Source organism: Cannabis sativa, chromosome 5 (assembly GCF_029168945.1).
Source record: "Cannabis sativa cultivar Pink pepper isolate KNU-18-1 chromosome 5, ASM2916894v1, whole genome shotgun sequence".
In the NCBI taxonomy this organism is placed as follows: Eukaryota; Viridiplantae; Streptophyta; class Magnoliopsida; order Rosales; family Cannabaceae; genus Cannabis; species Cannabis sativa.
Window position 1 is genome coordinate 69,163,915 of NC_083605.1, and position 71,855 is coordinate 69,235,769.

At 32.0% G+C, this 71,855-nt stretch overlaps 7 protein-coding genes and 1 long non-coding RNA gene across 14 annotated transcripts in view; 4 read left to right on the forward strand and 4 right to left on the reverse strand.

Annotated features, from left to right (window-relative positions):
• Positions 1–6,437: 6,437 nt before the first annotated feature.
• Positions 6,438–22,907, reverse strand: LOC115717314 (2-oxoglutarate-Fe(II) type oxidoreductase hxnY). 3 transcript variants are annotated; one of them, XR_009687979.1, is made up of 13 exons: positions 22,614–22,907; positions 22,324–22,516; positions 22,166–22,246; positions 22,031–22,082; positions 21,619–21,740; positions 21,260–21,360; positions 21,120–21,178; positions 20,730–20,786; positions 20,596–20,641; positions 20,398–20,477; positions 19,965–20,069; positions 7,247–7,358; positions 6,438–6,613 (listed from the first exon to the last, which is right to left on the reverse strand). XR_009687979.1 is itself a non-coding variant. In XM_061115888.1 (12 exons), exons 1-11 carry the CDS (start codon positions 22,698–22,700, stop codon positions 19,988–19,990), a joined length of 960 nt encoding a protein of 319 aa, XP_060971871.1. In that variant the 5' UTR covers positions 22,701–22,907; the 3' UTR covers positions 6,438–7,358; positions 19,965–19,987. The 3 variants fall into 3 exon arrangements, 2 of the variants coding, with proteins under 2 accessions (XP_060971871.1, XP_030502143.2); XM_061115888.1 differs by having other exon boundaries at positions 6,438–7,358; XM_030646283.2 differs by lacking the exons at positions 6,438–6,613; positions 7,247–7,358 and adding an exon at positions 18,147–18,370.
• A 2,461-nt stretch (positions 22,908–25,368) lies between these two features.
• Positions 25,369–26,378, forward strand: LOC133037996 (uncharacterized). Its single transcript, XM_061115889.1, has one exon. The coding sequence runs from the start codon at positions 25,414–25,416 to the stop codon at positions 26,167–26,169; it is 756 nt and encodes a 251-aa protein (XP_060971872.1). The 5' UTR covers positions 25,369–25,413; the 3' UTR covers positions 26,170–26,378.
• A 14,148-nt stretch (positions 26,379–40,526) lies between these two features.
• Positions 40,527–41,252, forward strand: LOC115718017 (probable E3 ubiquitin-protein ligase RHC2A). The gene has a single exon (XM_030646985.1). It carries the CDS (start codon positions 40,527–40,529, stop codon positions 41,250–41,252), a length of 726 nt encoding a protein of 241 aa, XP_030502845.1.
• A 2,217-nt stretch (positions 41,253–43,469) lies between these two features.
• LOC115716255 (E3 ubiquitin-protein ligase HOS1) lies at positions 43,470–50,484 on the reverse strand. Of its 2 annotated transcripts, none has more exons than XM_030645015.2 (10): positions 50,013–50,484; positions 49,135–49,531; positions 48,609–48,743; positions 48,325–48,497; positions 47,321–47,722; positions 47,027–47,185; positions 45,900–46,385; positions 45,100–45,237; positions 44,311–45,008; positions 43,470–44,202 (listed from the first exon to the last, which is right to left on the reverse strand). In XM_030645015.2, the coding sequence occupies exons 1-10, from the start codon at positions 50,124–50,126 to the stop codon at positions 44,025–44,027; spliced, it is 2,880 nt and encodes a 959-aa protein (XP_030500875.2). In that variant the 5' UTR covers positions 50,127–50,484; the 3' UTR covers positions 43,470–44,024. The 2 variants fall into 2 exon arrangements, with proteins under 2 accessions (XP_030500875.2, XP_060971873.1); XM_061115890.1 differs by lacking the exon at positions 50,013–50,484 and having other exon boundaries at positions 49,135–49,343; positions 49,427–49,531.
• Positions 50,485–51,682: 1,198 nt separating this feature from the next.
• Positions 51,683–53,143, reverse strand: LOC133037680 (uncharacterized). The gene is made up of 2 exons (XR_009687732.1): positions 53,025–53,143; positions 51,683–51,945 (listed from the first exon to the last, which is right to left on the reverse strand). It is a non-coding gene; the product is annotated as an uncharacterized LOC133037680 (long non-coding RNA).
• A 5,108-nt stretch (positions 53,144–58,251) lies between these two features.
• On the forward strand, positions 58,252–62,020 carry LOC115716213 (uncharacterized). The gene is given in 5 exon segments (XM_030644955.2): positions 58,252–58,565; positions 58,568–58,785; positions 59,235–61,472; positions 61,573–61,637; positions 61,738–62,020. Coding segments are annotated over 3 exon segments (2,499 nt in total). The 5' UTR covers positions 58,252–58,487; the 3' UTR covers positions 61,438–61,472; positions 61,573–61,637; positions 61,738–62,020.
• A 159-nt stretch (positions 62,021–62,179) lies between these two features.
• Positions 62,180–65,136, reverse strand: LOC115716214 (uncharacterized). 2 transcript variants are annotated; one of them, XM_030644956.2, is made up of 5 exons: positions 64,639–65,136; positions 63,851–64,102; positions 63,694–63,762; positions 62,996–63,188; positions 62,180–62,876 (listed from the first exon to the last, which is right to left on the reverse strand). In XM_030644956.2, the coding sequence occupies exons 1-5, from the start codon at positions 65,008–65,010 to the stop codon at positions 62,473–62,475; spliced, it is 1,290 nt and encodes a 429-aa protein (XP_030500816.2). In that variant the 5' UTR covers positions 65,011–65,136; the 3' UTR covers positions 62,180–62,472. The 2 variants fall into 2 exon arrangements, with proteins under 2 accessions (XP_030500816.2, XP_030500817.1); XM_030644957.2 differs by having other exon boundaries at positions 64,635–65,136.
• Positions 65,137–70,686: 5,550 nt separating this feature from the next.
• LOC115716362 (uncharacterized) overlaps positions 70,687–71,855 on the forward strand; it is a 3,421-nt gene continuing 2,252 nt past the window's right edge. For 2 of the 3 annotated variants that reach the window (XR_004011568.2, XR_004011571.2), the window contains exons 1-2: positions 70,710–71,652; positions 71,794–71,855. The exon at positions 71,794–71,855 is cut by the window's right edge and continues 10 nt beyond it. Coding sequence is in view for 1 of the 3 variants with exons in the window: in XM_030645141.2 (XP_030501001.1) it covers positions 70,957–71,652; positions 71,794–71,855 (758 nt within the window). In the remaining 2 variants the exon portion in view is untranslated. Of the gene's footprint in view, positions 71,653–71,793 lie in introns of all 3 variants that reach the window. The other variant, XM_030645141.2, reaches the window with a different exon arrangement.

Below are 71,855 nucleotides of genomic sequence, written 5' to 3' on the forward strand. Positions count from 1 at the left end.
TATTGATGCAATTTTATAGTGGGTTTTGAATACCTAAAAAGAATATTAAGAAAATTGCATTGAAACATCAAAGTATAAGAATAACAGTGAGCATGACTAATGTTATTTAAATACATGAGACATGTATTTATTGTTCATCATTCCCTGCAGAGAATGATACGAATTGAAGTCAACTACTTTTAAAGATTCTTTGTATTAGTCATGTTATTATACACTGTTATTGCTTGCAATGTTGAAAATTATTGCATGTGACATATATTAAAGATCAAATTTTGCATACATCTTGGAGATTATGCAAAAATTGTATTCATATATTCTTTGAAATATTGTTAAAGAAATTGTTGAGTAATTTCTTTTTATATATGAACAAGTAATAAATTTTTAAGAAATTTATAATAATGTTCTACTTGTTCAACGTCATTCCCCGAAGTGAATGTAATGATTTTAAATAATCAATGGCATTGTTTGCTACTCAAATATTTCCAGAAGAAATTGGAAATAACCAAAAGATGAGATACCACACACAATCAAAGTGCATGAAATCTATATATCATGTGTGGAATTGAATAATAGTGGTCGCGTACCTGTAGTACGGACACACTTATAGTCAAGATAAAAGTATACTTGATTATTTAATAGAATGTGAATTGTACAAACTTATTGTACATTTAGAATATTTAAATATCATTACCTAAAGAGAATGAATAGACATGAAATTCTATTTCAAAGAATATAGATTTCACATATATTGGTAATGCCAGAAGCAAATTAATATATACATATTTTATTATTTCTTGAAATCAATAGTTTCAAACTATTGTTAGTACAGGATATGTATATATATAGTTACTATATAATTCAGTTTGCATATTCCCAAAAGTGGATATATAATTTACTAATATTTGTTAGTGATCCAATATAATCAAAGTGATAAAGAATCACAAAATGATTATTTGAAAAGCTTCCTGAAGAAGTACTCTTACATACAATTGCTACTTTGAGTAGTAAAATATCTTGGTATGTCCCTAGATGTATAACTTTTATCTAGTTATGAAAGTAATAAGAGATGACTTATTATATGTACTGGTTGTACATTTAAATATATAATATATCAAGTCATGATAATTAGACTGATGAATAGTCTATTAATAAATTAGACGACTTGTTAAAAAGATACCAGGAAACATGAATGATATATTATGGTTATATCTATTTGACCATTATAACAACATGATGAAGTTGTCATATACATTTTACATTATACACATCATTGAATTGATGATAGTGATTCCTGAAGAAATATAAAGTTTGATAAACATAATAGTGACTCCTGAAGAGTGTATATGTTTTGGAGAATAATATAATTATATTATTCGTGTATATAAAAATGAAACTTGTAATGATTATGTTGTAATGAATTTACATTACATTTTGAAAGTTTCATTGAAATACAAATTATAGTGAACCTGAAGTTCATGAATTGAATTATTTTGACATGATCAATCATATGCAATAAATTGTCAAAGAATTTGACTAAATTTTGTTGAAGAACCAAAAGATTCTTCTCATTGTTATTTATAAGGCTCAAAAGAAGAATGTGCATATATTTGCACATAAAAAATATTTAAATTATATTTTCTTAACAATCTTGAGCCATTGTTAGATTTTTATTGCATAGTTTCTTATCGATGTGATAAGATTATATAATCATGCATTTACAAAATGTGAAATTTATGTATTTCTAATTATACACGTATGACTCATTCTTATAAATGAATTAAGTTCATAAGTATTGAACTTGAAACTGAAGTTATTGAACCTGAAGTTCAATGTCATATAATATATATGAGTTTAAATAGATATTGATTCATTGTGATATACTGAAATCCCTACAGGTATATTAATATTATTAGATATCACAATTTTTAAAAATTCTCTCGATCAGGGGGAGAGAAGCAGTTGGGATCGATGATAATTTTTGAAAAATGATCCTTGCACAAAGTATATAAGAACAATATAGTTCAAAATGATATATACCAACTGCAAATCAATATTATTCAAAGTTGAGATAGAATGAGTTGAAAACGCCTGAAGCGTAAATGAACAATGTAGAAATTATTAATAAATGTTCATTTGATTTGCCCTGAAGTTGTTAAATCTAGAGGTACTCATGGAGATACCTTAATGTTATAAAGTATTAAAATGATAACCGTGATGAAAACGGTACTCGAAAAGACTCCCAAGAGAAGTTAGACATAACACATTTCATCATAATTGAATCCCTGAAGTGATTCGTTATAGGTACCTATAAATGATAAACATATTTGAAAAATATGTAATTTAAAGAGATCTCTATAAGTTATGTCAATATGGGAGGAAATTATCATTTATTGAAATTTTTGTCGACAATAAATATTGAATGTTTGCATATGCAATAAACTAACATGAGATAGCAAGGATCATGGTATTAGATTTGTCGAGAATCATCGACATACATTTTGATTTTTGGCCAAAATATTATGACGCAATCCAGGCAAATTTACTCACATAAAGTGAAGTAAGACCTGTAGGGTGTGCAAATAAATATTTCTAATGAGAAATTTGCATATATGTATTTGTACATAATGAATTGTTGTACAAAGTTTGCATAGACATGAGATTGATTGAAGTAAGGCTTAAATATTGAGAAAATATAATCATGATTTGATTATAGCCTGGAATATATTTTATGAGGATTTATAAGCGTCACATAAATGTTGCAACAAAAGGTTATTTATTTGGAGCTCCTAATATAGTGAGAATTTGAAATAAGCCTTATCTAAAAATTCTAGAAGAATTTAATACATGTCTTAAGTGATATAAATTCAAAGTCGCGCGCACTATATGACAAAGATCTTTGTATGAAATAAAGACATGTAAGTAAATTATTATTTGAAAAATACCTATGATTGTCTATGCAATATAAATACGTAAATTATACGTTGTGATAGACTCTTGAAGAGTTTTTTAAGAACAAACTTTTATTTCTTTTGTATTTCGAGAAATATTAATGTATAAAGTTTGTTCATTAGTATTGAAGTCCTGAAGTACTTCATATGTATCAAGAATTATAGATATATGATCATTTGATATGGAAATTAAGATCATACAACAAGATGGAACAAATATATGGTCTTGGAGTACCATCATTGTCACAAATGAAATTTATATTATCATTAATGTGTTATGTTCATATCTACTTGAAATGTTAAATTTTAGTATGAACAAGATTGTATATACACATGAATGATACAATTAGTTGGATAAATATTAATGTTCCACGAACCCCTCATCTATAATTTGGAAGTCCATACATACTCTGGAAGAGTTATAGAAAATATATGATCAAAGATTGTATATTGTGATATTTTAAAAGTGATAACAATAATCTTATGAGATATATTATCACCAAAAGAATTATGGATCATATGTGCATGAGGGGGAGACATATTCATGTTGCACTCTTTTTCCCTTAGTTCAGGTTTTGTCCCAATGGGTTTTCCTGGCAAGGTTTTTAACGAGGCAACTTGCAAATAATTATGAATATGAAATATATATTGTACTCTTTTCCCTAGCTCAGATTTTGTCCCACTGGGTTTTTCTGGCAAGGTTTTTAACGAGGCAACTATAAATCATGTTAACATACTTGCATTTTATGAAGCAAGTAGAGAATGTGTGTGAGTGAATCATTGGCATAGCATATTCGGGAAACATATGGATTGCACTCAATAAAGAAGTATCAACCCAAGCAATTCTCTATGGATAATACTGCTTGCATCGTTCAACTAAAAGGAGGTACATTGAAGGAGATAGAGTTAGAACACATTTCACGAAATTCTTCTTTATACGATTCAAGAAAATGCATATTGGTGTTCAACATATTCAATCAAGTGTCAATCTTACAAACTTATTCACAAAGTTATTACCCACATCAACATTTGAGAAGACGGCAGACAAGATCGAAATTCGTCGATTAGAAGATCTCCACAAATGCCTAAATGAGGGGGAGGGAGTTAGTTTACACTATACTCTTTTTCCTTTGACCAAGTTTTCAGCAAGATTTTTAATAAGGCAGCTATTATGGACATCCAAGGGGGAGTGTTATAAATATTATTAATTATGTGGATGTCCAAATATTTTATTTATTGTCATTAATTGTAATCAACATTCCTCTTTTTCTTAGTTTCCCTTTTTCTTAGTTTCTTAATATCTCACTCTTGTATTTGTATAAATAGGGGTTCACCCCATTGGAATAAACAACTCAGAAATTCTCATTCACTTTCTCTTTCTCTCTTCATCTTCTTCTTCTTTCTTCTCATCTACTTTATATTATTTTATATTATTTTATATTATTTTATAACAAGTACTAAGTTATAAAACTAAAAAGAACAACATTAAGTAAAATAATAATTTAATAGTCAAATTGATCACTTGTGAATCTTAACCATGAAGAATATCAAAATATTAGCTATAAAAATAACAACATTAAAATAATAATGTACTAAGTTATAAAACTAAAAAGAACAACATTAAGTAAAATAATACTTTAATAGTCAAATTGATCACTTGTGAATCTTAACCATGAAGAATATCAAAATATTAGCTATACGGACTTTAGGTATTTTGAGAATATTCATTTTCTTGAGATGTTTCATATTGTTGGTAAGTTCTCTTTTGCATAATCATTTTTTGCTTATTTTAAAAATCGTCGCGTATAATAAGATCAACTATAGAATTTCAATAAGATTTTTTTTTAAAAAAAAAATGTGAAGTATTTAATTAATTTAATAAATATTATTATTTTACTAAATTATTTTAAGATTTTAAATTCTTACTAGTAGTCATGATATAATTCTTACTAATTATTTCATTAATTAACTATTTTGGATTATTAATGTAAATAATATAAAATACGAGATCTTTTATATAAAATATATTTACTTTGTAGAAATTTAGTGTAATATTTAGAGTGAATCATTAGACATGTTGCATCAAAAAGTAAAAGATTCTATATCAAATCGGTGTAAATTCCATACAAAATTAGTATAACCATTGAAGATGGTCTAAAATATCGACTATGATACAAGAGTGGAGCTTTGCATAATAGGCTTTGCGATTGGAGCTTTTAGATGGATGGAGGCCACTTCACGATAAAAGAGGTGAACGAAGGTGGCTATGGGGTGTTGAGTTTTTGGACACTGAGGTGGCGTTTGGTTGGAGGTAATGAAATGGAATGGAATGGAAAGGAAATAATTTTCATTCCATTCCTTTGTTTGGTTGCATTTTAAAGTATTGGAATGACATTCCAATGGAATGCTCTTTCCACCATTTTGGTGGAATGACTATTTCATTTTAAAAAGGAAGGAATGACCATTCCAATGTAACAAGAAAAAAAATTTAATTATTTTTTTATCAATTTTAAATTTTATTCCATTCCATTCGTATTTCCATTCCCATTCCCATTCCTATTCCTATATTTTTATTCTTCCCAACCAAACGCCTGAGTTCTTATGTTCGTAGGGTAATGTATGCCATGGATGTCGACAAGGAGAAGAAGAAAAAAAATGAAGGGAAAGCAATAGAGGTATTGAGGTTGGGAATTGGTTAATTTGGAGAAGAAATAAGGAAGAAGGATTGATTTGGGTTGTTCAAGATTTGGGCTTATTTGAATTGTTCAAAATTAATATTGAGTTTATGGATTTTGGAATTTGTATTTGATTTTGAATAATATTAGGAAACTTTCAAAAATATTAGAATTCGGGTTAACTTTTACAAAAATACTGTCACATGGAAATTTTTTCAAAAATACTGTGTTTTTATAAAACATCGGTAAAACACAAAGCAGAACAACTCAAAACAACAGTAGAACAACTGAAAACACTAGTAGAACACTAGTAAAACTTAACACAGTATACAGCAGTATGAAACTTACAAAAAAATACAGTAAAAAAGTAAAAAAATACCGTCTAGCAGTATTTTTGTAAGAAAATAGTAAAAGTAAGTATACCATGTAAATTTTCCTAATATTTGATGTTTGATGTGATTTTAGGTTAAATGGAGATGTTGGTGTGTATAAGTTTAATGGTGTGTGAGTTTTTGATTGTATAGGTGGGCAACATCCAATCTAATTGAATTAAATCGATTCAATTCAATTATAAAAAAATTAGATATCCAATTATAATTGGATTGGATGCTAAAAGTTAGATTCTAATTGGATTGGATCAGTTATTGGATGTCAATCTCAAAATTCAATTAAAAACTGATACAATTCAATTACATTTATATACATTTGTAACGCCCCGATTTCCCGAGACGTCACACTAGCTAGTCCGTTTAAAACCATTTATTATAAAAATAATAAACTAATTTATTGAAAATAATTAAAGCATGAGATCTCATTATTTTAAAACAAAAACACTTGATTCATTTACAAATTTTTAAACATTAATTTTTACAAAAGTAATCGAGCCATAATCTTTAAAGAAATATTCTTAAACCAAAACATCGTGACAATCCCCTAACATGTAATCCACGCCTCGAGCTCGCCACCCTCACTATATAGTTTTGCCTTTACCTGCACACAGAGTACCCGTGAGCTAACGCCCAGTAAGAAGAGCTATGTAGGACATAACCCCCCCAACCAGATAACATAGTCATAAGTATAACAATATCACAACATCAAATCAATTCATACCATACTTGCATACATATACTAACATATCATATCACATACTATTCTCAAATACAATATAACATCATATCACAATGTAATCTTAATGCATGTTATACTCACACACATAACACATAGTATCTTATCGCACATTGTCCTCACATACGATAATCTACTCCCACTCATGTTGATCAGACATGAAGTGTAACTTACCCTGCCTTGTGCTGTTCTCACACTCGGCATCCAATAGGGTAATTCCTTTTCACAAGTTGTACTCACCTATGAAAGGATAACCTGCAAGTAAACCCATACAAGCAGCCAAAAATATATCCTGCAGTTCTATGCTCACACCAGCAGCAGAAAACCTATCCTATAAGTGCTATCCTCACACAATCAGTCAAAAGCCTTATCACTATCACACACTAATAACATTAGCATAAAACAACAATACCATAGAATAAAACATGTAAATACAAACCCATAATATAGTTGTATGTTTCAACATACACCCTGTGCACAGATGTCCACTCTTCTTACCTCAGTTGTTAAGAACACCTTCTTGCTACTCCAAGCACCTCAATAAATTTTCTTGTTGAGGACAAGATCCTCAAATCCCACTGCTTAAGACTTGTTATCTCGTCACTACTACCTATAACAACACATGGTTCAAGGCCCTAACATTAAAATTCGTACTCTTACAGTACAGCAGAAAGATCACTATTTTTGACCAACAAATATACTAATTCAGTGAAAGTTGTCTTCATAAAAATTATAGAAAATTTCATTATCTTTCCAATGGTATAAAGATCATTAAAAATGGATTAAAACTGAGGGAGTTATGATTGTTTTACTGAAACTATTTCTGAGAAAGAATATGGAGTAACGAATTACACAACTTAGCAAAAATACAAACTTTTGACATTGAATGGTTCAGAACTAGAAGATAACATCTTCATCAAAGTTTTAGGAAATTAAATTCCCTTTCCAATGATACCAAAATCTTTGAAATTGGAATTATATTCAAAGAGATATTACAATTTTACCAAAACAGTTTTGCAAGAACAAGATTCAAGAAACGAATCACATGATATTGAATAAAACTAACTTTTTGACATAGTATGACTTCGAATTAACAAAAAGTTTCTTCATAAAACTTATGGGAAATCGAATAAGCTTTCTAACGATATAAAAATCTCTAAAAACGGATCAATATCAAGAGAGATATCATCACTTTACTGAAACTTGTTTTTCTGAAAACGAAAAAAATATAATAGATCCGAACCCTAGATAACATTTAGCATTATTGAGCAAGAAAATATTTCATACCTCTTCACATATTTCTATTCGATGTCTCAAGCTCGCAAGCCTTCATTATAAATCCAAAACTTTAAGAATGAAGGTAGAAAATAAGAAGAATTGTGGAAGGTTTGAGAGGAGCAAACATGAAGAAGAATGAGGCTTTGACTAATTGGTTTGGAGAGGAAAAATAAAACTATGATAGTTTAGGGTTTGATAAAAAGCTTATGAGATATCGTATTCTGATAGGTTTAGGTTAACTAAAAATAATAATATATAATAAAATACTAAAATATTATTAAATCAACAAATATCTAAATTTTTAAATTTTAAAAGTAAGCCCTTTATTTCGTAACTTTAGGCTCAGTTTTCACCTAGAAAAATTCCGAATTATGATATAACTATTTCTACAAAATTTATAGATCTTTGAATTATCTTTCCAACGCCACTGGAATCACCTCAATCGGAGCTCTAAAACTCTAGATATGATCATTTTAGTAAAACAGTTTTTAATCCTGCGAATTTATCAAAACCTACGAATTTTTTTAACATTAATTCCATTATAATGTTATTTAATGCACTTCATACAATAAATTAAACCCACTAAGTAATCTATAAAACTCTAATAGACTTTCATATTGGGCTTTAATTGAGTAATTAACCTAATTCGTAAAAACACCATAATTTTACTTGACACTTACTATAATTTCAACTATGTTTAGAAATCTATCAATACTATTCTAAGCAATAGTCTCTATTCACTATTAGTAGAAATAAATAAATATTTATTCTCACACGAATTGTATAACAAATAAAATTTAAAATATATGTATATTTTTACCGGGTATTACAACATTAAAAAATTATTTATATTGATTTATATAATAAAAAGTAATAAAATATATATATATATATATTAATGGGAAATTATAGTAAATGACCCTAAATTATAGAACTATGTTAGTTTATGTCCTCATTTCAAAAAATTATAGCAAATGACCATAAATCATAAGACTATGTTAGTGAATGTCCTCATTTCAAAATCATTATTTTTTTAGAATTAGAAGCAAATTATTTAAACATTATGGTATATCTATATTAATTTTGTTAAAATCTTTTTTATTTTAAAGTTATGTCAATTTTTTTAATTTTTTATGAGTTGTTTTGGGTTGTTGGTATATAGATTTTGTTGTACGGTATATTTCTATTTTGTTGTATGGTATATTATTATTCTTAGATCATATTTATTTTTTATTATGATATGTATAATAGTGGTATATATTTTTATTAGCATAATAAAAATATTTTACTGTATGTATATAATTTTATTGCCATGCTACATATATTTAATTATTATTTTTATATTTTTTGATTGTATAATTATATATTTTAAATAATATTTAATTAGTTTTTATTTTATTATATACAATGGTCATGGAACATATATTTTAATTGTGGTATATAATTTGGTTAGTATAGTATACATACATATATATATATTAGTAATCTATATTTTTATTATTATTATTATTTATATATATGTTTTGGTGTATGTTATATGTATTTTTTGTTATACGGTATACAATTTTTTTAAATAATATTTAAGTTTTATTTTCTATTGTACTTTTGTTGGCATGATATATAATTTTATTAGCATCTTATATATTTTTATTTTTATTTGTTGTTATTATTATAGATATTTCTATTGTAAGGTATATATTTTATGTTATATGGTATATAAGTTTTATTGTATAGTATATCATTTTATTTTAGATAATGCATGTTTAGTTTTTATTTTAGTATGCATAAAGGTAATATATGATTTTGTTAATATGATATATATAATTTTTTTTTTAATAATGTTATATTATTTTGTTTTATTTTTTTATTGTAGGCATATACGTTTTATTGTATGGTATATGGTCTTTGTTGTCTATTGTATATCATTTATTTAATATGATATTTAGTTTATATTTTATTATATATATTTTTTGGTATGTATTCATATTTTAATGGTGGTATATTTTGTTAGCATGATATATATATTTTTTGAGTATTAATTTAGTATTGTTATAATTTTTTTGTGGTATATAATTTTATTATTACAGTATATTAATTTTCAGTACTACGATATATCTAATACTGCTGTATATATATATATATAAATGATTTAATATATTTATTTATTTTTATTACAATATAATAATATGCAATACTAAAAAAATTATGTAACTTAATTTTATTATTATATATTTTTTTTAAAAAAAATATGTGATAAATGTATTTTTATAATTTTTATTAGCTAATTTATTAGATTTGGTCATTTTCTTAATTTTTTTAAAAAGTGGACATTTACTAACTTAGTTACCAAATTTAGGGCCATTTTACATCTCAACCCTATATTAATTATATTTTTAGTAGTTTTTTTTGTTAAAATTGTAACACTTAATTGTTCTATGTATTTATTTTTATGATGTTTTGTTATATTTTATAACTTCGCAATAGTGTTGTTTTAGTTATTTTAAAGTTTTAGTTACATTACGCTTAATAATGATATTTTTATGGAGAATTAAACTTAAATAAAGGGTAATTTTGATTTTTACGTATTTTTTTTATATATTTTTGAATTAATATTGAAAATTAAGAGTGTAATTAGATATCCAATTAAAAAATTGATTGAATCCAATTAGTAATTGAATCGAATTAGATTAGATTTTGAGATCTAATTAGATTGGATCGGATAATAATTTTTCAAATTTAATTACTAATTGGATTAGATCGAATAAGAAGAAAAATATTAGATTAGATCGAAAATCTATCCCTAGTGTATATTTTCAAGTTTAAGAACAAAGAAAAATAGGTTTAATGAGAATAGTGAAGAATATGAAGAGAGTCATGATTCTACTCTATACTTCACTTCCCCAGAGTTCCAAATGTCACAATTGATTTTTTTAAAGAATAATACCTCATTAAAAAAAAAAATCGGGAAAAGAATGAAAAATTCTAACAAAACTATGAATCACCCTACTAAGATAACAATAAAGAAATACTCATAACATTAAGCAATCTTTCAATTGTTAAATTAGCTTACTAGGAAAGAGGCTAAAGTATAGTGGTGAGGCTTAACTCACTCTCTATGGCCTCATGGCCTCAATGTTATTTATTTAGGGATTATTTCATATAAATATATATATATATATATATATATATATATACAAAAATAATAAAAATTTTACATTTTTTTATGTATTTTCTGTTTTTTTTTTTTTTTTTTGTTTTTTAAAAATAGTTGTTTTGACATTGTTGCTACAAGAAAGTAATATGATTTATTTTTACAACTTGTTGTTTTTCTATTATTTGAGAACAATATTATTTTGATGTTAGTGTTACAGGAAAACAACCGTAAAGCAATAGTTTTTGTTGAAAAAAAAAAAGTAAAAATCTATAAAAAAAAAAAAGAAAATCCATAAAAATATAATTAAAAAAAAAGTGTCTACAAAAATGTAAAAAAAAAAATCTGTAAAATTGTAAAAAAAAAAAATCAATTTTAAATATGTTGTGTAAATTTTCTATTTATTTACAATATTAGCTTTTGCAATGATTATAAAATATAATATGAATAATTATTTATTTATTTTATTATTATATAAAAAAAATGTTAGAAGTGTTTGCAACATTTTTAACCACGCAAGAGTATTATTATTTTGCACATTAATCATTTATAATAAAACTTTACAAATAGTTATCAATACTTGAGATTACTCATTAAAGTATGTGAAATAATATATATATATATATATTTATATGAGATCCAATATCAAATTTGTTAGTTAAATTACACAATACTTATACCTTTACTTTGAAAACATTAGATATATTTTTTTTAAAAAAATGTAACATTTTGAAAACATAATTTGACACTTGTAGAAAATTAGATGGCAAGACACATGTATAACAAACCTTTTGGAGTGGGATCTCACATGGAGGGTTACAAAAACAGAAAGATTGAAGTGAATAGTGATGATGGGTAGTTGTGTGTGAGCATGTGATGTGAGATGAGAAAGAAAAGTAATTTATGATAACATCTATATATATATATATATCTTACCTAATATATAAAATGCTTATCTAACAGTTTTTGTTGTGCACTTAACAGAATATACCAAAGAATATGCTTTTCTTTTAACAGAAACTAACGTTAAAATTTAACATACCCATCTGAAAAGTTGGCAATGCTTGTAATGAAAATGAAAAGGCATGAAAGTGCGGTCACTCTTGACAAATTTTCTAAACTGTGCTTTGATTCATCAACTAACCTTTCTGATATGATAAAGTAAACCAACATCTAAATCGTGCAAACTTGCAAATCGTGCAAACTTGCAAATTTTCAAGTATAAACATATGAATTTTGTAATTGTTTATAAAAGTACTACTATTCTGCTATTTGTAGTTATCTTTTCAAACCATTGCATTACTTTAATACTATAAAATTATGTCTCATCCTTATTATAACATCTAAAAGCAAATCAACAAATTTTAAATTGCAATATATACCTATATATAAAAGTATATTATGAATATTATGCATTTGTTTGGGAATTATAATTATAAAAAATTGCTTTCAACACCAATATTTCATATATATTGTTATGGAATTCATTCTATGGTGTTAGAGATTATGCAGAAATTTTCACCAAAGTAATGTGACGGCCCAGCCGACAAGATCCAAGTGGTATATTGGATGATGGAAGGGCCAGTTCGGCTTCAAACGAAGATGTTGCCATGGCAAACAAGGATGAGGGTGGTGGAGATGGTGAGCATCATGGGAAGGAAAAACGGAGGAAATTGATGGTAGAAGAACTGAGGGAAGAGACGATGTCGTCTTGTTCTTCCTCAGAGACCGACAAAGTCGACGACTTGAACTTGAAGCAATGTATGTACTAAAGAATATATTTATATATAATATATATTACAAAGGCTGACTCACTGATCCATATATTCTTTTTTTTTTTTTTAAGAAAATAAAATATCATCAAAACGTATCTGCCAAAAAAGAGTAAGAGCTCAAATACAATTTTGAAGTTCTTGCAATGCGGCTAAACTACTTAAACCTGGTTCTGTTTTACTCTGCACACCTCCGTCCAAAATTTATAATTAAGTGTCACGGTGGACTTTCCACGTGTACAGTCCACCGTGGCACTTAACTGTGATTTTTGGACGGAGGTGTGCAGAGCAAAATAGAACCAGGGCTTAGGTAGTTTAGCCGCCAAAATTTCGATTTTTGTGGTTAAGTGTTACAAAACGTAAAGTTCAGGTGGTTTAGCCGTCACACTAATGTAAATGGTTTTTTTTTAAAAAAAAAAAAAATTAAGCGTTTATATATTAAAACTAATGTTTTACATTAGACTCGAAACCAGGACCTCCAACACACACCCACCCACTTATAGTCACTTGAGCTAGCCTTGTTGATGGTATTTTTTCTTATTGGGTTGTTTATTGGATCAAATCATATGGATTTAAACTCAATCTATCTATTCAAATTTTCTTTTAAGAGAAATCTCTCTATTCCAATTATTTATTAGATTTTGAATAGTTAACTGATCTAATCCAATCGAATCAAATCAACTTGTCTAATTTGATTAATTCAATAAATGTATAATATTTAATCCTGACTATTCAATGCTTTCAATGCATTAACTGGTTGTCTTAACCATAGGGCTAAATTTCACTAAAAGAAAAAAAATAAAATAAACACAATTTAAAACTTATTTTTCATAATTAGTGATAATCACAAATTCCATATGTATAATATAATTTTTATGATCACATAATCAACATACATCAATATAATTCAAAAATCTAATCTAACGTATATAATAATGCTATTATAATTTATATAGGCGTTAGTATATACACATATATAATTAAAGTTATATCTATTTATTTATATAAACACATATAAAATTAAAAATAAATTAATAAATATAATTTAAAAATATATATAATTATAATTAGAAGACAACTTGATCAGAATTGGATCGATGAGTTGTTCATTGGATTAGACGTCTTATTTGATAACAGATTTGATCTAATTATATTTTTAAAATTTATATATTATATTTTTAAAATTTATTTCTAATGATCTAATTATAACTAGATATTCGGTAGTTAGATCGAATGACTTTCTTAACAAACTTTTTAATAGTTTGATTAGAATCAATTTATGCCATAAAATTTATGTTAAATTGTAACATTAACCATAAAAATTAACAAAGATTTTAAATTTTAAATAAAAGCATATAAAAACTCTATTAGATATTTAAATAAAATATGAAAATAATCGGTTTTATTAATAAGTGGTAAAAAATAAATAAAAAGATAATATTTATTATAGTGTTCATATTACATTTTATGTCCAATATAATATAATTTTTACTGTGGGCAACATTTAGCTTACATTATACACTATATTAGAGTTTAATTTTATAAACAAGTGGTAAAATGTATTTAGGTACCACATTTATAAGAGTTGTCTTTATAATTAACAAGTTGCCAATCAATAACATTCTATAACGTGCCTCGCACGTGGTTGCTAACTAGTATATATATATATATTTATATATGCATGCCTCATAATGTTGCAACAACCAATTCAACATTAAATATTAGCCTTGTATTGTTTGCATATATAGTAAGATTGTTCTGTTGTACAATTTATTATCTCATTCTCACCCATAAAATTGGATACCAATGTTTGTGGACAAATCTTTTTATGATTCTCCTTGCTCTCCCATTACATACTCACATGTGATTGTTCTTCTCCCCACCATTTAATCAATGTACTCATATATTTTTACATTGTTTGGAAGAGAGATGAAGAAAAGAAATGTTGCCCCTATCATGTAGCCATACCACCCATTACTCTCATAATCTTGATCATTCATTATATAAAGTGTGTTTGAAGTCAATAAATTATAATTGTGGGACTTATTGGTTTAAAAATTAGTGTTTTGTCACTCTTTATAATATTTTGTTGCATATTTTAAATGCACATATTATTACTCTATTTTTTATTTTTTAAAAAAACCTATAAACAAAATTATAATATTTAGTTGGCTATGATGACTCTTACTTCTATTGGATAAAGTTGTCTAACATACATTACATATAAAAAATATTGAGCGATATATGTGAATATGGACTACTCCACTCATCATAATAAATTTTAAGATAGAACCTCATAATTCTTGAAATCGTATCAATGTCATATCCTCTAGCGGGCTTTAATCCATATTACTATCTATGTACGATCCACAACTGCCCATCCTACATCCTCTACGTTCTTGACGACCCATCTTTGTCTCAGTAGAGTTTTTATGTGGTATATTTTGGTCCTCTTTGAAAGGGGATCAACTGATCAAATTATATATAATGCTTGTTACTTTGTACATTAGCAAAACAATTAAAATTATACTTATTCTTTCTCTCCAACCGATAGATTCTTTCAATATTTCAGTGACAGAATTATATGTTATTTAATAAATTTATTGAAAAAAGAATTCTAATCATTTTATTTATATAATTAAGAAAAGTAATCTTTTAGTTTGACCAAATTATCCTTCATAGATTGATTACTTTTAATTTATTTATTGCAAAATTCATAAAAAAAATTTATGACTGATTTTTATTTCACAATAATGATATGCCACTTTCAAACGTTGCATATAGCTAAATATGTAAATATTTTTTACAAAAGAAAAAAATTATAAACATATTATTCAAATAGGCAAATTAAATTCTAAATAAAATCTTAAAATAACAATGTTCTAATATATTAAAACAAAAACAAACGTCTAACAATTATATAATTATGCATCATTTTCATAATGTATTGTATTTTTATCTCATCAGATATTGAAACACTTGCATGAATGAAGGTTTTTCAATAATATATTGGTGGCTTGAATACTATGCATTACAGAAAGACCATTGATCTTAATTCTGCATATAAGTTGTCAGTTACTTTCTTATTAGATAATGCATCGACCAAACTTTGAAACTTCAGGACAATTTTAAATACAGATTCTCCAAATAAATCAATATTTGTAGAAATACTATCCATAACTTTAGATTTTTTTTAGTTTGTCCTCATTGTTGGTTATTGTGCGCACTCTTAGTGGATCTATGATCGAAGTCATTAAGACATCATTAAATTTATCTATATCTTTATCATTTCCGCCATCATCTATATTATTATTAATTTCAAATTCTGCACCAATTGTTGTTGGGAATTTAGGAGAATTCTTATGATTCTAACACAAGATTAATAGAGTATGAACACATAAAAATTGACAATAATAAAAATAACGAAAGGGATTTAAATCAAAAATAATAAAATAAGAACATTAACATTAACATTGTTGTTATTATGAACGTCAAGATTAGTTCAAAGGAATAATTAAGAATAAAGATTGACACAAATAGCGTATAGATGAGTTTTGAAAACATAATTCTATGAAATCAATGTTGAATTAAAATTTTATTGTAGGCACATATGTATAATGTATATACTATGATAAAGTGTGATATAAAATTACGTGACCAATTATGTTATGAGTATCAAAAGCGTATTAAATTGTTATGAAAATAATGTGTAGACATCATAAGTTAATTTATAATTTGTTGATGGACCAAATTATAAATACCCAAAACTCATGTTTATAGGTAGTGGTCCCCAAAGAAACATTAAGATTTCTATATTTTCCTTCCCATAAAAGAAAATATTTTAAAAAATAGTATATTTTTGGAAGATCATAACCTTCTCTGCAATCTCCAACAATGACTTCAGGTTAGTGTTTCTACTCATCTTTTATCATCTTCTTCTTTAATTTAACAAAGGTTCTATAGATTTATGATTTAGGATTTTTTATATTAAAGCATTATTATAAATATATTTAGATCTGTAATACATATATTTCTTAAGTGTTTTATAAATCCTAACAAGTGGTATCAGAGCCACTTTTATTTAATTAATTGAATATCTGATGATTTTATTTATGAAATTTGAAGATTTTAAAAATTAAAATATTTTATTTATTTTTTTTTGAGCAATTTTGTCCATATAATTTTTGGGCTTCAATATTTTTTGGGTTAAAAAAAATATTATATAAGCCTGTTTTGGTCCATTGTATTTAATATATATTGATTTGATTTGTTTTTGGGTAATAAGCTTCAGTGTGATTGAATAGTATTTGACATTGTTTACATTATTTGTCGTTATTGACGTGGCTTCACTGCATCGATATGTGTATGTATGATTATTTCATTCGTATCTCTATTCTCTATTTTGGGCTTGAGATCGTTACCTTTGCATATATTTTGTATACATTGAATTTTTTTTTCATAGTTTTGGTGGTTCGACTCTTTTATATATGGCTAATGATTCCAACCCGCTTCCTCTTTTTGCGGTTTGAGTTAAGCTTTTGTTGTTGTTTTTTCTTTTTTTTTTTGAAAATTACACTCTTGTTTTTTAATTGATTAAAATTTTTGTAATGTGTTTTATACTAAAAGTTGATAAGTTGTACTTTTGTCAACTACTGATCTTCTGGTGTAATTGCCTTTTGTCAACTTTTTTTCTTGTTTTTGGTAATATACACTTGTACATATCCACTTTTGCATATATATGATTTAGAATAATAATTATTTGTGTTTTTTTATATATAAATATGAATATTGCTTACTATTAATTAGTTTGGCTTTAGATTTAATTATAGTTGCAGTATATTATTGTTTACCTCTTAAAATAATATATTTATATATATATTGGTATTATTATATATTTTGGTTCAAACAATTGAATTCAAATTTTAGTGTAAATTATGTCCAATATTTTAAGTAAATTAATTAAAACAATATGTTGCCAAAGTGACCTCTTTTATGCAGATTAATTTATTTAAGGATCTGTTTGGAAACAACTGTGTAATTACTATGCAGTGTAATTACTACCCTAGTAATTACATTGTATTTTAAAATACAATGTGTGTTTGGATGTCAAGTGGTAATTACATGTGAATTCCTAATATCATGTTTGGCATGTTTGGCATGATAGTTAGTAATTACATAGTAAATTAATATTATAATATTTAAAAATAAATTTCATCAATTAATAATATATAAATAAATAATAATCTCATCGTAAAATAAAGTCAAAACTATAACAATTTAGTAGCAAATATTTAAAATAATTTTTTTAAGACTATCTAATTGCTCTTGCTTTACATATATTTTGAGCTATTATATCTCTAAAATTAAACATATATTGCTTGCCATCATCTGTTGGCTCGTCACCAAGTTCTTCATCTGAATCTGAATAAAAATCAATATTATTCAAACTTTCACAATTTCCTATTTCATTTTCCATGTCCTCTTCGAAAAATTTATCATCTCAATTCCACTTGCGAATAAAATTGTGAAGTACACAACATGCTAATACAATCCAACCTTATTTTTTGATGATTGATAGAAGAAGGAAAAGTCAATACATTAAAAATAATTAAAATATCATATCAATCAATTAAAATAATTTGAATTTATTTTTGGTATGTAATTACACAGTGTAATTACACCCAATTCTCATGGGAGTATGAGAATTGGAGAGAGTAATTGAGGCCTCCCAATTACCTCTAATTACACAGTTACTATGTAATTACGTGGCCACACAAACACGGCAAACTGAGTAATTACCTCCAATTACATCCAATTCCAATTTCCGGGTGGCTTTCCAAACGCGCCCTAAATATTATGATGGTTGTGTGTTTGTAATTGATGCATATATTGACTAACCTAAAGGTAAGTAAATATTTTCCTAAATTTCAAACATATCTGTGGCAATAAATGTATGACAATTATAATGTATTTTGTATGAACAATACGTTAGTCCAAAGATTAATCTATTGTTTGACACAGTTTTATTGTCAATGTTTGATTGCTACACCAAGAGTACCGCTTACAGTTAATATTACTGGCCAAAGACTTCATATTAATGTGTGTTTAGTATCTTGAGATGAGATTAACCAATTTTTGAATTTATTATTTAATTATGCATATTAATGTGAGCGTGTTTTATTTGATCAATATTCAGCTAGTTTATCTTCTGCTCCCTCAAAATCTGCTAATATTAATTTTATTCCTATGCTTAATGGGACTAATTTCAAGGATTGGAAAATGAACTTACTTATAGTTCTGGGATGTATGGATTTAGACCATGCACTAAGGAATGAACAACTTGCACCTCTCACTAAGGCAAGTTCGCATGATGATAAAAGAGAATTTGAGAGGTGTGATCGTTCAAATCGCATGAGTCTAATGATTATGAAACACACCAATCCAGAAGCCGTTTGGGGCACGGAATCCGAAAGAGTTACTATGGCCAAAATTTTTTTTAAACAAATTGAGAAATATTTTGTTAAAAACGATATGGTTGAAATGACAACACTTCTTGGTTCATTAATGAACATGAAGTATAAAGGTCAAGGAAATGTAATGGATTATAGAAATGCATCATAGTGTCTTAAGATTGATCAATTTAAGTTTTATTGAATTTATATTATTTAAAAAATATATTTTTATTAGTTTCAGTTTAGTTTTTTAAATGTATTATTTTAAATAATAAAATACACATGTGGCGCTAATGTGACAATAACACATCTTTCACCAAAGATTTACGTCAACATTCTGTTATCCACATATGACAGAACCTAACAGAAGTCCCACTTTACAACACTGAATAGTTTAACGACTATTTTTAACGAGCTGAAAAAATCAGGGAGCACACTAATCATGCATGTGTCATACTTTGGGGGCAAAAATCCTAAATAGTCAAAAGAAAATGTATGTATCTATAGAAGCACGCGAATTATTTATGATAAACTAAATACAATCTTGTTGTGCGATATTTTACCGTGATAAGCAGCCTTAGATCGTTTAGACTATGCTTTCAAGATTTGACTTATAGGTCAGCCTAAATCGCTCTTTGAGGTAGTCGCCACTTAAAATTGGGGGAAATCTGTAAGCAGTTTAACAATCAAATGAATCTTTCAATGAGAATACTTCTTAAAAATGGGTAAAATTGTGCTTCTGTGAGTTAAACAAGCATGAGAAGTTATGGAGGAACATTTAGCAAATCAAGACTAGGACTAGCAGAGTTTTTTAAGAGGTCCAGCTAATTATATTCAAAACAATTTAATGACAAGAAATACTAAACAACAAGGAGGAATGTTTATACCTAGAAATCTTTCACTTAATTAGTTCAACTACAACAGCCATATTTGAGGAATTATGCCATATAATTGGAAGGGACTATCTGTAGAACAGTATAAGAAAGTTTTCTATACCTTGCAGGAGAGGACTCGCTACAGCAACTTTCTAGGCATTCCACCAGACAATCATGTTTAGGATCTAAGAAGAAAGCTGCCTGAAAGTTCCAATTTCGATAACTAGAATTATCAAACAAAAACTCCTTCGAGCTATACTTTTAGACACATTATAATGTTACTTAATCAAAGAAACTTTTATGGGAGATAGATGCTTACAGAAAAACGCTCTTGCCCTACTGGCATCACTCGATGCAGTGTCGACCTATAGAGATGTGACATTGTCAGCAGAAAAACAGTTAAAACATAGTTTATAGTACAGTTTTAGTTTCGAGTGTACAAAAAGAACTTACCTGAACATACAGTTAGTCCACCTCTCCATCATGTCCCCAATATTAATTATCAGTGCTCTGCATTGTAAAGTTAGATCATTTAAGAACATTGCAACAGTTAAATTATTTATTAATGCACTTGGCAAACTAGAAATTGCAAATCTTCACATAAAAAAGGCACACACAAAAAAAAAGGACTGGTTTCAATATGGAAATTTTTCGAATAAGAAAACCAGCATTCTCAAAAGGCAATGAACATCATAATCAACATTAGTTCTACAAATTGCCTGGCCATTCAGATCGAACTCATCCGACTGCCCGATTTGTGCACTTTAAAATGTTAGGGCATGCAGACTACTGAATCAATAACAAAACAGCCATTTACAATAAATTTTATAGTCATTGACTTACCCGTCCAAATGAAGAACATCTTCCCAGACCTGTGGTTGCTTGAATTTTTCCCTGCAGATCTGTTAAGCAATAAACCTAGCACATATCAATGCAAGGGACGAAAATTGCTGATGGGAAAAGTTAATCAATTAGAATTATACCTGAAGTCCTTGAACACCATCAGTTGCAAGAAGAGTTATCATTCCGTAATCTGAATGAGCTGAAGCACCACATACATCTTCATCAGCGGATCCAAGTTCACCTACACAGTGCGAGTATTTGCCATGATGTGCCAAAACAGATATAATATGGTTACAAAAATTGAATACTAATAATTTTATACACTGGTTCTTAGAAAAACTCTGCTTGATTCAATGACTTGACTCTTCTTCAAGTCATTAAGCACAATTTCAATGGTTTAATAGTTTTATGAAACGTAGATATCAATAAATGCACAATTAGTTTTAAGATCAATATGCCACAAGTACATAAGATAAATAGCTTAATAGTGATGTTAAACCTGGATAGCGCAAAAGGCGAAGATAAGCTGTTGGTTTATCCAAACCTCCCATTCTCTCAAAGAAAGACTCCTCCAATTTCAGTGCCAAGGCAATCAAACGAAGCAACTTATTCCCAGCACACCTAAAACGAATCAAATATACACACCCAATCCAATCCAATACATAACACCCTCTAAAACAAGCATAAATCAACCAACATTTGCACATAGTTTAAATGCTCAAATGCAATAAAGAACATTTTCAGGTCACTAGGTTCTTTGTTCTTGTCCCATCAAACATCAAAATTATGAAAGTTGAAACGAACTTGCAAGTTTCTTAACTTTCTTTAATATGAGTGGCACATATATAGATTGGACAGGAGAGAATTCGAATTGGGCATAAAAACATTGATGACAACAATGAAAAACTCACGCAAGTTTTCTGTAGAAAGTCTCCATTGTAGGTCTCCAAGAAGGTAGAGTTTCTGCATTTTCGAAATAACAAATTCCCAATAAGATTAACTCTCCAACACATAGAAATTACATCATGTACTGTATGTATTGGTACCTTGAGAAGGCCACTGATTCAATTTAACTGGAGCAGAATCTTCTTCCAAAGGACCAATATAATAGCTCTCTTTGGGGTCCCCTGATTTACTCAAAACAAAATTGAGTAAAGCCATAAGAACAATCACTAAAATACACTAAAAACAGTTACTCGATTACCTTTGGGGGCCAAATCAGGGTCAAGACTCTCAGCGAAAAGTGGGGTATAGCCTCGATGATCCTTGCGACCCAACTTCATCTTCTCCTCCAAGGGGAGTGAGAAAAGCTTCTTGCTCTCGTTAAAAACCTTCTGGAAAAGCTCCTCCTCCACTCCATGATTCACCAGATAAAAGAACCCGTGATCCGTACAAGCCTACCAGAAGTGACGATTCCGCCATATCTATCAATTTATTTATTTATTTATTTTGTTTGAATAAATATTAACTAAATATTGTTATCTAATAGCGGACCTGTAGGATTGTAGCGGCCGTAGATAAGCGGTCAGGGGAGGATAAGTCGACGATGGGAAGTTTCAGAAGCTCCGTCGTCAAAGTCATATCTTTCTACTTTGTAAGAGCTCAGAACACTTGGTTTGATTGATCACGGTTCCGCCATTGATGATTATACATTTCTGCTTCACCACGCTGCATTAATTATATTTTTTTAATATGTATTTACCAGTAATTTGCGGTTCAACTATTCCAACTCTCATTCAGTTTATATTTAATCTTTAAACTCAAATTTTAGAGCGAAAACCATTTAGGGTGTCGTTCCATAATCTATATTAATTTAGGGAAATTTAAAAAAAATATGCATTAAATACCTTAATATTTTATCTCTAAACTAATACAGTAGAACCTCTATTTAAGAATACTCTATTCAAGAATAACCTCTAATTTGTTATAAAAAAATCAAGTCCCAATTTGGGCCAGTTATAAATAAGAATAACCTCTAAATTGTAATTAAGTATACCTCTATATAAGTATAATTACATCTTAATAAAATATATACATGTATTTTGTAAATTTATTTATGTAAAATTAATATTTTTATTTTAAATTATAATAAATGTATGAATATTATATTTATTCTAAAATATTTTTATTATGATATAGTATTAATGATTATTTATTGTTATTATTGTTACATTATATTCTTTGGTTTTTTAATTTTTTTTTTCTAGTGTAACTCTATTTAGTTATAACCTCCCAATTAGAATATAATTTACTTGGTCCCAAGTGTATTCTTGGATAGAGGTTCTACTGTACATATCACTATTGAAAACATATGACCACTTTGGGGCAGTTTGGCACAACTGTGGGAAAAAGCAGCTGTGCTGTGAGGAAAAACAGCTTTAGCAGAAAGCTGAGCTGAGTGTTTGCTAATTATAATTTTTAAAGTGTTGAGACTTATTAAGTAACTATTATAATAATGATAATATTTTAATCTAGTTTATTATAATCACAAATATATAAAAAAATCTATAATATATAAAATTTTTATTTTTTATATATTTTTAATTATTTTTTTATAGTATAAATTTATATGCATTTGATAAAAATAATATTTAATATTTTTAAATTATATTTTTATCACTTGTAAAAGATAAAATTGTAGTTTATAAGAAATATAAATTGATATTGTTTGTTAATAATAAAAATATAAATACAAAACATTTTTTAAAATAAAATAAAAAATTAGAAATTTAAATATTAATTATTTTTAAATATTTTTTCATTTAAAAAATATTTTAATTTTTTATAATGTTTAGCCTTCTTCTTTATGGTTTTCTTTAGCTCAAGATAGGTTAATTGCATGATTTTCGTGATTTGAGGTTCTGTAGTGTGCAGCTAGTTTGGGTTTGAATTCTGGGGTTAAGATATGTTTGTTTTAGTTGATTTTGTGCTGAGATAGCTAGTTGTGCTACGGATTACTCAAACTTGAAGTTAGAGAGCTTAAGTTGGCTCTCTATTGTTGTTTTTAATTTCTGAGCTATTTGATGTGTTCTGTTGCTTAAAATGAATTTAGTATAGTACATGCAAGTGTTCTAGAGAGTATGGTAGAGTTTGGGCTCGATTTGAGTTGTGGAGGACATTTTTGGGGTTCCCTGCACTGAACCGGTCGACCGGTTTAAGGGAGCCTGTAACAACCGGTCGACCAGTTGATCCCCAAGAACCGGTCTTCCAGTTAGGAACCAGTCTGCTGGTCGGACTTTTTTCAGAACCCTACCTTAAACTAAGTTGAAGAATAAGCATACTATGAATGTATATTACTTACTAGTTCATGCATGATTTTATAAATAATGTAATTGATGTAAATAATTAATTTTATATCTAAAAATTTTAAATACATTGAACATTATAATCTTGAAAAATAAAATTAATTAATATAATATGATAGAATTTTAAAACTATTAAATTAATTGAAATCTTAAATTAAATATAAGTAAAGAAAAGAAAAAAAAAATATTACTTCTAAAGTATTGAACTCGTGGCATTTTAATTATTTTAAGAGTGATTATTATAAAATTATTATAAGTTGAATATGTTATAAGTTTTTATAAGTATAATTATTGTTTTAAAAATAAATTTAATTAAAATATTTTTTTATGTAAATTTGAAATAAAAAAATATAATTAAAACTACATTTTAAATAGAAATAAAATAGAAAGATAAAAATATTAAGTTTGGAGTTTGTTAGTTGAACCTACAATAAATAATATTAAAGTTTATTTATAAATAAAACAAATATATTAATTTTGGTGTAGTTTTCAAGAGTTGATTTGAATTATTAGATTAAATCAAGAACTATAAATTACTATCCCTATTAATAGGTAAAATACCAATTCCTATCATAATAATCCCATAGTAAATATATGTAAGTATACAAAATCAATGTTCCCGTTCATAAAATCTATATAACCGTATTTTGACTATTTTCCCCAAAAATCTTCATAGTGTAGGTTTTTCATTTTTTTTTTTTCTTAAAAGAAAATAGAATAAAAATTTTGAGAAAAAAGATATACGAGAGAAGACTATAAAATTGTTCGTAGTTATTTTTAAACCTAAAACAATAAATATTAATCTTTAAAATATTATAGAAATTTAAATAAGAAATATTAATCTTTTTTAAAAGAGAAATATTTAAAATTTAAACCCTCACAATTTTTATTTTTTTTTTGAAAAAGATATCCTATTTAAATTAAAATTAGAATATAACACTCTCTATATATATAGGGATATAATAGCATCGAATAACCATAACGTAATTATGGATCCAATAATTCCTGGTGAGTCTAGGGTTTATGTTAGCGCAAGAGAAATCTACTGTTCCCCAACTCCAAACCCTCGAATTCAAGCTCTTCCTCCCTCACTAATCGTTTACTTCAAAATTTTACGAAAGGTCTTCAAAGGTGGCAGAACCCCCATAATCGATCGAGAATACAATCACCGATATCAATACCCGTTAGACCTCTTAGATTCACAATCACCGCGCGTATTCGTTTGGAATATGATATTTAAGCCCAACATTCCTTTCGTCTTATCAAATATGCACTGGAAAATCGCGAGTTCCGAAGGAAACTATATATCAAAACCGATGAGCATGGAGGGAGTTTTGAACAAAATTGGCAGTGTTCTCACCCGAATGCTTGAATCCGGATTCTGTTCGGGTAATCGGGCGATTGAGATCACGATAGAGAACCATGTACGGCCCCTACCCGTACCCGTTGCCGAACCCGAACCCGAACCCGAACGCGAAAGCCCGGTAATCATAGTGGTGCAGCCCGAGAGTCCGGTTGGGGTGGGCGCGTCGGTGGAGGATTTGGAGAAACTTAAAAGCGACGACGTCGTTTCGTCGAGTGGTGAAAAGATGACGTGTTCGATTTGCTTTTGTGAGGTGTTGAGTGGGACTGAGCTGAGTCGGTTGCCTTGTTCTCACTTATTTCACACTCATTGTATCCTTAAGTGGTTGGAGAAAAGACACACTTGCCCAATATGTCGTTTTGAATTGCCAACTCGGACTTAGTATACTTTCACTTTTATTTTTACATTTTGAGGATTTTTGAAGTTATTATTTAGAGTATTGATAATTGGCATTATTAGAGGTCTCATGCAGTACCCTAGTAACTTTTTTTTAACTATCATGGTGATGTTATTAGTGTTTGACAATGATTGTTCTTCATTTATTATTCTACTTTGTACATCCCACTACCCAAACACTATATTCTTCTTTTATTTATAATTATTACTTGATTTTTTTGTAATTTTTTTAAAATGCTAACATTTAGTACTAATTCATTTTTTTTCTTAATGTACTAATTCAATTAAATTTAAATGTTTGATACTAATATGATTCAATACAAATATCTATCTATATATATACTAGATAATATTTGGTGCAATGAATGTTTAGTTTTATATGAAGTTATATATATTTCGTGCAATGCACAATGCAACAAAGGTTATTCGGTGTGAATTCACAAGAGTAGACTAAAGAATTCCTAGTTTTTTATTTTTTCTAAAAAAAAAGAAATAAATTGAATTTAATATGGTATTGTTGTTGATCAATTCAAGACAAAATACAAAACATTTGAGAATATAAATTTGTCCTTTTATGAATCTTTGATATTTGATCTGTTTTTTCAATGCAAAGGGCGAAGTAAAAAAAGAAAGTATTCTATTTTTCTAAATTAATAGTCTTTTTTGTGCAATTCTAGATATATATATATATATTTTCAAATAAAAAAATTAGGATTGATAACATATGAAATGTATATAAAGCAATAGAACCATCATAGTATTCTTTTTAACTACTCGTAATCGAACATGCTTTCTACATATTTGTCGTTATTTGGGACCCTATTCACCTCATAATGAGATAGTGTGAAGTCAAAAATGACAGAGAGCGGAGGTTGTGGTGAAGTTTTTTCACTAACTCTTGATCAATGGATTGGTGCTCAAGGTGTAGCGGTTATCCCTTCACTTAAACCCTTACTAGTATGTGATAGGGCATAGCTAGCGTTGGACTAAACCTGTAACAAATAAATGAAGATTAATGTCGATGCAACTATTTAAGATGAATATCAGCAGTTTGTTTTATGCTTTTGTGGTTTGAGATTCAATGAGAAAATTGTTAGCAGCTATCGCTTTATTCGCAAGGGGTGGTCTTCTTTCGCGGGAGCGATGTGGATCAAGGAGATTCTTAGTTGGTTGAAAACTCAAAGTAATAGAGTTAAGGTTAAATCAGATAGTCTGGTTTTAGTTTAGTGGTTGAAGATTGTAAATATTTATTGTGTTTTTTAACTAATGTTGATTTACATTTTGTTAAACGGTCTACTAATCAAGCTTCAAATTTTTTTTAGAGACAATCTCGATGTTATGTTGGTCGTATGTTTAGGGAGAGTGTCCCTTCTAATTTTATATTATTATTTTGAGTGATTAGTTCTAGTTTAATGGAGATGAATTTCATAAAAAAAAATATATATATATATATTATTTATCGTTTAAATATTTATAATTTTTATTTTAAGTATGAAAGAATATAAAAAATAAATAAATAAATAGTTAATTTAAAATTGAAATAGCTGGGTTACAGAAAAGAAAATTTAAATTGTTGCCTTTTTTTTTTTTGAAATAAACTTTTTGCTTTTATTTTATGATAAAATAGTTGTTTTTTTTATATATATAGATTGCCTTTTTATTTTTATTTTAAGATAAAATAGTTATTTTTTCTATATAAGATTACGGTAAATATCATATTTAAGATATGTTTTCATATATAGGTCATGGATTCAATCCCTTACTACTTTTTTTTCAGACCGGTCACTCAATATAACTCATTTATTTAGTAAATTTAGACTTTCAGGAACTAACTTATATGTATGTGGAGCAATATATTCACACAGTGAGTAATAATTTATATCTAGAGTAAATATTATATATTCACGTGCTAATATTTTATAGTTAAGTTAGACATCGTCTTATTATATACTATCACTACAATAAAATTTATTAATAGCCGCAATATTATTAGCAATGGGAAAAATTCGCCCCTAATAGTGGTAGCATTAGCGGCGGAACCAGAATTCGCCGCTAATTCTACTTATTATTTTTATTAAAAAAAAAAACTATTAGCGGTAGACTCCGCCGCTAATAATATTAAAAAAATAAAAAAAATAATCATTAGAATTATTAGCGGCAGGGCATTAACAGCGGTCCCGCTGTTAATAATTGTATATATACCCAACCCCGACTTTCGGCACCTATTTCAAAATTTATTTTAAAATTAAATAAAATTATAAAAATAAAAAATAAAATATTAAAAAAATATTATAAATTTTGAAATAATAATATTAGGTGTACCAATATAAATATGCTACATGTACAAGAGTGTACACATAAGTAGTCTATGTTGGCAGTTAACTGTAAAAATAGATGACACTTAAATTTACTAACAGTTTAGTCATTTGGAGGGTTTTATTTTACCACCAAAATTTAAGCTTGGAAGATTAAGTACAAATACAAATTGATTAATAATTGAAAATACTAAAAAAAAAACACCTCTTTCAACTTACTCCTCTCTTTCTTTCTTATTATTTATTAATTTTTTTTTTATGAAAAAATAACTAATTCATCTTAAAGAAAAATGACTATTAAGTTGGGCACAAAAAATATTATATTTAGCTCAATCCCTCACCACTTAAAAAAAAATACAGGATCCGTATCCTATATATATATATATATATATATATATTTTTGAATGGGTGCACTCTTAATAGATATTATCCATGAATGGGTAAAATTAGAAAAAAGAAAAATTATGCTTAATTTTTCTAGGGAAATTTGCGGCAAAAGTCCCCAAAAAGTTCACGTTGATGCTGATTAGTCCCCAAGGTCCAAAAATAGCGGCAAAAGTCCCCAATTCAAATGCCACGTGTCGAAATATTATTGGTGGGTATTATTATTTTAATTCAAAAAAATAAAAATAAAAATAAATAATTTTAAAAAAAAAAATTCCTTTATTTTTCTTTTTTTTTTTCTTTTTCTTTCTTTTTGAAAAACCGTGTTTTTGCAAATGTCAGTTGTATATAAGAAAATATAAAAACTGTACGCGTTTGCAGCAGCAGAAAGTAATTCTGCTACAAAGAACCGAACAAGCGTAATATAAAATATTTGCGTAAAAATAAATAACTTGACACAAGAGATTTATACGTGGTATCAGTGTTCTCCCGAACACTCCTAGTCCACGGGGCCACGCCCAGAGAATGAAATCAATTAATAAAGTATCAAAATTACAAAGACAATTGACTTAAACAAGTTTAGACTCCCTCTAAAGTATTGCCGCAATCCTTTGTAATCCACTTTATGAATCTGACTTCTTGAAACACCTTCAAGTCCGAACTCCCTTCGTCTTTGAAGTGTGAGTGCTTACTTCCTCCCGAAGTAAGGCTTCAACAAGTCTTCTCCCGACCAAGTGCTTACTTCCTCCCGAAGTAAGGCTTTATCAAGTCTTCTCCCGAAGACCAATCTCTTGTTCAATCAAGTAGTTCTTCACAACCTCTAGGATAAAGTAAGAACATAAATAGAACAACTAGAACCTAGATGAACAACTAGGCTCTCACAAAATAAAGAAAGACTCTCTTCTCTCAAAAGATAAATGTAGAAAATGAATAATGGAAGAGGTAATTCGAATGGTTGCTCTCTAGGCTCTACTTATAGACCATAGAAACCAAAGAGGCAACCACAAGTTCGAATTAGCAGCTGTACAAAAACTTTCCAAAAGAAACACGATCTGCTACATCAGATTCGGATGCTGACGCAGCAGATCTGACCAGAAACGGGAAACTTGCTATAATCGGGTCCGATCCTCTATCAATGCTTGATTCCTGCCAAAAACAGATTAGATATTCTGATTGTATCAAGATACAATCGAAATCAATAAGGAAAAGGCAATAAACAAAGTTTCCCTAAAAAAGACAACTTTCCAAAAGAGAATTCCTTCTCTTTTGAGAAGCTGAAAGTGCAACTTTCCAAACAAGGAAAAGGGCAACTACAATCCGAATTTATAAGGTAAGAAATCGAATATGAATGCACAACAATCTTACCATAAATGGAAAAATTATTTTGTCAACTAACTTGCCAAAAAAAGACTTTACAATCTCCCCCTTTGGCACTTTAGATGAACAAAATAATTTTTAACATAAAGTACCTGCAAGTTAAAGTTAGCAAGAGCAAATAACAACTCCCCCTGAGTAACACACTCGAAATTGTAAAACAACAAAACAGCATGCTAACTTTTAATCCAAATAAGTTCACAAGTACCAAACACAACTCCCCCTGGAAAAAGGGTCTAGAGTTGATAAAAACAAATTGAATGCTCAATAAAATGCACATTAATTAAGAAATATTTTGACAACTAAATTGCCAAAAAAGGACCTAACAATCTCCCCCTTTGGCACTTTAGATAATCAAAATATTATTAATTAACAAACACCTACAAAACAAAGTTAGCAAAATAAACATAAAAACTCCCCCTGAGAAGCACAACATTAAACCAAAATAAACAGCTAACTTTGACCAAAGATGAACACAAACACAAACACAAACACAAACCTCAACTCCCCCTAGACAGTTGAGTATACAATTACTCCCCCTTTTTGTTTATCTATAAGGGCCAAAGACAAAAAGAAATGAAAATATAGAAATATGTCCAAAAACAAAAAGAAAGAAAACTTATGCCCCATAAAGCTTGATCAATGAGGACAACTGCTTGGACATCTCTTGCTGAACCTCCTCCATGGCAGCAAGACGATTGGAGCAGCAAGAAGAGCATTTGAGGGGGCTTGTTTAGATTCCACCATTTTCCTTTTTGGGATGCCCTAGGTTCTTTGTTCTCACCATTTTGATCTGAAAGAGACAATGAACAGCAAACAAGCAAGAGAGACAAAGAAATAGAATCGGGTAGGTGGTGAGAGTGAATGACAAAAATTGGTTGAAATAAACATGGGAGAGTTTAGCAAAAAGGAAACCAATTTCAACATATTTGAGAAACCACCAGCCCACGATTACAAAAGGAAATTGCCCACTCCTTGCAACTTCTTTCCCCTTTTTTTAAAAAAAAAACATAAAAGGAAACTAGAATTACCAACAATATTTCCAAAAATAAATCAATCTTTCAAGAATAAAGGCACATTACCATATAAAGATTAATCTTTACTTGGAAAAATATCAAAATAAATCAAAGAAGAATGAATGTTGATACTTACCATTTATGCACAAGATTTCCTTGACCCATGAAGCAAGTCACACGCCTCCCTCTTTTTTTTTATTTTTTTTATTTAAATTAAAACCGAAAATAAAATACAGTGTGTACAATAGATATATGTGATTCGAATCAAGCAGAGAAATCAAATATCATTGACAATTGATAAAATAAAATACATGTTATGCTTTTAAAGAAAATAACTAATCAGTATCTCAGGAACAAATCATACTTAATTGATGTTGAGGAAAAAGATATGCATGTTACTAAAAATTGTGAACCAGGATTTTCAATTTAATTTTAATAGAGGAGACTTACAAATTTGAACACACTTGTCAGACATAAGTGTGTGCAGTGAAAATAGGATCATTGTCCTTGGCAAGATTTTTCATTTTCGCCTTTTTCAATTTGATCCCGCAACTGGATGCTTTCACACCATACTGAAGGTAGCCCTTTTCTATGGTAGTGCATCCTCATCATAGTTGCTAATTACAATGTTCCAGCTTACTCAACAGATGGCTTTCACACCTCAGTATGGGTAGCTCTATTCCAGCAAGGGGCCTGACAAGACTGAAACAAAAATTGCTCAACTCTGTATAAGTACATTATTTAATCCTAGACACAAATAAAGAGTAACATGAACCTTTTAACACAACATCACAAAGTATGATCAGACTGAGATCCTAACTAATTATAATCCAAAAGCATAAACATGATTTGTCAAAATACAATGATAGGAGATTAAGAGCTAGAGATGAATCACATAACACTATTGTACAAAAATTATGAACATGATAAAATTAAACAATGCAAACTCCCAAAGACTTTCTGAGGGAGTCAAAGCGACTTGCATCTAGGGCCTTTGTGAAAATATCAGCTAATTGTTTTTCAGTATCAACATATTCTAATTGCAATGATTTATTTTCAACAAGTTCCTTGATAAAGTGGTGTCTTATATCAATGTGTTTTGTTCTAGAATGTTGAACAGGATTTTTGGAAATATTTATGGCACTAGTGTTATCACAAAAAATAGTCAAAACACCTAATTCAAACCCATAATCAATCAACATTTATTTCAACCACAATAGTTGAGTACAACAACTGCCAGCAGCTATGTACTCAGCTTCCGCAGTGGACAAGGAGATGGAATTATGTTTCTTGCTATGCCAAGATACTAGATTATTCCCAAGAAAGAAACACCCTCCACTTGTGCTCTTTCGATCATCAGCATTGCCTGCCCAATCTGCATCACTAAAACAAGCAAGATTAGAATTAGTATCTTTCGAGTACCAAATTCCATAATCAGGGGTGCTATTAACATATCTAATAATCCTTTTTACAGCTGATACATGAGATTCCATAGGATTACTTTGATATCTAGCACACACTCCCACACTGTAACAAATATCAGGACGACTAGCAGTTAAATACAAAAGACTTCCAATCATGCTACGATAGAGTGTAGTGTCTACCTTTACTCCATTCTCATCTTTTGTTAATTTCAGTGTGGTGCTCATTGGAGTACTTACCTGTTTAGCCGATTCAAGGCCAAATTTCTTGACAAGGTTCTTAGCATACTTACTTTGAGATACAAATGTACCTCCTTCCATTTGTCTCACTTGAAGACCTAGAAAGAAATTAAGCTCACCAACCATGCTCATTTCAAATTCACTTTTCATTTGATCAACAAATACCTGCACTTCATGGTTAGATGTAGAACCAAAAACTATATCATCAACATAAATTTGAGCAATGATAAAATCAGATTTTATATGCTTGATGAAAAGAGTTTTATCCACACTACCTCTGTGATAGTCATGAGAAAGTAAAAATTGAGTCAACCTTTCATACCAAGCTCGAGGAGCTTGTTTCAGACCATACAAAGCTTTTTCAAGCTTGTATACATGGTCTGGAAATTGAGGATCTTCGAATCCTTTTGGTTGCTCAACATAAACTTCCTCATTCAAAATACCATTTAGGAAGGCAGATTTCACATCCATTTGAAACAATTTAATATTCAAAATACAAGCAATACACAAAAGTAAACGAATTGATTCTAATCTTGCAACAGGAGCAAAAGTTTCATCAAAATCAATACCTTCTACCTGTGTGTACCCTTGTGCCACCAAACGAGCCTTGTTTCTCACAATTGTACCGAACTCATCACTTTTATTTTTAAATAACCACTTTGTTCCAATTACATTTATATCTTTTGGTCTTCGAACCAAAATCCATACCTTGTTGCGAACAAATTGGTTGAGTTCCTCTTGCATTGCATTGAGCCATTCCTCAAAGGTCATGGCTTCCTTCACATTTTTCGGTTCATATTGAGAAACAAAACAAAGAAAGCTGATTAAATTAACATACCTTCTGCGAGTTACCATGCTTTCTTCAGGATTTCCAAGAATGAGATCTTTTGGATGATTCAATTTGACTCTGGTGCTTGGTTCTTTCTGAATAGAATCAGTGATGATGTTTGGATGAGTCAAGATAGACGGTTCTGGTTCTCCAGTCTCAGTTGCAGTAGCAGATTCGTCATTTGCAGCATCAGAAATGGGTTCTGCTGCATCAGGATCTGCTTTGCCGCTTTCCGAGGAGCATCCATGAGACTATCTATCTTGGCTTCTGTGGAAAACTCTGAAAAATCTTTAAAATCATCAACAACCACATTAGCTGATTCCAAAACAGTTTGAGTTCTCATGTTATAAACACGATAAGCTCTACTGTTTAAGGAATATCCAATAAACACACCAACATCACTTTTAGCATCAAATTTACCAATATGCTCACGATCTCTATAGACATAACACACACATCCAAAAACATGAAAATGACTTACATTGGGGCGCTTACCTTTCCAGATTTCATAAGATGTTTTTGAGGTACCTGGACGAATAAACACTCTGTTTATTATGTAGCAAGCTGTGTTAATAGCTTCAGCCCATAAGCGCTTTGTCAACTTCTTGCTATTTAACATCACTCTTGCCATTTCCTGCAATGTTCGATTCTTCCTCTCAACAACTCCATTTTGTTGAGGAGTTTTGGGAGCTGAAAATTCATGAGTTATACCTGTAGATTTGCAAAAATCATCATACACAGAATTTTCAAACTCCTTACCATGATCACTTCGAATTCGAACAATTTTCCCAATATTACAACCTTTCTCAACTCTTAATCTCAAACACAGAGTTTTAAAGGCATCAAAAGTGTCAGATTTTTCTCTTAAGAAATCTACCCAAGTAAAACGAGAGAAATCATCAACACACACAAAGATATATCGTTTACCATTCAAACTTTCAACTTGGATTGGACCCATAAGATCCATGTGAAGCAATTCCAATACTTTTGAGGTATTGATATCAGACACAGGCTTGTGAGTGATTTTTAATTGCTTCCCAAGTTGACACGGTTCACACTTACGTTCACTTTCTTTACCAAGCTTGGGAAGTCCTCGAACAATACCTACATTTGACAATTTTTTCAGGTTTTTAAAATTAATATGCCCAAGCTTGGCATGCCACAGATCTGTGGTGTTGTTGATAGCTGAATGACAGGTAAACACAAGGGTTAGAGTGTAACAGTTATCATTGGATCGAAAACCTTGCAAGATACATTCATTGTCATCATTCAGAACATAACAATGATCACTATCAAAAGAAACAGTAAACCCTTGATCACAAATTTGACTGATGCTAAGTAAATTAGCCCTCAGTCCTTCAACTAACATCACATTTTTCAGTCTAGGTAACCCTTCAAAATTTAGAGTTCCCATACCAACAACTTTTCCAGATAGGCCATTACCAAAGGTGACTTCTCCACATTGCATAGGCCGAATGTTAGTCAAAAAATCCTTGTCACCTGTCATATGTCTAGAGCAACCACTGTCAAAATACCACATTTGTGATGCATCAGTTTTATCAGAAAAGCCAGCTAGACACTTCTTTTTCACCCATATTTGTTTCAAACCTTTATGTTTCTTTTGAGATTTTTCCAAATTATCAAAATAATTTGTTTTAAAGAGATTGTTCAATGTGAAACATTTAGGTCTGATATGTCCTTTTCTACCACAAAAATGACAAATGGGAACAAATCTTTTTACCTAAGATCTTACCCTTTTCGAAAATCCTGGAGATTTTGCAGCATCAGAAGCTGTTCTTGCTGCAACAGGCTGTGAAACTGTTACGGCAGAGTTTGTAGCCTCAAGGTGATTCGTTGGAAACTAGATTTTACAAACTTCGTGACTCCAGAACTTTCCATTCCATTAGAACCAAGGCCTGCGAAACCTCTCTGACCTGCATTCTGAGCTTTTTCAAAAATAGAAGATCCAGGGTTAAGCATTTGAACATTTTTCTTAAAATTTTCAAGTTCCTTCTTTAATGGAGAGATTTTTTAATCTTTATCACAAAAACTTGTCTCATATTCTTTTATTTTCAAATCACACATTTCAATCTGATGAGATAATTTTTTATTCAATTTATTCAACTCTCTATTTTCAGAAGCAACCTGAATCCATTTTTCATACATGACTTTGTATGATTCAGCAAGAGATTCTCAGACTCATCTGAATCTGATTCCTCTTGTTTGGTGGTATTATTCAGACATACCAATCTAGCTTTCACCTGTGAATCACACAACACATTAGTCATAACAGAGGTTAGGGCAACATTTTCAGCAATATCTTCATCACTTTCGGTTTCATCATCACTCCAAGTGACATTGAAACTTTTCTTATTCTTTTTCAAAGTGTTTGCACACTCAGCTTGAATATGCCCAAAACCTTCACATTCCCTGCACTGAATTCCCTTTTTGTTAGAGACAGATGGTTTAATGAAAGTATTACCTTTTGAACCTTTCGAAATATTCTTTTTATTTCCCATCTTTTTCATATACATCTGAAAATTCTTAGTTAATAAAGCAATCTCATCATCACATTCACTATCAGAATTTTCATTATCAGCAACTTTCAAAGCAATACTTTTACCTTTATCAGCAATGGATTTGGTGTCCTTTTGTTTAATCTCTTGATTTAATTCAAAAGTACGTAAGGAACCCATCAATTCTTCTACTTTCATAGTGCTAAAATCTTTAGCTTCCTCCATTGCCAAAAGTTTAGTATCAAACCTTTCTGGAAGAACTCTAACAATTTTTCTCACAAGAACAGAATCATCAAGCTTTTCTCCAAGAGCAAAATATTCATTAGCAATGTCAAATAATTTTTCATAAAATTCAGTTAAAGTTTCATTATCAGACATTCTAAGCTCATCAAATTTAGTTTGAAGCATGATAAATCTAGATCTTTTCACATCAGAAGTTCCTTCAAACTGAGTTTGAAGAATCTCCCAAGCTTCCTTAGCAGAAACACAAGATGATATAAGTTTAATGTAACCCTCACCTACACCATTAAAGATAGCATGCAAGGCTTTGCTATTGTAGGCAGATAGTTTATCATCTTCAATAGACCATTCCAGTTCAGATTTTATAGTAGTATTACCTGAAGAATCTGTCTCAATTGGAAGAGACCAACCTGATAGAACCATTCTCCAAGCCTTCTCATCTTGAGATTTGATGAAGGCCCTCATTTTAACTTTCCAATAAGGATAGTTAGAGTCATTAAGCAACGGTGGTCTAGAAATAGAACTTCCTTCTGTAAAAAATGACATTCTAACAAAAACGTTATAGGACCACACTAAGAGTTTAGTGACCCGCTCTGATACCAATTGAAAAACCGTGTTTTTGCAAATGTCAGTTGTATATAAGAAAATATAAAAACTGTACGCGTTTGCAGCAGCAGAAAGTAATTCTGCTACAGCAAAACTGAACAGGCAGAATATAAAATATTTGCAGAAAAATAAATAACTTGACACAAGAGATTTATACGTGGTATCAGTGTTCTCCCGAACACTCCTAGTCCACGGGGCCACGCCCAGAGAATGAAATCAATTAATAAAGTATCAAAATTACAAAGACAATTGACTTAAACAAGTTTAGACTCCTTCTAAAGTATTGCCGCAATCCTTTGTAATCCACTTTATGAATCTGACTTCTTGAAACACCTTCAAGCCCGAACTCCCTTCGTCTTTGAAGTGTGAGTGCTTACTTCCTCCCGAAGTAAGGCTTCAACAAGTCTTCTCCCGAAGACCAAGTGCTTACTTCCTCCCGAAGTAAGGCTTCAACAAGTCTTCTCCCGAAGACCAATCTCTTGTTCAGTCAAGTAGTTCTTCACAACCTCTAGGATAAAGTAAGAACAGAAATAGAACAACTAGAACCTAGATGAACAACTAGGCTCTCACAAAACAAAGAAAGACTCTCTTCTCTCAAAAGATAAATGTAGAAAATGAATAATGGAAGAGGTAATTCGAATGGTTGCTCTCTAGGCTCTATTTATAGACCATAGAAACCAAAGAGGCAACCACAAGTTCGAATTAGCAGCTGTACAAAACCTTTCCAAAAGAAACACGATCTGCTACATCAGATTCGGATGCTGACGCAGCAGATCTGACCAGAAACGGGAAACTTGCTATAATCGGTTCTGATCCTCTATCAATGCTTGATTCCTGCCAAAAACAGATTAGATATTCTGATTGTATCAAGATACAATCGAAATCAATAAGGAAAAGGCAATAAACAAAGTTTCCCTAAAAAAGACAACTTTCCAAAAGAGAATTCCTTCTCTTTTGAGAAGATTTCAACAAAGGAAAGTTCAGCTGAAAGTGCAACTTTCCAAACAAGGAAAAGGGCAACTACAATCCGAATTTATAAGGTAAGAAATAGAATATGAATGCACAACAATCTTACCATAAATGGAAAAATTATTTTGTCAACTAACTTGCCAAAAAAAGACTTTACACTTTTCTTCTTCTTCTTCTTCGTATTCTTCTTCTTCTTCTCTTCTCACTGCCAGCACCACCAACCACCAACCCCCAACTCTCAACCCCAAACCACCACCACCACCCCCACCACCACTCTTTAGAATCTTCCCAGAAGGACATATATTCCCAGTTGGAAGAACATTCAAAGACGGAGGAGGAGAGTTCACCGACGACCCACCACCATAACTACTACCTGAGTAAATCAACGGAGGTGTACTACTTCCCGAATCAGATCTCATCGTCTTGAAATTCTTTCCAGGTCGAAGACTTTCAACAGCAGTTGGACTACTCTCGCTCGATCCAGAAAGCTCACCGGAATCGGATCTTCTCCCACCAACTTGATTATTATTATTATGATTATTCTAACTACCATTTCTTCCAGAAACCGATCCAGATGAACTCGAAATATTGTAAGCATCCACTTTAACTACAATATTAAGGATCCAATATTATTATTATTATGATTATTCTAGAGATGGTGAAATATGCTGATTCTTTGTGTGAATTTGGTGTTACAGATCTAACAATTTATGGGTTTTAATTTGGGGGTTTTGATTGAGGGTTTGTTGATGGAAAATAGAATGGAACCTTAGATGTTACTGAAGGGGGTGGCTGGGAATGGGTGTTGGTCAGTTGAACGGGAGTGAGGGTGTGGTCGGAGATGAAGAAGACGAAGATGGTGAGAGAAGATTGGAGATGAGATTTTTTAGTTTTGTTTTTTTAATTTAAATTATTTTTTGGGGTTTTGGGATTTTTTATTAATGCATTGGAAATTTATTAATGCATAGGAAATTATTTGGGAGTGGTGGTGGTGGTGGTGGTGGTGGTTTGGGGTTGAGAGTTGGGGGTTGGTGGTTGGTGGTGCTGGCAGTGAGAAGAGAAGAAGAAGAAGAAGAATACGAAGAAGATGAAGAAGAAAAGAAAGAAAAAGAAAAAAAAAAGGAATTTTTTTTTAAAAATTATTTTTTTTTTATTTTTATTTTTTTAAATTAAAATAATAATACCCACCAATAATATTTCGACACGTGGCATTTGAATCGGGTTTAACAGATCTATTAACTTGGAGACCAACGGACAAATAAAAAGTGTGACCTTGAGGACTATTGCCGCTATTTTTGAACCTTGAGGACTAATCAGCATCAACGTGAACTTTTTGGGGACTTTTGCCGCAAATTTCCCATTTTTCTATCTAATTATAAAAATCTCTCACTTTTATATCATATGGGCTGAGATTGTTCCATCGGTTGAAAAAAAATTAGCAAAAAAAAATATAAGTAAAAGTTGAGTTTCACTTAAATATTTTTATATGAACATATTTTTGATAGGGTATAAAAAGAGATATTTTTTGATATTTTTTTTAAATTAAGTAGTTAAACTAAGCATAAAAATTTAAATTTCTCTTTTATTATTCGTTATTAGATCAAAATTTAATGATTTAATATATTTAAAATTAATATTTATAGTTTAATTTATTTAGTAACCATTAATGGGTAATCCTAAACCCTAAAAAATGATATATTTCTTTTGGAAAGGGATATGTTCATAAAATCTATATAACTGTATTTTCCCCAAAAATCTTCATAGTGTAGGTTTTTCTTATTTTTTTTCTTAAAAAAAATAGAATAAAAAAAATGAGAAAAAAGATATAGGAGAGAAGACTATAAAATTGTACGTAGTTAATTTTAAACCTAAAACAATAAATATTTTGTATTATAGAAATTTAAATAAGAAATATTAATTTTTTTTAGAAGAGAAATATTTAAAATTTAAACCCTCACAATTTATATTTTTTTTAAAAAGATAACCTATTTAAATTAAAATTAAAATATAACACTATGTCTATATACAGTAGAACCTCTATTTAAGAATACTCTATTCAAGAATAACTTCTAATTTGTTATAAAAAAATCAAGTCTCAATTTGGGCCAATTATAAATAAGAATAACCTCTAAATTGTAATTAGTTATACATTTTTTAAGTTCCGTATTACCAAAGTATACCTCTATATAAGAATAATTACGTCTTAATAAAATATATACATGTATTTTGTAAATTTATTTATGTAAAATTAATAATTTTATTTTAAATTATAATACGTGTATGAATATTATATTTACTCTAAAATATTTCTATTATGATATAGTATTAATGATTATTTATTGTTATTATTGTTATGTTGATATTTTTTGGTTTTTAATTTTTTTTCTAGTGTAACTCTATTTAGTTATAACCTCGAATAACCATAACGTAATTATGGATCCAATAACTCCTGGTGAGTCTAGGGCTTATATTAGCACAAGAGAAATCTTCTGTTCCCCAACTCCAAACCCTCGAAATCAAGCTCTTCCTCCCTCACTAATCCTCTACTTCAACGTTATACGAAAGGTCTTCGAAGGTGGCAGAACCCCCATAATCGATCTAGAATACAATCACCGATATCAATACCCGTTACACCTCTTAAATTCACAATCACTGCGCCCATTCGTTTCGATTAAGATATTTATGCGCAACCTTCGTTACCTTTCAATGGATATGTACTGGAAAATCGCGAGTTCCGAAGGAAACTATACATCAATACCGATGAGCGTGGAGGAAGTTTTGAACAAATTTTGCAGTGTTCTGACCCGAGTGATTGAATCCGGGTCCGATTCGGGTGATCGGGCTATTGAGATCAACATAGAGAACCATGAACATGCCCGACCCCTAACCCTACATCACTGGTTCATACCGGTGCAGCCCGAGAGTCCGGTTGGGGTGGGCGCGTCGTTGGAGGGTTTGGAGAAAGTTAAAAGCGACGACGTCGTTTCGTCGAGTGGTGAAAAGATGACGTGTCCGATTTGCTTTTGTAATGTGTTGAGTGGGACTGAGCTGAGTCGGTTGCCTTGTTCTCACTTATTTCACACTCATTGTATCCTTAAGTGGTTGGAGAAAAGACACACTTGCCCAATGTGTCGTTTTGAATTACCAACTCGGACTTAGTATACTTTCACTTTTATTTTTACATTTTGAGGATTTTTTAAGTTGTTATTTAGAGTATTGATAATTGGCATTATTAGAGGTGTCATGCAGTACCCTAGTAACTTCTTTTAAACTATCATGGTGATGTTATTAGTGTTTGAGTTCTTCATTTATTATTCTACTTTGTACATCCCCACTAGCCAAACACTATATTCTTCTTTTATTTATAATTATTACTTGATTTTTTTTGTAATTTTTTTAAATGCTAACATTTAGTACTAATTCATTTTTTTTCTTAATGTACTAATTCAATTAAATTTAATTTGTTGATACTAATTGATTCAATATAAATATCTATCTATATATATTTCGTGAAATGCAGGAATGTTTAGTTTTATATGAGGTTATATATATTTTTTTAAAATATTACAATAATTAAATAATGTTACAAATATATATATGTTAAAATAAACACAATTTATATGTCGAATATATTAAGGCTACTATGTATAATAAAATACTAACATCACTTTATATTTATTATTATTTGGGTCATAAACCAATCCACCTTTTTTTAATGTTAATGAATTCCCAACTTTTGACTAATTTTTTTCTTAATAATATCACCTCAAAGAAAATTTTATTTTAACTAATTTTTTTTTAAAAAAATATTATTTGAATTAATTAAAATTAAATAATAAATTTATTAAAGAGCAAGGTAAGAACTCTAAATTATATCTATTTGGTTATGTAATCGAATTAAAATATTAAATTTTAATAATTCATATAGTAAAAATAAATTCAAAAAAACTTAAATAAAATAATATTAATATTTTCATATTTATAAAATAAACGGTACTAACAATATCAGTTAAATTAAATGGAATATTCTTTTATTTCTAAAGTATATTCTGTTAAACTAACAAAAATAGTTAGATAGCCATTTTTTATATATAAAGATATAAAGAAGAACAAAATTTGCAAAAATTTACAAGAAAGGTGTTTGCAAGAGCTTCTTCTCTCTCTTTCTCTCTCTCGATGAAGAAGAAGATCTCTCGAAAGCCAGTTTCTCGATCCAAGACTGAGGAGCCCCCTTCGATTCAGGATGTTGCTACAGGGCAAGCTGCGAACTCGACTGAGAATATCGATAAGCCAGAAGAGGAGAAGACGGACTTGATTGAGCCGCAATTGCAAGATCTGATGAGACTTCAAACAATGGTGAGATCAAAAAAGATGAGACAAATCTGCAGCATTCGAGTTGGGCTGAGGAAACAGAGAAGGAAGACTACCAATCTTCAGCTCAAAGACATTGGGCTAAGCTCAAAGAAGACCAACAAAGTAGTGTTGCTGCTAAGCTTCACTATGAGGAACCTATGCTGAAATCTTGTAAGCGAGTTACAAAAATTGATTTAAATGAAGTGGCTAAACAGGCACAAAATTGGAATACTCCTATTGTGTGTATGGTTAAACAATTTTATTTTTCTTAATCAATATTTTGCTCCCTGGACTTTAGGACCCGAACCCGAACCCCGACCCCGAACCCAAACACTTACCTAGACCTTGAACCCGAATCCAGGCCTAGACCCCTAACTCGAACTCAGACTCAGACCTCGATTTGGACCTGAATCCTAGCCCTAAACCTAGAGCCTGGCCCCAGACTCAGCTTCGCACTCGAACTTGGACCCGCACCCGGACCCTGCCCATGACCCCAGACGCAAACCCTGACCCAGCCTAGAACCTCGACCCAAACTTTGACCAGAACCTGAACTCGACCTCGAACCCGAACCCAAACCCTGGACCCAACCCCGACCTAGACCCAGCTCTCAACCCCATACTTAAACCCATACCTCGAACGCGTACCCGTACCTCAGCCCTGAACTCAAACCCGAACCTAAACCCAAAATCTGTCCCCTGACCAAAACCCGAACCTAACTCCAGCGCCAAACCCAAACCTCCCTAAACCTAAACCTCAACTGCGACCCCAAACCTTAGACCTAAATCCAAGCATGACTTAAATGAAATTTACAAAACATACTATAATTTTTTATTTTTTAATTAAAAAACAAAAATAATTATAAAACACATTTTTCAAAAATAAATTTTAAAAACTAAAATTTAACTTGTATTTTTGTAATTAAAAAATTTTAAAACAAAAATATTACCAAACGTTACCTATATTTTTCATATTCTCTTATCAAAAGAAAACCTATAACTCTACTACGTATTAAAACTCATACGTTTCGAATAAACTACTGAGGATAGAAATATGTATTCTACTTTTGAAGTCAAGTACTTGAATGGAATCAATATGACCAACATGAACTGTGTATACCAAAATTATGTGACCATCAATGGTTCAGTTAATCATATTGGCATTTTCTTCTCTATGATCAAGAAGTATGTAAAATTACAAATTATCAAAAGATTGAAAATTTAAAACTAGCATGGGCTTGCCTCAACATTGCACTTAAATAAAATCATATCCAAAACTTTCGCCGATCCTGCACACATTTGTTGCCAGTAAATTCAAATTTGAGTCACCAACCACCCGACCGATACAAGGAGATCACCATCAAAATTGGAACCTCTTTTACTGGCTTTCAGGTGGACATTAGAAGATGTTAACACTATAAGGGCAATTTCCCTTTAAAAGGAAATAGCAAACACAACAACACAGTTTTCTCATCCAAAAACCAGTGCTCTGTTTCACTACTGACCAAAAAGGGTTTATTTTCTCCAACAATACCAGAAGAATCATAGCAGGATGAGGATGCTTTTGTCAATTAGAAATGTTCATCTCTTGGCTAACCTTTTGCTTCTTCTCACTCCTGTCATTGGGGTGGCACAATGACTGCTTTTCACAGCTCGCTGTGGACTTGGATTGGCTTCTTCATCACTTGTTTCATCAGACCTCCACCTCGGTCCACCGTTGACAGCTAGGTTTTCAGCAGCTAAGTCCTTGTGCCCGTGGCTGAAACTCAGAAAACATATCACAAGCAATTCAGATTAAAGTTGAAATAGTTGGAATCATCGTCATTTGATAAGAATGAAATGGAAGAAATGGAAAAAGAACTTTAACCTCCAAGAAACGTCCATAATGTCATCTGAGGAAGTCGTTTTCAAAGGTGTATCATCTCTTTCTGGATGGACCCTTCTACTGGACACGCTTGGCTGTAGGTCATGTGAAAAGTCTCTAAACAAGCCACGGTTACTGCTAGGTGTAATTATTGGATTAGCTGTTGAACTACCAGAATATGGACTCTCATTCAGGAATGGATTAGGAACGCTCTTTGTCTTCATTTCCGGTGATAGCAGAGATGATTTATTGTCCCGAAAATTGCTATTTAGAAGCACCCTGGATGGAGTTTTATTCACGTCCTTTGATGGTGAGGTACTTAAAGGTTTAACCCGAAGAATTGACTTGTCCCCGACCTGAAATTTGAAATTTTTTCCGATGCTAACTTGAGGCTGTAGTCCCATTTCAGAATTTTGAAATAAACTAGCACCATCAAGTTTAGAGTGATAGTTGTCAAAAGATCCATCTCTTTTCAAGGGAGTTTCAAAAAGTGAGGGCTTCCGTGCACTCGTATGATCAGTCCACAGAGCCACAGGGGAATCATTTAATGCTGGGATTAATAAACTACCAGCCTTGGTAGAGGGAAAATCGGATTTTGCAGGCATTTCAACTTCATCACCAGTATTACCAGCAATTTCAGGCAATTTTCCAGTCATTACTTGTTGCCGTTGGACTTCTGGTAGCAATGCCATGCATTTTTCCTGAAAAAAATCTAATCAGGTAAAAGAGAATACGAGAATTTAACATGTCATTGCATAGTAATTTACAATGCCTGACATTTAAACCACTTACAACTAAGCCTTCCCTCCAGCCACACACTGATCTCATCCTAGATAAAACTTCTTCACTGACAGAATTCTTTGCAATGAACTCCTGCTCTAGACTTTTAAGCCTTAAATCAACTTGATAAGCTTCAGAGTACCTGTATCGCTGGTAAACAAAAAACAAGTATCTGTCAGGACTATTATTCATAAACATACTCGGAAGCATGAATAACTTGTACCAAATATGTATTCTCAACATTCTCGAACAATGTAATGCAGTACTTTTTAATTTCTAATTGACTTTCTTAAAATGATTGTATGCAAAAGGATCAAAGATTCAACAAACAAGTGAACAACTCATTAAACTGGAACAATGTATGCATTACTTTTCAAGTTGCATTTGGCATTTCTTAAAATGGTCAAAAGCAAAGGATCCGGATTCAATAAACACATGAACAAGTCACACCAAAAAGGGTAGTATATAATCTGATACTTTATCCTCACTTCGAATTTATTCAGCCAAAAAAAAAGTAACTGAAAATCTTATGTTGTAAAATTCAATGATTTGTAGGTGTGGCATTTCCCTTGTTTTCTTTACCGGTGAAAAACAGAGGCAGTGGAAGATGTATGATCAGATATTTCAACATAACTTTAAAATTATGAATTACTGAAAATCATATGTAACACACTCCCACAACTTAAATATGATTTTTCTTGTTTCTTTATAGTGAAAAATAAAGAAACCACACTTGATGAGACACTAACAATATAGTCAGACGACAGACTGCAATTACTCAGCACAGTTAAATATAAGCAAATGACAAATACCTGAATATAGAATACTACAAGAAGACTTCCAACATTTGAAGAAGGATCACCAATAGCATAATCTAAAAGGCATTTATGGAGATGTTTTTCTTCATCGGAATTCCACGGTAACTCAATCATTCTGTCTACCATGTTCCTTCGTATACAAAGATAACAAATTTCAGCCACCAATATCTCCACCCAGTCCTTCCAACTCTTGTGTTCACCTTTGGAATCATCATGCGCATCTGCAAATACCCCATTCTCCCTGACTTTAGTGCACAACATTCTTTGATGTAAAAACGCTTCAGTGAAAAGTCCACACTCTACCCTAACCCGAACAGCAGTAACAGCCTCACTAAGTGAAACAAACCGTGAAACACCATCTTGTCCAGACCACCTTAAAACCATGAGAGCTGCATCAGGATTTCCTCTTTCTAATAGAACTTGTGCAATCTTAGGATGTGTGGATGGACCTGAGATTTCAGGAAGCAGATGACATGCTTCCTAAATAATTTCGTATAAAAGTAATTAGCTTATAAATGAAGTTTGCAAATCATTCATCAAACAAATTGACAGGGAAAAATAAGCATTTTAACTGACTGGGAAAAACAGTATTCGTGAATATAATCCAAACAAAATTCTATCTTAAGGCCTTAAGGAGCCCAATGATCTAATCTCTAGTATTATTTGTGCTTTTTCCCCTCTTCTTAATAATTTATAAGTTTTACAGAGACCACTTATTACACCTCTAATTTTATAACTCTTTCAGCTCACAGATCAAATCAGATTAACTAAAACAATCTTATAACTACAAGCTAAATGCAAATAAACAACTATCCATACCTAAAATATACACAGCATAACACATAATGTGTGTGGAGTCCCACATGCTATACAAATTAACATTTTTATAACTACATAATAATTAGCTTTAATATCCATTGTAAGTGACAAGAATTGCTTTTCAAAGAAAGCAAGAAATTGAATTAATTCTCTAGTGTGATAACCTTCTCTTTAGTGCTAATATTCCACACACAAAAAAAAAATGTCACAGAAAATATGAGCTATCTTGATAAACTTGATATATGGAATTATTTCTAAAGAGAAAAACAAACAAGAACTTGGCAAATGTAATCATTATTTACCTGCATAGCCTCATCCGTGAAGTCATCCAAAAGATAGAATATTAAAGATTCCAATAATAAAATCCTCGTGATGCCAAAAGAAGCAGCGAAGTCTTCTACAATGCGTCTCCATTTGTCATTAGGCATTGTCCAATGTCGATCGTATAGGTAATAGAGAAACTATCATGAATTAAGGAAACTAAACTGGATGCACCAAAACTAAGATTTCATTCAGCTAAAAGAAATATAAGAAATGCAAAGTGCATATATATAATAAAAATATATATATATCGGTATATATATATAAAAGGATACAATTGCTTGTTTTGCTACCACCATATCAGAACTACCACCTAGAAATAGTATATCAATGGCAGCTCGAAGACTTTCAAATGGATAACATCCTACAAGCCCCTCTACCTTAGACCTAAAAACTAATGAAATTCCATCCTTCTGCAAAGCAACTTTTAATTCCTCCCCCATATCTTGTGCATCCCCCTGTTCTTTTTCAAGATTAGTCAGTGCATCTTCAATAAACAACGAACCTTCCTGTCTAACAAACTCTTCAGAATTATTTATCGCATCGGGCCATGAACGCTTTATTGCAGCTAATTTCCTTTCACGGACACGATTACGCCATGAATTGGTATTGGCATAACGAGATTCGACATTCTCAAGAAACTTATGTCTTATACACCAAATCATGATCTCCAAATGCTGAAAATCAAAAACAAATACTGAGAAAGAAAAAAAGAACATCTACTTATTTGCAAACAGAAGAATGCTTTTCACAAAAGATGGTTCATTAAGCATATCCGAAAACATACATACTCTTAGTAGTCAAAGAGGAAAAAAAACTATGTCATCTCGAAAACTACCTAAAAAGAAGTCAAACATTTCTAAACTCCGAAATTGTGTATGTTGCCACCAATTTACACCTTAAGAAACTGTTATTTGCAAGCCTTACACTTTATCATGCATGCACTACTCCAAGTTCAAACATTTTGAACCAAAATAAGAATCTATGTTCCTCAAAATGAAGCAAATTATAGAGATGGTTTGATATTTTTATGACTGCATTTGGTTTCTTAAAGGAGGCTCCATTGATTTTAGAAGTGAAAGAATTTTTGTAATTAGCCAATGTTCCACATGTGTTGGTGTTTGCTTTTGAACTCCTTTACAAGGCTGCCACTCTTGGTTTTAGGTACCATCTATAGATAATGCATACACACTAATATTATAAAAGTTATAAGGAAAACTAAAATGAGGTCACACATAATAGTAAAACCAACTGAATATAAAGTTGTCAATATTTAGACCTGCTTTGTCTTCGATATGCTTTCTTGAAGGAGGTGCAAATCATTGAGCTGAGCTGCTAGGGAATTCCTGAAGGATGACTCTAAAACCTCAAGCACATTGGATATACCAGCTAGCTGGGCAGAATACTTAAGTGTACTTAACCTGACTTCCATTTCTGCTGCATCAAGAATATCTATTGATACACGTTAAGATATACACACCATATTAATAGAAAATATATAGGACACAATGCAAGATACAACCAAGCTTCAGTGAGATAAATATTTCGAAATTTGAAGGATACAAATTCCCTGAAGTTCCTTTATGATATTCCCATATGTTCGCTTGCACCAGTCTTTGACAACAACTTCATCCAACAAAAAAGCAATGACAGGATTGCTAGACACAGCACTTTCATCCATGCAAACATCTGTAACATCTGTTGAATTACTGTTAAAGAAACATGAACAAAAAAAACATCATGTAGATAAAGTATCCATGGCACGTTAATAATAATCTTCTGGTAATCTTTCAAATATCTGTTTCACAGCTTCGTTTACTCAGTCTCGAATACTATTGCAGAAGGCATAGACTATAGAGGATAAAGAACTAAACTATCCTATAGAAAGTCTCCCTGATGGGTGATTCAAAGATCATGAGATTTTGGTATATTGAACTAAATATGAGGGTAGAGTGAATAAAGCACTAAACTAATAGAAATTCTCCCAACTAGATGATTAAAAGATCAAGAGATTTTGGCATATTTAGCTAAGTATGCCTTCAAATCAAGAATAATAAAATACATAAAATAAGACACCATGAAAGGATACAATGGCATATCAAAGAAACTAAGTTATTCTCTAGAGCCACATCGAACAGCAGATACAGGTGTAAGACATCAGCAGTTATTTGCTCTTCTCCCTCTTCTTTTTCTTGAAATCTATCATCATATCTTTTTGATATAAGACCAGCATCGATGCACTCGTAATAAAGACGAGGACGTAGACTAACACCATTCTTTTCTTTTCCAATTGGGATTCTGCAAACAGGGCAAAGGTCACAACGCTGACTACATTCTGTACATAATGAAGCATGTCCACAAGAGTTCAAGGCAGACTCTACACAGCGTCCACAGCTTCTCAAGTCTCTGGTTGCTCGACAGCGCTCAACTTTTGCTTCATTGCATAACTCAATAAGATCAATTGATGCCAAGTGCTCCAAGGCTTCCTAACAATTGTAAATGAATGTATAATTCTATCAGGAAAAGCAATTGATCAATCATCGTAGACTGGAAGACTAAACAGTGGCTCTATGACTCTGTAACACCACTATGCATAGAACTCCACATCATAATTTGGTATTATCAAACTAATACTAATACATATGAAGTTTAATACAAAACAGCCAGAAATGGTACAAACTAAATTTATAACTACACTACGAAACTCGACAAAAATATAAATGTTACTTCAGGTGAACCTAAACTAAAGCAAATCCAACTTATGTCGTGATTATTAAGCTACCTAGTTATTTACAACAGAACTGAAGCTAAAATAAAAAAGATAAATTGCATTTCCCAAACACCTTCTTAGCTATCAAAAACCACAATATTCAGTATTTACCAAAGGAAAAACCGCTAAAGTAGAAGCTACATTTTAAAACAGTTAGGGTTTCGAAAAAATGCATTAAAATTTGCTCAAAGAGGCACCTGAACAGCTTGTCGAGAATAATTGGGTTGCCGGAGATGAGAACCACAAGGTGTGGCAGTGCTTCCGCCAACGTAGCTGGAAGGCTCAGCGGGGCCATTGTTTCGCATCTCCATAGTTCCCTAAAAGTGCGCCCGAGTAGTTGCAACAATGCTAAATAAAATATATATAGCTCCAAAACCCTAGAGTAATAAAAGTAAGAGGATGGAGTGAGAAGGAGAAAGTTAGGAGTCGAGAAAAGGCACCATTGATGCTGCCATAGACACTTGAAAGCGATAGGTGAGGTCAGAGAGGAGTGGAAGGGGGAAGAGAAGGGTTTTTGAAAAATGTTTGTACGGACAACGGGGAATTTTGGAAAGCTGTCAATGGAGCGCCAACCCACAAAATTGAGCTTTTGCGGTTCTAATCTTCTATTGGGTTTGGCCGAAAGCCCAAAAAGCTGAAGTGTTCAAAAACTAGATGAGAAAATCATTTTAATTACCTTCTCTCTAGTTCCTACCAAATAAATAAGTATTTTGCTTTAGGTATTCAAAATAATTTAATTAATTAAATAATAAATTAAAATGTATAATTCTCTGTAAATTTATAATTGTATTTAGTTATGCATAGAAATATCTAGTTAAATTAGTGTTAATATCTAGTTAAATTAGTGTTAATTGGATTATATTGTTTAACTAAATAAAAGAATATGATAAAGTATTGTGAAAATTTATATAAAAAATATTAATATATTAAGTCCATAGTATTAAGATTGTGATGGTTAGTGATTTGAAGGATGCGAATGCAGATTAAAATAGGGACCTAGTTGATGACCTCTTTTTATTGGATGAGGCTGAGCAAATTTTGTCTATTTTGAGTCACAACATATTGTTGATAGGTTAATTTGGTACTATAACTCTTTTGGTGCCTACTCCATCAAAAGTGGTGGTTATTGGAATACTATTAGACTTTTGGGTTGGGGTCAATGTGACTCTTCTTTGGGTCCTTTTTGGCGGAAGTATCTTTGGAGTCTCTCTATTCCTCCAAAAGTTAAAGCATTTATTTAGAGAGCTTGCCTTGATTGGTTTTCCACTTCGTTCAACTTGGCTACTTATAAGGTTCCTACTGATAAAGTGTACCCCAATTGTAATAAGGAATTTGAAACTTCTTTTCATACTCTTTGGGGATGTTCTCTCCTTAAGCCCATTGTGGAGTTAATTGAGTTTGTGTTCCCCTCTACTTCTCTGCCAAAAACTAACCTCTAAGCTTTCCTTACACTATGTTTGGTAGGAGGGGGAGAGGGGTGGATGGAGAGGGGTGGAAGGAGAAATTAAATCACTTGTTTGGCAATAGAGAGAAGGAAGGAGAGGAGAGATGGAGGGAGACATTCTCTCTCCCTCCAAACCTTCAAAATTTAATCCCTCCAAATTTGGAAGGATTGTAGAAAAAGACAAAATACATTTTGCAAAATACAATAACTACCCTTAAAAAAATAATAAAATTTTATTTTTAAAAGGACAATTTTGTAATTTTACTAATCAATTTTTTCTCCATCATTCCCACCTCACACCTAATACCAAATAATACTAAGGAGATTAACAATCCTCTATATTTGTAACACCCTAAATAATCAGGCACGCTACCCAAAATACTTATGAAACTCTAATCCCCTAATCGGGATTACTAATCAAAATAGCGCAGAATTTAAACTTTTATATTAAACAGAATGAAAATAAACTTGTAATATATTTAAACTTTCAAAATAGTTGGGATCCCAAAAATAATTACAAACTTATTACAAGTCTTTTCTTTCTAGCCGACCTAAGCGGCAAAACAGAATTCAAAAGTTCAACACTGATAGACCCTTAACCCGCTTGGTCTGATATGGCTTGAACATGTACATTCTTCGTTTTGCTCCTCAAACTCATGGTTGATCAGCCACTGACTTACCCTTTCCTGCACAGTAGAGCACCCGTGAGCCAAGCCCAGCAAGACAGTATAAATCATAACAAATATAATATGCTCATCATGCTATTTAAACAGTAATGCCATTCATATATGTCTGTGTGTCACAGACCTGCATGTCACACTCACATGCCTATTTATGTCTACGTGGCGTAGGCCTATGTGTTGCGCTCACACATCTATATATATCTACGTGGCGTAGACCTACGTGTTGCTCTCACACGTCTAATTACAATAAGGCCTTAGAATATATAGTTCATCTCGGTTCTAGATACCGAGTCCAACTTGATTATGCCTTGACACATAACCCTTAATCTCAATATGTAACACATAATTATTAGTGTCACCGCACTATTTGTCTATTTGCTATAGACCTGCATGTTACGCTCACATGCCTATTTATGTCTACGTGGCGTAGACCTACGTGTTGCTCTCACACGTCTATATACAATAAGGCCTCAGTAGGGTTTACCTCGGTTTTGATTACCGAGCCTAACCTGGTTATGCCTTGCTCGCATAACCCTATTCATGTATATACGTAATCCATGTATTACGTTCTTTCGGTGGTTTATCCTGGTGATATATACCAGGTCTAACCCAGTTATGTCTTAAACACATAACTTCTAACATACATGCGTGTATTCAATATTTACTACAACATATATAATCTTAGGGTAATAACCCTAACTTGCATACTATGTAATCAAGCATATAATACATTTCTATATACTTCGATGACATTTACTAAGAGTATCAATCCTGACTCATGCTTTCACTGGACTCATAATATTCTAGGGTAATAACCCTAGACCACATTAAAATTAAACTCAAGGTACTAGCTTACCGAGTCTAGTTTAATTATGCCTTAAGCGCATAATTCATAATTCCAATATATAGATATATCCGACATGGCATAGTATTACACAACATATATCACTAGGGTAATAACCCTAGGCTATTAAACCGCTCATGTTAGGGTAATAACCCTAATCCTGGTTGCAATTACTCACATATATCACATTCAACATAAGTGCCACCGCGCATACTCTACGTGCAAACTACTGTCTTACCTGTTGTCCCGCAATAACAGAGATTCCAAACCCCTGGGTGCTCCTGATCAGGTGCCGGTAATCCTAAACTTCAAGCTCAAGAAACCACAATCCAAAGCTCCAATTCACACCCAACTTCAAGCAATTCTCAACAATCAACTTTGAAAATCAAATGGGCTTTTGCTAATCCTTTTTCTTAATTCCGGGTATTACATTGATTCTATTAACTCTTTGGATTAGTTTGGATGCTTAGAAACCTGTGTACAATTGCAATTACTCAATCTGTGAAAATTGTTATAATTGTTTTACTATGGTTTGTCGTAAGATTGGCAGGATGGCTTAGAACTTGCATGTTTATTCTTTTGAGATGAAATCCTTGATAGTGTTCAATTGGAATATGACTTAGGCATTGGTTGGATAGTTTGAGCCTTTCAAGCCTACCATAATAATGTGTATCCCTAGTTAACCTTTTGAGCCTAAACCTGTTTTGTTTTTCACCCATTGATTTGAAAAATTTTGCAACCACACTATTATTATTTTTTTCACCATGTTATCCATGATATCATAAGCTACATGATTAGTTTGGGGGAGGAGAAACATTTAGTGTGAGAAAATAGTGAGAGGGAGAAAAACTTGTAAGATTGAGAAGAGAAAAAATTGTGTAATTCAATGTCACTGAAAAAAAATATGAAAAAAAAAAACACAATGAAAAAGTAAAAATATGTGTTCAAAAAAAATAAATAAAATATATGATTTCAGTGATGTTGGAAAATAATAAATATATCTTATTTCAATCTTGGTAAATGTGGGAACACTATGGGGTATTGAAAAAGAAAAGTAAGAAGCTTGTGGGTTTTGTTTGTGTGCTTATGATATCTTGAGCCAAAACCGTCCTTTGTTGATTTCTGAATATCTGAGCTAGGGGTGTACATCAAACCGCTCAAACCGCTCAAACCGCCCGCACCGCAAAAAAAATGCGGTTTGAAATTCTTCGCGGTGCGGTTGCGGTTTGAATTTTTCCTAAACCGCGCGGTGCGGTGCGGTTTGCGGTTTTGAATTATTAAACCGCGATTCAAACCGCACCGCACCACATCTTTTAAAATTTCAATTTTTATATTTATTTTATTAAGCCCATACATATGAGCCCAACCCAAGCCTATAAATCTTAGGGCAAAATCCATAACTCTTCACAAACCCTCTCTTCTTAGCAACAAACCCAAGTCCATACATGTGTATTAAAATTTGGAGTTGGAAGTTTGTGTTTGTTTTATTTTTAATCTATTGATGTAAGTATGTTAGTTGTACATTTATATTGTTGTTAGAACTTAATTAGTTTCAAGTTTGTTATTTTGATTTAAGTGTGTTGTTGAAACTTTAAAAAGATTATTGATTTATTGTTGTTGTTATAACTTTTATTAGTCTCAAGTTTGTTGTATTTTCTTAAGTGTTTTGGAATAATTATATTAATGATAGTTTAATTATTTTATGATGATTTCAAAAAAAAATTGTGATAGTTCAAACCGCATAAACCGCAAAAACCGCACCGCACCGCATCATTTTTTGCGGTGCGGTTTTTGCGGTTTTTTAGTATCGCGGTGCGGGTGCGGTTTGGAAAATTAGAAAAACCGCATGTGCGGGTTGGTTTGAAAAAATGGTTAAAAACCGCACAACCCGCACCGCGAACACCCCTAATCTGAGCCATAATGCCTAAACCTCGAAAAGACCTAATGATTCCAAAAGATATTGTCAACATTAGTGGAGAAAGGTAAGCATGCAAGCTTATGAGTTATCGGGCTGTGGAACTGTTGGAAAGAGTAAAACTTTTATAACAATGTTTCACATATGGATAAATTTTGTGGTTATACATAGTGTTATGAATTGAGCATCTGAGTTAACTGTTAGAGTTATTAGGGTAAAAATTCTAGTTTATGAAAGTAAGAAAACAGAACATGAGTCAACAGCATAGTGATTATCTGATAGCGTAGTTAGTTATTTTTTATCTTACTCGGGGGCGAGTAAGAATCTAGTTTGGGGGATTTTGTTAGGTTATAATTAGCCTATGTTTCGGGTCTTTAAAGTTAGCATTATCTCGTCTATTGGTGTCTTTTGGAGCAGTTTTACGCTTGATTTTCATTATTTCAGGTTCCCGGAGTGTTAAAGTTCAAATTCAGTCAAATGGCGAAAAACTGGGATAAACTGGAAAAAAATTGGAAAATTCGTCTCCAGAAGCTACAGTAGTCGCGACTTCATGAGAGCCAGGTCGTGACCCTTTTTCCTGGTCGCGACCCTGGTCGCGACTTCGAGGTTTGGCAGAACCTTCGATTTTTGAGGTTTGCCTGTAGTCGCGACCAGCTTAAGGGCTAGTCGCGACTTGGTACGGACGTCGTGGTTTTGACCTAATTTTGATTTTTCTCTCAATTGGAGGCACACTACTCATCCCTATATAAGGAATACGACACTGAAGGTCAGAATCAAGCAGAAATAGACCTAAATAGTGGAGGCAAGTGGAGAGAAAGCTATCTTGAAGACCCGGAGCGATATCACCTTCTAGTTTTTTTCTTTTACCCCTTTAATTCTTCTTTATGTTTGTTTTTATTTCTGAATTAATCATGGATGTTTTTAGAGTTATTATGAACTAAATTTCCCAATAAGGGAGGATGATGATTGTTGTTTAAGTTTATGCCTAGTTAATAAATAATTGCCATGCCTTCATCTTATGTGTGAATACTATCTTTATTTGTGTTTAATTCCATGTGCAAGCTTGATCACCTTTTACATGTTTAATGATCTCAATTCGAAATCTGAAAAGTGAGAATTGAGAATGCTAAAATTTGGATAGTCTAGGTTTTGATGTAAAACGAAAGTATTTACATAGCCTCAGTGACTAATAGATTATTGCTTAATGCTGATTTTATGTTGATTTAATTAAGAAGTTAATTAGAGAACATAAGATTTAGAACCTAAAAGATCTGAAAAGAGTTAGGTTAATTTATAATCTGTCATTCACATTGAGATAAGGATAGCAATTAGGTATTAACATTGGTAGCTTAACAACAGGATTCACCTCCCTAATCTCTCATCTTGATTAATCTTCGTTTATTTCCTCTTTAATTTCTGAGTTATTTACTTTCAAATTGCAAACTTATTATTTTACCGAATAGAATCATAAGTATAGTTCAGTAGTACTTAATCCAATTCCCTGTGGTTCGACCTCACTTGCGTGAGATACTACTTGATTGCGTACACTTGCGTAATAAACATAAATTTCGTAACAAATATTTAGGGGATTAGTTGAGAAATATCTCTTTTTGTATCCATTAATTAAAACACCCTTATATTATATTTCATTAAAATGTATCCACTTTTGTGAGTGGATTACCCAATATACTCTCACCCTCCACTTAAGTCTAGTACATAATTTACATTAACTTAAGGGATATAATATGGATATTATCTATAAAAGTTGGTATAATCTTAAAAAATACGAAAATAAAAGTAAAAATTAAAATAAGTAAAGTAAAGTGGATATACAATGTAATTTTCTCAATATTTAGAACTCACATTTTTTGAAGTATTTAAAATTACCAAGCTCAAGGTCTAGTTAGGTGGGTTGTTAGAGGCCATGAGGGGAGGGTGGTGGAGGGTCGCTCTTATTGTGTTTGAGGACATGGTTGCTCTGGCATAGTTGAAGCTATTTGTATCTAGGAGGCGAAATTGGATCAAAATGCGGTCATGGCCTTCGATGGTGCTCAAATCAGATTGCCTACTTATTGTACAAGCAATTCATAACATTTTTCTATGCTTTCTCCTTTTGGTATTGTTATTGATGACATCGATGAATGGTGCCTCTTTCGTTTTTGTTTATTGTTATGCTAACAATGTAGCCCATAGTATTGCTTGAGCTTCTTGTTTTTTTCTTAATCGTGATTTCAGTGGGAGTGGTATTTCTGTTGAATTTTTTATATATTATTGTTGTACGCAATTTTATTTCTTAATCAAGTTTGATATTTTTTTTTTAAAAAAAATTAAGCTTATTGTTTTTTAAATTAAAGTGTATTTATAATTTTGTGAGAATGTAAATAAAACTTGAAAAATTACTCTATATACTATTTTTTTAAATTTTTTTTTTTATAAATTTACAGTTTGAGTTGTTCTGGTGGTTTCTTCGGTAGTTTTTATGTAGATTTTGGTTGCGATTTAGGTTGATGCGTTAATTGTTATGAGAATTTTTATGTGAAATTTCGTAAAAAAAAATACAAAAAATGCAAAAAAATAAAAATATATTTTAAAGTGTAAAAATGAAAAAGCCCCATAAAACTTTCCCATATTTTGAGCCTATTTGGCTGTGTTTTTAGTTTTCAGTTTTTAGAATTGTGTTTTCAAAAGTAAGAATAGAAAACAGTTTTTTGTCATTAAAAATTTAATGGTCTTTGACACAATTTTTTTTAAAACAATTTTTATATATCTTCTTACTAAAAAAATCAATATTTTAATACCATACCATGACATGAACATCTTGGTCTGAGTTCAGGTATAGTAGTCTAGGATTCGAGTATGTGAGTAAAAATATAAAATATAGTATGTTAGATAAAAAAAAAATTGAAAAATTGAAAACAACATTTTGATCTTTTTTGTTTTTTTAATTTTTTAAAACTCAATTTTTAAAAAATTTGTTTTATAAAATTTTGCGAAACGATACCTTTTAATTTTAAAAATTGTTTTCAATTTTAAAAAATAAAATAATTTTTAAGTTATGAAATCAAACAATCTCTTTATCTTTGGATCATAGAATTTTGAGTAAATACTATTTTGGACCATGTGTTTTGTAAAAGTTATCAATTCGACCTTCTGTTTTGTTAAATGATAAAATGGACCATGTATTTTCTAAAATAATAAAAATAGGACCCTAAGTTCAATTTTCAACAATTTAATTTTTTAAAATAAATAACTTTAAGACAATTTTTAACATGAATAAACACAAAAAAAAAAAATATAACCAATTTGTCATAACATCTCTAGATCAAATCATTATTAAGTTTTATTTTGATAAAAAATCAGTTTAGGGTACTATTTGTACAATTTTAGAAAATACAGATCTAATTTATCATTTAACAAAACAGAAAGTCAAATTGATAACTTTTACCAAATACAAAATTCAAAATAGTATTTAACGTAAAATTTTCATACATTTTATAACTTTTTTTTTTTTTGATGTGGAAACATTTTCTTTTTATATATTTGGATTTTGTTTAGCCTCCAACCAAAATCTCCCGTTACAGACATCAGAGAGAGAGTCTCAGCCGCTCAAACCCTCCCTCTATCGTACTCTCACCCGATTCCAACCCTTCCCACCTTAATTCTTCGCTCAAGTACCTCCACGGCGGCGCTCGGCCACCGTTTCTCTCACACTCAAACTCAATTAGGGCATCTGGAAAGCTATGTACAACGGAATAGGTTTACAAACCCCAAGGGGATCTGGAACCAATGGCTACATCCAGAGCAACAAGTTCTTCGTCAGGCCTAAGACCGGCAAGGTTGCCGAAAACACCAGAGGTTTCGAGGGGGATCAGGGAATGGCTGGTGTCTCAAGGAAAGCCAACAAGGATATTCTCGAGCATGATCGGAAGCGTCAGATTGAGCTCAAACTCGTAGTGCTCGAGGACAAACTGACTGATCAGGGTTACACCGATGCTGAGATCGCCGAGAAACTCGCCGAGGCGAGGACGACTCTGGAGGCGGCTGCCTCTTCGGAAGACACCGGTGTATTTTCTCTTGATAAGAAGTGAGTACTTTTTTATTCAAGATTTTCTTTTTCATATATAGTTGGTACTTGAAACTTATTGATTGATTTTTGGTCAAGTTATCTTATAATTATTTTGCGATTTGTGCACCTTTCCATATATATATAAAAAGATTTGTATACTTGTAAGCATGTATTTGTAGGCGGTGAAAGACCAAACTCTGTTCTAATTGTGCAGTTTCTTATGCAACTTGAATGGGGTTAGAGATGTTGGATTTCATAAGTAGTGATTTGTAAAGAAAGAAACTACAACTGAAGTTTACCCTTTTTTTTTAAGTGTCTATTATTGTTTTTGCATGGTATCTGTTATGTGATTACAAGAAAGATATATACAGTCAGTTGATTCCTATAATATTTGTAATTTGTGCTTAATTTAACACTTATGGCTCTGCAATATTAATTGGTTACTTATTTTCTTTTGGCTTGAGCAGAGTTGCAGATACCCAGAGCCATCAGATTGCTGCTAGAAAGGAGAAGCAGATGGAAACTTTAAGAGCGGCTTTTGGCATACGTGATGCTGAACCTGATGAAGAAGAAGAAGGTGAGATTGATGATGGGCTTGGAAGTAGTCAGAAAAATGGTATGGATGATGATGGTAAGCACCAGAAACGTGAGCATTCTTTCTTGGACAGAGATTCTGGGTGGAAGAAACGCACGGAAGAGAAAAATAAATCTGAGAAAGATGTTTTGAAAAAGAGTACTAAAGAATCTACAAGAAAGAAGGAAGAATATAGAAAGAGGAGGCATGGGGATGAATCTTCTGATACAGATGATAGTGCCAGGAATTCAAGAGCAGTTAGAAAGAAGCATCGGAAACATAGCAATGGTAGTGATGATGAGGATTTTGATAAGAAGCGTTTGGTTGCAAAAAAGCTCAAGAAAAACAGAAGACATGATAGTGATGATTCTGATTCTGCTACTAGTGATGATTCTGGTTCTAGTAGCACTGATGATTCAGATTCTGCTACTAGTTATGATTCCTCTGATACTGATGGCAGTGCAAGGAACTTGAAAGCAGTAAGAAAGAAGCATCGAAGATCTGGCAGAGGAAGTGATAAAGAAGACAAGAAGTATAAGGTTGCACATAAGCACAAGAAAAGCAGAAGGAATGACAGCGATGATACTGATTCTGCTACTAGTGATGATGATGTAAGCAAGAAGAATTCTAGAAAGCAAGCTAAGAAATCTGAAAAGTCACACAAGAGGCATGACTCAGATGATGATTCTAGTACTGATGAAGATTTGTCGAAAGCTAGAAGCATAAAGGGAAAAGTTCATACAAGAAGAACAGAAAGACGACATGATTCTGAGGATGAGTCCGACCCTGCTAGTGGGAAGAAAGCGATGAATGATCGAGTGAAAGAAGAGATGAATCAACATACTAGCCACAGGAGACATGAAGACAGTTTTGATGTTAAGGATCGCAATAGGAGGGCTGATGGAAATGGAAAAGGCAATAGAAGGCATGATGTCGATAGTGAATCTGACGGTGAAATGAAAATGAAGAATGACAGAATTAAAGAAGAGACGAATCAACATGGTAGCCGCAGGGGGCATGAAGACACTTTTGGTGGCGAGGATCGGAATAAAAGGAAGAATGATCGAATTGAAGAGCAGAGGAGTCATTATGATAAGTACAAAAGACACAATGGCGATTCTGATGGTGAGGATCGCAATAGATGGATGGCTGATGGAAACAAAAATGACTACAGAAGGCATGATGTGGACTCTGAATCTGATTATGAGAAGTCAACAAAACCTCCCCATGGAGCAACTGAGAGAAGTCAGAGAAGTGGCAAGAGTGATCACAAGTTTGATAATTCTGATGCAAGTAGTGATGAGAAAATACAAAAACACAGAAGTAGGAGGCATGATAGTGATGATGTGGAACTTGATTCAAGATCAAGATATGGTAGGAAAGGTAGTAAGATTGTAAGGCAGACAACAGTTGAGAAGAGGTTAGTTTCCAGTGACAGTGATACCAGTGATGATTCTCTTGCAAAAGATAATGAAAGTGATTTTGGTACTGGTGCTCGGGACTATGCTGATAATAAGATCCAACGAAGAAAATCTGTTATTGAGAGTAAGGTTGAGTACCGTGATGATGTGAGTAGAAGAGTACAACGAACAAGTCCAGAACATGACTTTAGATCTGGTGGAGGGCTAGGTGATGAAAAGAGGAGGGAAATAAGTGGTTCAAGTGATGATGAGTCCCCGAACAAAAATGTTAAGAAATCCTCAGAACTGGTTGGATCCAAACGTTTTAATGATGAGGTGGCTGATGAGCCTAGGAGTAGAATTTACAAGAAGGATGATGAACAACATGTTGGTAGGACAGATCAAGAGTTTGAACAACGTGGAGGCCAGAGGCATGTGAGGAGTGATGAGGAGCAAAGAGTGAGAAAGCATGGAAGAGATGAAGATGATTATAAATATAGAAGGTATGAACGAGGGAATGACGATGAATACCATGGAAATCGAAGCTACAGAAGGGATGAAGAACAGAAACATAAAGATATTGACCGGGATAGGCAGAGCGACTATTCCAAAAGACCAAGATATGATGATTCCAGGTCAAGTGAAAGAAGAAGGCATGATTATGAAAGACGCAAAGATGACATGGCAAGGCGCTGAGATTGATTCTATTTTCTTACAACTGCACAGTATGGGTACGTGACTTTTGTGTTAATAATTGCTAGATTTTTATTATTTGTTGCATATATCTGGTGGTAGTGTACTAACTAGTATTCTGGCTTCACTTTTCTCTAGGCTTCCAAGATTAAAATGATTAATTGCTGATTGACTAATTCGTAAGCATGAAAGTATTGGTTGAGGTCTGAAATTGTAGCCTCTGACTTTATTTATATAATATATATAAAAAGAAAAGTGTATTGTTTGAGGTTCTTTGGTCTAAAAGGTAATATTTTGTTTCAGTCTTTGTCATCCCAAAGCTGTTGAGAGTTCTCGTGAAGATTGAAAGAGAAGATCATCTGCTGAACTGATGTTTTTTCGTATTTGGGGCATATGGACGTTTTTCTGTTGTGGGATCATGTAACTCTATTGTATTTACACAGTCGCAATTTGTGATGTGTGTTTTTTTTCTCTTTTATAAATGTTGTCACCTCAAGATTGAGCTTTCTAAGTATTTTAGTATTTTCGAGAAAGTAAACTTTTGAATTTTGATTAGTTTAAAAAGTGTCTATTGGCACTTTTTTTCCTTTCTCTCTTCAATCTTTTTATAATTAAATCCAACATGAAAGAAATTTAAAGTTAAAACTGAAAAACACACCCTTCTTAAATTTGTATACTTTTTTTTTTAATTATTTATTTATTAATCAAAATATTTTATATTTTATTAAAATGTAAATGTAACCACTTTTATAAGTGAATTGCCCAATATATATTCACTTTCCAAAGTAAAAATTAAAATAGGTAAAATAAATTGGGTATACAATAAGATAAAAACTGTAAAGACCACAGAGGCATGTTCTTGTTTCCATTTTTCCTTTTAGAAAGCTTGTATGAGCGCCTGAATATGCCATATATTCAGCTGAATTGAGTAGTAACTAGCAAGTCCCCAAATACCCGGAAAAAAAATCTAAAAAAAAGAAAGGACCCAACTGCAATTATATCTAGAAGATCATTGTTGAGAGGCTGAACCATCTATGATCAATGTTTTTGAATAACTCTAAGCTTCGCACTCCTACTCCGGCGATTTAGTTTTTCCTCCTCTTCAGAAGGTGTTATTGGTCTCTTTGTTAGAATTGTTCCTTTAGACCCGTGTATCATTTGTTTGATCCATGCTTCTTTCTCATCAATCTCAATTCTGGTGTTTCCACCATCCTTTTCCATCTCTCCATATACGTTATCAATGCCAATGATGTCAAGAAATGTCTGTTTCACTATTCTGTCCTCCAAACTGTGGAAAGATATTACAGCTATTCTCCCCCCGGGCGCAAGGCAATCAAAACAAGCATAGAGTGAATCTTCTAGTGTTTTCAGTTCGTCGTTTACAGCTATCCTTAAAGCTTGGAACACCCTCGTTGCTGTCTTAATCCAACCTTGCCTGCCTCCTGAAAAAAAGTTCAAAGTGTGTTTTTTTAACTATCTTATTTAGTAAATCATCATTAATATGCATAGTAATTGTGAAAAAAAAAAGAGAGGATTGCAGGAGAAATTCGAGTAAACATACCTCTACTCCCAGAAGTTGAATTTCGAATAAGACCTACGAGTTCACTAGTAGAATGCAATCCACCACGTGATCGAGCTTTCACAATTTTATTCTGAAGAGAGTACCAATTACTTTCTTCCCCATAATCCCGCAAGATTCTCCCCACTTCAGCATCTGGCCAGGAATTTAAAATATCTTCTGCTTTCAGACTTGCCTGTCATAGGCCTGCTCCAATCAGTAAAAATGAAACAAAAACTTAAAATGATTCTACAGAGGGTTGAGAAAGGCTACAGGAATCATGGTTTGTCCAAAAACTTCCATTCGCCACGCGAATATAGATAGGATTACACAAAAATGAGGGAACAAGAATACTAGTGTGCTAAGAAAGTGGTCTTGGGTAGTCTTGGTTGCTCCTACATGAACTAGTGAAACAAATATGTCTCTTAATCCACACCCGGTGGGAGAAAATGAAGGCGAACTATAATAGCATTCATCACGGTGTCATGTCTTCATCCCACTTTTTTAAAAACAACATATTTGTTTGATTACTCATCTCCAATCCATCTCAATTTTCTTTTTCAAACTACAAGAACTTGGGTTTAATATTTACCAAATCAACATCACCGTCGAAAAAAAAGCAATCAAATTTAGGCCCTTAATAAGAAAAAAGTGTTATATTAACTGAAACATTAAAATCCAAAAGATGGATAGCAACATACCTGAGGATCCATCCGCATGTCAAGAGGTCCATCACCAAGAACGCTGAACCCTCTTTCAGGATTGTTAACCTGAAGAACACAACGATACAACATCACCATAAAATAATATCAGGAAAATCATGTTTCACATACTAAGGAAGTTTTATCACAAGCAAACCTGCATAGATGACATTCCCAAATCCATTAATATGCCATCAACACCAGAGTCCAAGAGATTCTCATCATCAACCTCACTAAGCACGGATTTGATGTATCTAAAATTCTTCAAAAATGTATATGTTTTCAGCTCAGCTGGGATGCTAGAATCACTTTGCAAGAGGGCATTGATTCGAGCTACAGCCTTCTCGCGTGCCAGGGGATCAATATCCATTCCAACATAATATCTCATTTCAGGATGGGCTTGAATTATCTAATAATAATACACAGAAAAGAAAAAAACCAATCTTTAGACATGAAATTCAGGAACCATGCACAATCAAATTACACAAACCATGAAACCCATAACAAAAATAGTTAATCTAAACTAAGCTAAAGCTTCATACAATTATTCTTAAGAATTATACACAAAAGCTGAGCTAGTTTAAAAAAAAAAAAAACCAATCTTTAGACACGAATTCAGGAACCATGCACAATCAAATACACAAACCATGAAACCCATAACAAAAATAGAGAATTTAAACTAAGCTAAAACTTCATACAATTATTCTTAAGAATTATACACAAAAGCTGAGCTAGTTAAAAATAAAAAAAAAACCAATCTTTAGACATGAAATACATGAACCGTGAACAATCAAATTACACAAACCATGAAACCCATAACAAAAATAGTGAATTTAAACTAAGCTAAAGCTTCATACAATTATTCTTAAGAATATACACAAAAGCTGAGCTAGTTAAGAAAAAGAAGAAGGGAAAGAAAAGGTAGTAAGGAAATGAATTACAGACAGCAGAGGAGTGACCAGCAGCTCCAACAGTGCAATCCACAAAGGAGCGAAGCGACATCGTTTTGGAAGCAGAGAAAACGTCAACCACTTCTCCGAGCATAACTGGGATATGGTTGGCTGTGTCTCCAAAGCGCTGAACCGCATCCAATTCAAACTCTCGGTCGGAACGCGTCCTCCTCTTCTCCTTGACAAGTGCTTCTTTAGACTTGGCCATAGCTTTCAAATCTTCGAGTTTTTTCTTCTTACTCTTGACGGAGGTACTAATGCCCGAAAAGGGGATTTTTTGTGGGGTGATCGCCCCAAGACGAGAGGTTGCGGCAAAGGTAGCAACGGAGAAGAGCTTGGCCGCCGACATTGACGCCACCACTCTCATTTTTACTTTTCTTGCACAGAGTTTTCCTGTCAAAATATCACATTCACTGCTCGGCTTCTGCCCCCTCGCCTTGCGAAACAGATTTGGGCTTTTCTAGTGGGCTTTCTGCTTACTGGGCCTTCCCTTGGATCAATGCGTCGTTACCTTTTCTAATTTATTTTAGAGGAAATTGTACTCTATACCCTTTTTATATTGTCCTCTTTTATTTTTACCTTCTTTTTTAAAATCTATCATTTTTACCTCTTTTTGTAAATATTGTACTAATTTTGTCCCTGTCACTTCAAGATACTCTCCATGTGATTCTCTTATGTAAGGATATTTTGGGTACAATACATATAAAAAGAGGTATGTTTCAAATAAATATAAAATTAGAGGTAAATTTAATTAATTGATGAATAAAAGAGGCATTTTTCAACTTATCCCTTTATTTTATTTGGGATAATTAGACCGAAATTTTTAATTTTTTTACTTTTATACTGGGACGGAATTTTTTTCAAAAATACTGTGTAAGTTTTATACTATGTACTGTGTTAAGTTTTCATTATTGTTCTAATATTGTTTTTTAATTGTTCACGGTTATTTTTAGTTGTTCTGTTTTGTGTTCTACTTGTGTTTTATAAAAATACAGTATTTTTGAAAAGATTTTCGTGTGATAATATTTTTGTAAAAGTTAACCCAAATTCCAGTATTTTTGATTTCTCCTGAAGCAAGCCATGAGCATTTTACTCAAGACCTCCGTCAAGTTTGTTCCAATCTTGATAACCTTGATTGGGTCTACTGTGTTGAGGGGAAGTTCTTTGAGTTCCTTGGTCAGACTAACTCATGAGCCAATTTCCCCAAAATAGGGGTTAATGTCGTCCTTGTCTTGGGCAACTTTAAGTGGCTTTAGATGTTGTTTCTGTCTTTCTATAGTTTGGACTATAAAGGTCTTTGTTGTCTCTTCAGCTTTCGTAGAAGAGGTCTTGCTCGTCCCCCTGGTGCCGTAGCAGCAGAGGAGGTCTTGTTCGTCCCCTCTGAAGCCATAGAACCAGAGGAGGTCTTCTTGGTGAGTGATAACAAATTGCAATAATAACACTCGCGAAGAGTTCTTTGATTACCAAGGAGACAACCGATACCAGTTACCGTTGGGAACTTGACGGACAAATGGTATACTGATGAGATGGCTCGAAGGCCGTAGAGGGTTGACATTTTGAGCATCACATTGTTCGGAGACTTCACATCCACCACTATGATCATAACCATGATGGTGGTCTTCTTGGGACAATGTCAACAGTGAGTGAAAGTTTGATCTTGCCACATGGAGCGATGCCGGCTCCACTGAAACCTTACATAAGTTGTTCACATGGTTCCAAGTATTCTAAGTTCAAACCCATTCTAATTAGAGCTTGCTTGAATAGGATGTTTGATGATGCTTTGTCGTCAATCATCAATCTAGCCACCATTATAGTAGCTCGACAACTAAAGGATCGTTGTGAGGGTAGCTAACATGATAGGAGTCTGATTCTCTGAAGGGGATATGTTCACATTCGTAGCGTTGAGACTTTGGAAGATGCTCTGCAACCTCTAGGACTTTAGCTCTTGGCTCATGTTAAAGTGATCTTTCATACCTTTCTAAGGCCTTCCTTGAATTTCTAGCTAGGTGAGTGTTAGAATTATTTTACCAGGATCTTAAATCTACTCACAAGTATATTTATTAACACCCTAAATATGAACTTTCTAAAACGATGAAATAAACACGTATAAAGTTTAGGAAACCTTACATTGGTTGCAGCGGAATAATATGACTCCTTCCGTTCAGATATCTAGCCCTTGATTCCTTTTACGTAGCGAGCATTATCAATATCTGAACCTGAATCTCTTTCTCTGAATCTTTGATGCTGAAACCTCCTTCTTGCTGAAAGTCTTTCTTCACGATCTTCCTCACTATGATTGAGGTATCACTTGCTGTGTGTGGGCACTACTCTTACACTAAGAATTTCGAAATCTCAATGAGGAAGAGAGAGAGAGTGGGTTCGGCCAAAGATAGGGAGAGAGAAGGCTCAGTTTTTTTTTTTGAATGAAAAAAGTAGAAAATTTAAGTGTAATTTTCCTGAAGCCTTCACTATCTATTTATAGCATTCCACTAGGGTTAGGTTTGAATTATTTGGCATTAAAATAATGAAAATATCAGTTTAAAAATTTAAACCAAGTGGTCGGCCATGTACAGTAATGGACCTTACTTGTATTTTGCAGTTTTCTCAATTCTGCATCTGATTTTCTCAAAAACGCCAATTTTCAAATTCAACCATTTAAATGCCAATTATAACTATTTAATAACTATAAATAATTATTAAATAATATTGTCATTTATTATATTTATTAATTGAACCATACAAAGTATTATAATTAACAAATATGCCCCTAAAACTCTTTCTTTACAATTTTGCCCTTACTTAGTGAAAAAATTCACAAATAGACATAGTCTAATTTGAGAATTATAATTGATTAATCAAAACCAATTATATGAGTCTTACAAGCAATATTATCTCAACTAGTGCGGGGACCATGGGTCTATATAACCGAGCTTCTAATAAGTAGATCAAGAATTTATTACTAAAATTCACTAACTTATTAATTCTTCGTTGAATCCACACATAGAACTTAGAATTGCACTCTCAGTATATAGAATGCTCTATATGTTCCATCATATAGATGCATCATTAGTTATCCATTGTTATAATCCTAATGTGATCAATGATCCTCTATATGAATTATCTACACTGTAAAAGGATTAGATTACTGTTACACCATACAATGTATTTTATCCTTAAAACACTTAACCCCATATAAATGGTATTTCAGCTTATGTGAAATGAGATCTCCACCATTTATTTTCGTTTGGTCAAGCTCGAAGGAGATCATCCTTTGCTTACTATTCGCCAGATAGAAGCTATAAATTCCATGTTTATGTTAGCGCTCCCACTCAATTGCACTACCGTGTTCCCAAAATGTACGTATCACCCTGACCTAAAAGTAGGCTTAACTAACAAATCAAAGAACACGAATAGCCTTTCAAGATTGAGCCTAATCATAACAGGATTAAGAACATTTGATCTAGGATCAACTAGGCGATATTGACTTGAATAGATATTATGGTAAGTTTAATAAATCTAAGTCAAAGTTCAATATCGGTCCCTTCCGATGCATACTCCATGCATCCAACCTGAGCTTTACTTTAGCCAATGCTCTGGAAAGAACATAGCACTTCTCCAAATGCAAGTAAACTCTGTTGTAGATTATCATATCAGTAAAACCCTATGTCTGATAAATCTAGGAAACTTTATTCACATAGTCATGTTTACTTTCCAATGTGTTGGCGACACAATAAACAGGATCAAGTATGTGAAAAGGGTTTCAGATGAATTCATACATTATGTACATATAATCATGAAATAAATCATGTGAACCATGAAACATTAAATGTTATTTCTTATCTATATTAATAAGTAAATCTGATTATATTGAAATGAGTTTTATTTAGGGCATAAAACCCAACAGTGAGGGCCTTCAATCACAATCTCTAGCCTGCATGTAACTGGCGCAAGTTAGAGAGGTGCATTGCCCCCAGTTGGAGCTTCAAGTCGTACATACTGCTGAAGAGCATCATATTTTTGTCTGATGAGAAATTTAATCTCGTCCCGCAACTGACTACACTCATTAGTGTCATGACTGTAATTTTTGTGGTAGCGACATAATTTGTTCATGTCCTTCTTTCATGACTCTTTGAAAGGGAAGAAGTTTGTGATACGGTACCGCTGACTGTGTAGCCATATGGATCTCCTCTATTGGGCCAAGAGGATGAAGTAGGTTGTGAAGTGAGGCATGGCTCATGCCACTTGTGAGATCACCTGGCTGTTGGCACTTCTTCGTGACTTTGGTATCCAGCACAAAGATCCCGCCATCCTTTACTGTGACAACACTGCCGCCATTCACATCTCCGAAAATCTCGTATTCCATGAACGCACAAAGCACATCGAGATTGACTGCCACGTTGTCCGAGAGAAGATCCAAGAAGGCACACTAAAGCTAATTCATGTCACCACCAAAAACAACATTGCTGACATCCTTACCAAGCCCCTTTTACCAAGTTATTTTCAATCTATTGTAACCAAGATGAACTTAAAAAACATATACAGTTCATCTTGAGAGTGGGGGTAATAGAATTAGCTGGCCCATCTTTTCCTTTGGCCCACTTTATTTTCGGCCCACTATGTTTATTGGGCTGTCATCTTCTTTGTCTAGTATATATTCACATATTGTAACCCTAAGAAAACTAATTGGCATTTTACTCTCTACGTGAGCCATTTTACCAGCAGAATAATATAAAGAGTTTTCTCTCTTATCAAATTCATAGGGGTTCATAGCTATCCAAGTCTCAAAGGACTTAGCTCATGCTCAAAACAGAAAATAAAATGAATAATACGATATGTTTTTCCATGGAAATGCTTTGTCTTTTACAAAATATTCAAATCCAAGTTAAAAAGAAGAGAAGAGAAAATAAGAAGAAGAGAATAACAAAATTCGAGCTAGGAGCTCGGGTCCTTCTTCCACTTCAAAATTCACTCTTTTTTGCTTGGATTTTCAATGCTCTAATTTTTTGCAACTGTCTCCTCCATTAATGGCAACTCAAAATTGTGTATGTAATAGATTTTCGGTGCTTTGTTGTTTTGTAGTTATATTTTTGTTGTTTTCATGTTGTTTGTTAAGTTAATTTAAGATTGTCTTTTAGTTGTTTTTTTTTTATTTTATCGAAACACAGTATTTTTGTAATTTCAAAATTTTAGATACAGTAATTTTGTAAAACTGATACAGTAAAACAAAAAATTTCGTATCACAGTATTTTTATAAATTTTTCCTAATTTTATTCCCTTCATTTTTAACCATAAATAATTTTGAGTTGAAATCACATTATTTTTAATTTTATAATTATAAGTAAACATACATCATTAAATATAAAATTTGTGTAATTTAAATGTGTCACAATCCTTACTAACTTTTTTTTTTGGGTAAGGAATCCTTACTCTAACTTGATTATTAAATTAATTAATTTTTTTTTTTAGTTATCCAAACAGCATATAATTATAGAAACATTTATACTAAAAATCCTAACAATCCTCATTAGTCTAAAATATGTGTACTTTACTCAATCGTCCCTCTCTCACATTAGTTTAAATAATAAAATTCAGATTAGATTTTAAGAATTATTGATTACTTTGACACGATCACCCCTCCATACATATGTCACGCTCTGCCATCGCACCAGTTCTTCAAACACGTTTTCATATACATACCATCCTACCGTAGATCTCCACACATAAGTGGGTCCCACAATAGATCCAACGGCCAATAATACATTCACCGGTTGATCACGAAAAAGCGAAAGACAGGAACGAGGACATATTCCTCTACAACAGCCTTCCGTCACTCACAATTCCTTTGCTGCTTTATTGTATTGTACATTCATGACTACTCCACAAAATTTGACTGAACTACGGTACAATATGTAGAAGCACGTATCAAAATGGTCCCCCAACAAAGATACCTATACTTTTTCTTTTGGCAATAGTGTAAATAAGTAAAAGAGTGTAAGGGTATTTTCGGAATAAAAAAAGTGTAACGGCGTAGGCTGTAGAGGAAAACTCACTATGTGCGCCTGTATATTGTTTATATCTCTGAAGAAAGAACTAAAATACGCTCTCGTATAAATAAACCTATACTCTCTCTCTGTGCCGAACCAGACCATTTGAGCTTCGAGATTTCATTCTTCTGTTAGGGTTATTGTTTTTCTATGTGAGAGAACGTCGAGTACATGCTGTTCTAGTAGAAAAATCTCAGAGATATACATATATTCTTGTGTATATTATATACATATATAGTTCTACGCTCAGTTAGTGGTTTCTTTCAACAATGGCTACAGCACCTGTCAAGTCTCCGTTGCACAACTTCCCTCTCACATTCTTGAAATGGGGCGGCGCGAAGAATCACACTAGCGGTGGTCATCATCGTTACCGTCGACCAGTCTCGGCTGAGAACTCTCCCGTCGCCGATCATGGTGAGGTTGACCCGGATAGGAACGATTCGGAGCCTGAAGCTGGTCGGACTAGTAAGGTCGGATCGCGTACTGTTCGCAACAGATTTGGGTTTGCGTCTTGCTCTTCAGCGGAGAAGGTGCAGAAACAGCAAGGGAGCAACGAGAGTGATGAGGTTGTCAGAGATGGGAAGCAGCAGCATCGTGATGGAGAAGAAGTTGAGGCTGAGGAGACGGTTCAGAAGCCGTGGAAATTGAGGCCGAGGAAGGTTTTGTTCTCGAAACCTGCTTCGATTGGTGTTAAGAATGGAGAATTTCAGGAACCAGGTGGGACTGTTACTGGCAGCGGTGTAGGAAGTGGTCAGAATCAGAGTGAGAATCAGAACCAGCAACAACCGAAATCGCTGAGGCTAAGGGGATTCTCGGAGCAGCAGAGTACGGAGAAGAAAGAGAAGAGGAAGTTTTGGATCGCGCTGTCTAGGGAGGAGATTGAAGAAGATATCTTTTTGATGACTGGGTCAAGGCCTGCTCGGAGGCCGAGGAAGCGTCCCAAGAATGTTCAGAAACAGCTTGACGTACGCCTTTTTACTCATCATCTTCTTCTCCTGCTTCATGTTTTCTCGATCGTTCACTTCAATTGTTTGTGCTGGTCTTTCTCAATCTTCAAAGCATTTTTTTTTTTTTACATATTGGCTGATTTTCATTGTTTATTTTAGGCTGTTTTCCCTGGATTGTGGTTGGTGGGTGTTACTGCTGATGCTTACCGGATCGCTGAGGC

What these genes read in the sequence shown, in the direction of transcription:
- LOC115717314 (XM_061115888.1), bottom strand. Translation starts at nt 22,700, where the DNA reads ATGACTTTGACGACGGAGCTTCTGAAACTTCCCATCGTCGACTTATCC. An exon ending in CGGCCGCTACAATCCTACAG is followed by an intron (nt 22,517 to 22,613) that starts GTCCGCTATTAG and finishes CACTTCTGGTAG; the next exon opens with GCTTGTACGGATCACGGGTT. An exon ending in AGCGAGTCCTCTCCTGCAAG is followed by an intron (nt 20,070 to 20,397) that starts GTATAGAAAACT and finishes AACTGCTTACAG; the next exon opens with ATTTCCCCCAATTTTAAGTG.
- LOC133037996 (XM_061115889.1), top strand. Translation starts at nt 25,414, where the DNA reads ATGGATCCAATAATTCCTGGTGAGTCTAGGGTTTATGTTAGCGCAAGA.
- LOC115718017 (XM_030646985.1), top strand. Translation starts at nt 40,527, where the DNA reads ATGGATCCAATAACTCCTGGTGAGTCTAGGGCTTATATTAGCACAAGA.
- LOC115716255 (XM_030645015.2), bottom strand. Translation starts at nt 50,126, where the DNA reads ATGGAGATGCGAAACAATGGCCCCGCTGAGCCTTCCAGCTACGTTGGC. An exon ending in AAAGGAACTTCAGGGAATTT is followed by an intron (nt 48,498 to 48,608) that starts GTATCCTTCAAA and finishes GTGTATCAATAG; the next exon opens with ATATTCTTGATGCAGCAGAA. An exon ending in TCACGGATGAGGCTATGCAG is followed by an intron (nt 46,386 to 47,026) that starts GTAAATAATGAT and finishes GAAATTATTTAG; the next exon opens with GAAGCATGTCATCTGCTTCC.
- LOC115716214 (XM_030644956.2), bottom strand. Translation starts at nt 65,010, where the DNA reads ATGAGAGTGGTGGCGTCAATGTCGGCGGCCAAGCTCTTCTCCGTTGCT. An exon ending in TGGGAATGTCATCTATGCAG is followed by an intron (nt 63,763 to 63,850) that starts GTTTGCTTGTGA and finishes TGTGTTCTTCAG; the next exon opens with GTTAACAATCCTGAAAGAGG. An exon ending in TTCAACTTCTGGGAGTAGAG is followed by an intron (nt 62,877 to 62,995) that starts GTATGTTTACTC and finishes ACTTTTTTTCAG; the next exon opens with GAGGCAGGCAAGGTTGGATT.